Consider the following 68,445-nt stretch of genomic DNA (forward strand, 5'->3'; position numbering starts at 1 on the left):
CAGGATTCTCATTGTGATTTTCTCAACCCAGTAAGTCAATGAAATAACTCCTAGGATTTACAAAGAAGTTGTAAATTCTAATCAACTATGAATTTCCTGTGTTGTGAAGAATCAAAGAAATAGCACGGATTAATGGAACCCCCAGGAAATCCAACAGCCACATTTTAACCAATAAATTATTATGAACCTCTAAGAAGTAGGCAGAATAATTGATTTAATATTGATTTTCTTTTCTTTATTTTATTTATTTATTTTTACATCTTTATTGGAGTATCATTGCTTTACAAAGATGTGTTAGTTTCTGCTTTATAACACAGTGAATCAGCTATACATACACATATATCCCTCTTACATCTCCCTCCCACTCTTCCTATCCCACCCCTCTAGGGGGTCACAAAGCACCAAGCTGATCTTCCTGTGCTGTGAGGCCACTTCCCACTAGCTATCTACTTTACATTTGGTAGTATATATATGTCCATGCCACTCTCTCATTGTGTCCCAGCTTACCCTTTCCCCTCCCTGTGTCCTTAAGTCCATTCTCTAGTTGGTATGCGTCTTTATCCCCATCTTGCCCCTAGGTTCTTCACGATCATTTTTTTTTTTTTAGATTCCATATATATGTGTTAGCATATGGTATTTGTTTTTCTCTTTCTGACTTATTCAGTCTGTATGACATACTCTAGGTCCATCCACCTCACTACAAATAACGCAATTTCCTTTCTTTTTATGGCTGAGTAATATTCCATTGTATATATGTGCCACATCTTCTTTATCCATTCATCTGTTGATGGACACTTAGGTTGCTTCCATGTCCTGGCTATTGTAAATAGAGCTGCAATGAACATTGCGGTACATGACTCTTTTTTTTTTTTTTTTTTTTTTTGCGGTATGCGGGCCTCTCACTGCTGTGGCCTCCCCCGTTGTGGAGCACAGGCTCCGGACGCGCAGGCTCCGGACGCGCAGGCTCAGCGGCCATGGCTCACGGGCCCAGCCGCTCCGCGGCATATGGGATCCTCCCAGACCGGGGCACGAACCCGTATCCCCTGCATCGGCAGGCGGACTCTCAACCACTTGCGCCACCAGGGAGGCCCCATGACTCTTTTTAAATCATGGTTTTCTCAGGGTATATGCCCAGTAGTGGGATTGCTGGGTCGTATGGTAGTTCTATTTTTAGTTTTTTAAGGAACCTCCATACTGTTCTCCTTAGTGGCTGTATCAATTTACATTCCCACCAACAGTGCAAGAGGGTTCCCTTTTCTCCACACCTTCTCCAGCATTTATTGTTTGTAGATTTTTTGATGATGGCTATTCTGACTGGTGTGAGATGATATCTCATTGTAGTTTTGACTTGCATTTCTCTAATGATTAATGATGTTGAGCATTCTTTCATGTGTTTGTTATGATCTGTATATGTTCTTAGGAGAAGTGTCTATTTATATCTTCTACCAATTTTTGGATTGAGTTGTTTGTTTTTTTAAAATTGAGTTGCATGAACTGCATGAACTGCCTGTAAATTTTGGAAATTAATCCTTTGCCAGTTGCTTCATTTGCAAATATTTTCTCCCTTTCTGAAGGTTGTCTTTTCGTCTTGTTTATGGTTTACTTTGCTGTGCAAAAGCTTTGAAGTTTCATTAGGTCCCATTTGTTTATTTTTGTTTTTATTTCCATTTCTCTAGGAGGTGCGTCAAAAAGGATCTTGCTGTGACTTATGTCATAGAGTGTTCTGCCTATGTTTTCCTCTAAGAGTTTTATAGTGTCTGGCCTTACATTTAGGTCTTTAATCCATTTGCGGATTATTTTTGTATACGATGTTAGGGAGTGTTCTAACTTCATTCTTTTACATGTAGCTGTCCAGTTTTCCCAGCACCACTTATTGAAGAGGCTGTCTTTTCTCCATTGTGTATTCTTGCCTTCTTTATCAAAGATAAGGTGACCATATGTGTGTGAGTTTATCTCTGGGCTTTCTATCCTGTTCCATTGATCTATATTTCTGTTTTTGTGCCAGTACTATACTGTCTTCATTACTGTAGCTTTGTAGTATAGTCTGAAGTCAGGGAGCCTGATTCCTCCACCTTCGTTTTTCTTTCTCAATATTGCTTTGGCTATTTGGGGTCTTTTGTGTTTCCGTACAAATGGTGCAATTTTTTGTTCTAATTCTGTGAAAAATGCCATTGGAAATTAGATAAGGATTGCATTGAATCTGTAGGTTGCTTTGGGTATTATAGTCATTTTCACAATGTTGATTCTTCCAATCCAAGAACATGGTATACCTCTCTATCTGTTTGTATCATCTTTAATTTCTTTCATCAGTGTCTTATAATTTTCTAAATACAGGTCTTTTGTCTCGTTATGTGGGTTTACTGTTAGGTATTTTATTCTTTTTGTTGCAGTGGTAGATGGGAGTGTTTCCTTAATTTTTCTTTCAGATTTTTCATCATTAGTGTATAGGAATGCAAGAGATTTCTGTGCATTAATTGTGTATCCTGCTACTTTACCAAATTCATTGATTAGCTCTAGTAGTTTTCTGGTAGCATATTTAGGATTCTCTATGGATAGTATCATGTCATCTGCAAACAGTGACAGCTTTACTTCTTCTCTTCCGGTTTGGATTCCTTTTATGTCTTTATCTTCTCTGATTGCTGTGGCTAAAACTTCCAAAACTATGTTGAATAATAGTGGTGAGAGTGAGCAACCTTGTCTTGTTCCTCATCTTAGTGGGAATGGTTTCAGTTTTTCACCATTAAGAATGATGTTGGCTCTGGCTTTGTCATATATGGCCTTTATTATGTTGAGGTAAGTTCCTTCTATGCCTACTTTCTGGAGGGTTTTTATCATAAATGCGTGTTGAATTTTGTTGAAAGGTTTTTCTGCATCTGTTGAGAGGATCATATGGTTTTTCTCCTTCAATTTGTTAATATGGTGTATCATATTGATTGATTTGCGTATATTGAAGAATCCTTGCATTCCTGGGATAAACTTCACTTCGTCATTGTGTATGATCCTTTTAATGTGCTGTTGGATTCTGTTTCCTAGTATTTTGTTGAGGATTTTTACATCTATGATCATCAATGATATTGGCCTGTAGTTTTCTTTCTTTGTGACATCTTTGTCTGGTTTTGGTATCAAGGTGATGGTGGCCTCGTAGAATGAGTTTGGGAGTGTTCCTCCTTCTGCTATATTTTGGAAGAGTTTGAGAAGGATAGCTGTTAACTTTTCACTAAATTTTGGTAGAATTCACCTGTGAAGCCATCTAGTCCTGGGCTTTTGTTTATTAGAAGATTTTAAATCACAGTTTCCATTTCAGTGCTTGTGATTGGTCTGTTCATATTTTCTATTTCTTCCTGGTTCAGTCTTGGAAGGTTTTGCATTTCTAAGAATTTGTCCATTTCTTCCAGGTTGTCCATTTTATTGGCATGTAGCTGCTTATAGTAATCTCTCATGATCCTTTGTATTTCTGCAGTGTCAGTTGTTAGGTCTCCTTTTTCATTTCTAATTCTATTGAGTTGAGTCTTCTCCCTTTTTTTCTTGATGAGTCTGGCTAATGGTTTATCAATATTTTTTATCTTCTCAAGAAACCAGCTTTTAGTTTTATTGATGTTTGCTATTGTTTCCTTCATTTCTTTTTCATTTATATCTGATCTGATCTTTATGATTTCTTTCCTTCTGCTAACTTTGGGGCTTTTTTGTTCTTCTTTCTCTATTTGCTTTAGGTGTAAGGTTAGGTTGTTTATTTGAGATGTTTCTTGTTTCTTGAGGTAGGATTATATTGCTATAAAGTTTCCTCTTAAAACTGCTTTTGCTGCATCCCATAGGTTTTGGGTCATCATGTTTTCATTGTCATTTGTTTCTAGGTTTTTTTTGATTTCCTCTTTTATTTCTTCAGTGATCTCTTGGTTATTAAGTAGTGTATTGTTTAGCCTCCATGTGTTTGTATTTTTTACAGATTTTCCCCTGTAATTGATATCTAGTCTCATAGTGTTGTGGTCTGAAAAGATACTTCATATGATTTCAATATTCTTAAATTTACCAAGGCTTGATTTGTGACCCAAGATATTGTCTATCCTGAAGAATGTTCCATGAGCACTTGAGAAGAAAGTGTATTTTGTTGTTTTTCGATGGAATGTCTTATAAATATCAATTAAGTCCATCATTTAAAGCTTGTGTTTCCTTATTTATTTTCATTTTGGATGATCTGTCCATTGGTGAAAGTAGGGTGTTAAAGTCCCCTACTGTGATTGTGTTACTGTTGATTTCCCCTTTATGGCTGTTAGTGTTTGCCTTATGTATTGAGGTGCTCCTATGTTGGATGCATAAATGTTTACAATTGTTATATCTTCTTCTTGGATTGGTCCCTTGATCATTATGTAGTGTCCTTGTTTGTCTCTTGTAATAGTTTTTTTTTAAAGTCTATTTTGTCTGATATGAGAATTGCCACTCCAGCTTTCTTTTGATTTCCATTTGCATGGAATATCTTTTTCTATCCCCTGACTTTCAGTCTGTATGTGTCCCTAGGTCTGACATGGGTCTCTTGTAGACAGCATGTGTATGGGTCTTGTTCTTGTATCCATTCAGCCCGTCTGTGTCTTTTGATTGGAGCATTTAACCCCTTTACATTTAAGGTAATTATCAATATGTATGTTCCTATTACCATCTTTACTTTAAAAATATAGATAATGCTTGAGAATATCCAAAAGGAAAAAAAGAAACTTTTACTGTCTATATACATGTATATGCACATACACAAACATCACACACTATATACATTTTTGTGGGAGAGGCTTCTTATCATTTACATTGGCTATTGAGTATAAATTAGTAGAAACTCTCAGTAAAAAAAAATTGGCAATGTTATTTATGTTAGCACGTTTCACATTTTTTCAACCAGGAAATGTATGTCTAAAACATATCCTAAGGAAATCATCATGGTTATATGCAGTGATCTAGCAACAAGGAGAATTATAGCATTTGTAATTTCCATGAGAGAAGAACATATATCAGTTTTGTTTACCATTGTATCTTCAGTGCTTTACATGGTACCTAACAAACACACAGCTGACAGTCAACTGATATTTAATCTATGTATAAATAAATAAATAAATGCCCTCAAATACATGATTTATTCAGAATCAATAGTATTAAATGTTGAGGATATTAGTGAATAAAAGAGCCAAGTAAAGGAAATCATGGTCAAATATAACAAAACTTTTTCAAACAGAATGAGATATTGTAACACATGTCTAATATAATTTCTGAAAAGAGAGAACAGAGATAATAAGATAATAAACTAAAGCCAATATTTAAGGAGATAATAGTTATAATTATCCAAAGCTGATAAAAAGCAAGAAATGAGGATTAATAAAAATAAATTTACACAATGTAGTAAAACTTTAGAAAAACAAAAACAAATAGCAAAATTATAAAAGCATCAGAAAGATAAAAAATTCACACCTTCTTTAGAGCACTAAAAATACGATGGGAAAAATGACATATATACAAAAAAAGTTATATGATTTTACATATAGTACAGCTGAAAACTTAAATAGACAACAAATACTTAACATAACTGATTATAGAAGGAAAAGAAAATCTGAATAAACTTCTAACCATTAAACAGTGTGAATCCTTAGCTAAAAATCAACCCATTATATTAATAATACCAGATCTAGCTATATTTATTCTTCCAAACTTTAAAGGAAAGGATAATTTGTATCTCACACAAAGTATTAAAGATAATAGAAAAATAGGAAATATTCCCAAATCATTTTATGAGGCAAATATAAAATTGATGTCAAAGCAAGGCAAGAATAGTATGAAATATAAACTTATAGCCCAATAATACCTGTAAACACAGACACAAATTTCCTAAAGTTAAAATATTAGAAAACCATATCGTTATCTCTGTAGATGCAGAAAAAATCACTTGATAAAATTCGAATCAGTCATCATAAGAATTCTTATGTAACTAATCTCTGTATGTTGATTTTGTATTCTGCAACTTTACTGAATTCGTAAGTATATTCATATATTAATTATTACTAATTAATATAAAATTTTCAACGGAGTCTTTATGGTTTTCTGTATATAAGATCAAGGACAGCTTTTCTGGTTAAAGTATTCTGGTTGAAATGTTTTTTCTTTGAGCGCTTTGAATATATCATCATACTCTCTCCTAGCCTGCAAGGCTCCTTCTGAGAAATAAGCTTATGGCCTTACTGGGATTTCCTTTTATGTGATAAGTCTTTTTTCTCTTGCTGCTTTCAAAATTCTCTGATTTTTGAGAGCTTGATTATAATGTGTCTCAGTGAAGATCTCTTGGTTTGTATCTGAGCATCTTTGAGCTTCATGTACCCAGATGGCCATCATTCTCCCCAGATTTGTGTTGATGTTTGTGCATTTGATGGCACAGTCAGCTTTTTGGACTAGCTTCAGTGGGGAAAGACATTCACTTGAAGGTGGCTGTGAGAGTGCCAGCTGGATGGGATGCAGTGCCTTTGGTTCATGGAAAATCATGTTGGCATAATCTTCATGCAGCTACATCAGCTGAGGTCAACATCAGTGCAAACTGTAGGAGGTCTTTTGTGGCCAGCACCATGGAGGACCTGTGAGTGGCAGTGGTAGCTAGAGCTATTAGGCTCCTTAGAGGCTACTACTGCTAGGCTCTTCTTGTTTTTATTTCTGTTTTTGCCTTTGGGAGTAAGTTCTAGTTGAGGAGATCTCTTTTTGCACCTGGCCTGGCATGCTGGCAGTCAGAGCAGTAGCAGAGCTGGGGTTTTGGCATGAGGTACGTGCAAAATTACCACAGCACCTGGGTCCTTGGGAACAGGTGCACTTACCATGTCAGTGGTCCTGGGGTCTGAGGTGTGAATGTGTGCAGATATGCCATGAAAATGGGATCTGGGTCTTCAGGGCTTACTGCAGTGACTCTGGCCAGGATTGTGGGAAGAAGCAGCAGCAAGGGCCATAGGATGACAAGAGGCAGCACCAATTTATTTCTCAAATATTATTTTGTCTCATAAATCCTCTACACACTTTTATTTTTTTTCCAGAGTATTTTAAAGAAAACCACCATTCTTTTGACCCTAGTACTGCAGTATGAATCTCAAACAGTTTCATTTTGTACCCACAGTGCCAGTTATCACACCGAACAAAATAATCATACTTCCTTTGGTATCATCAAATAATCAATCTATATTCAAATTACTTGATTGTCATAAAATATTTTGAGAGTTATTTTTTTAAATCAGGATGCAAACAGTTCCTATGTTGCCTTTGAGTGTCGTATCTCCTAAATGTAGTTTTAAATTAAATTTATTGTTTTGAGATAACTGTAGATTCAAACGCAGTTAGAAGAAATAATACAGCAGGATTGTGGATGCTCTTTACTCTCAGTGCTCTTTACCAAGTTTCCACCAATGGGAACATTTTGCAACTCTGTAGTATAATACCACAACCAGAATACTGAAATTAATGCCATCAGGATACAGACCATTTCCATCACCACAAGGACCACTCATGCTACCCTTTTGTGGTCACACCCACTTCCCTTCTCCTTCCCTCCCCAACACCTAGCAACCAATATCTTGTTCTCCATTTCTCTAATTCTGTTAATTTATTGAAAGTCATATAAACAGAATCATAGAATATGTAATATTTTGGGAAAGACTTTTTTTTCACTCAGCATAATTCTCTGGAGATTATCCAGTTTGTTGAGTTTACCATAAGTCCTTTGCATTTTATTGCCACATGGTAATCCAGGATATATATGTATCACAGGTTGTTTAACAATTTACTAGTTGAAGGACCTCTGGCTTGCTTTAAGCTTGTGATTTCTACAAATAAATCTGCTATAAACATTCATGTGCAGGTTTTTTTGTGAAAAAATGAAAAGCTTTCATTTCTCTGGGATAAATGCCTCTGGAATGCTCAAAATTTCAACAATTTAAAAGAAATGTGTTAATTCTTTGAAAGCCACAAACTATTAAAACTCAGTCAAGATAAAGTAGAAAAGTAAATTTGTACTTTAAAAACTTCTGAAAAATTTCTGTACCCAGATGGCTTCCCTGGGGAATTTTACAAAACATTAAAAGAAGAATTAACCGTTTCTCACACAACTTCTCCCAGAAAATAGAACAGGAGGGAAGACTCTCCACCTTATTGTGTAAGGCCAGCATTACATAGATATAGAAACCAGACAAACACAGTTAAATAAATGTGAGAAGGAGTGAACAAGTACGTGAGCTACTACAGGCCAATAGATAATAAATAAAAATCAAATCCATCAAAGTATAAAATGAATATGCCATGTACAAGTGGGATTTATTCTAGATTGCAAGACTGGTTCAATAATCAAAAATCAATTTGTAATCTACCACATGAGTATTTGCACAGGAAAATCATTTCACAAAATTCAACACTCCTTCATGATTTAAAAAAAAACCTTTAGCATACTAGGGAAGAAGCTAATTTCCTCCACATGATAAAGAACATCTTTTAAAAACCTTACTATTAATATCATACTTCATTATGAAAAACCATGTTTTCCACATAAGATTTCTATGCCCAGTGAATTCTATACACCTATTGATAAGTGAAATAAATGATAACATTTCCACAAGGAATGGAAAGGAGGAACTGGGAAGTTTCCATTCTATATTATCTGTACTACATGTGAAACAGTATAGTATTATTTGAAGATCAACTTGGATAAGTTGAAAATGTATATCATAACCTGAAAAGTAGCCACTCAAAAAAACTTTTTTAAAGAAATATAAATGATATGCTAATAGAAGATACAAAATAGAATCATATAAAATGCATAATTAAAACTAGACAAGACAGAAAATAAAGGAGGAGGTGTAGACACAAAATCAGTGAATTGAAGACAGTTATAAACATAGTGGATATTAACCTGATTATATCAATAATGATTTTAAATGAGATAGAGCTAATCACATGAATTAAAAGAGATTATCAGGGCTTCCCTGGTGGCGCAGTGGTTGAGAGTCCGCCTGCCGATGCAGGGGATATGGGTTCATGCCCCGGTCCGGGAGGATCCCACATGCCACAGAGCGGCTGGGCCCGTGAGCCATGGCCGCTGAGCCTGTGCATCCGGAGCCTGTGCTCCGTGGCGGGAGAGGCCACAGCAGTGAGAGGCCCGCGTACAGCAAAAAAAAAAAAAAAAAAAAAAGAGATTATCAGAATTTTAAAAAAGACCCAACTCTATGTTGTCGAGGAAAATCCCATTTGAAATATAACAGTGCATATAGATTAAAAATAAAGGGGTTGAGAAAAAGTTATACCATGCAAACACTACTGAAGAGAAATATATAATATCTATATTAATTTCAGACAAAGCAGGCTTCAGAACAAGGGAAAATATTAGGGGTAAAAAAGGGCATTAAATAATCATAAATTGTTGAGTCTCCAAGATGACGTAACAGTCCTTAATGTGCATTTATCTAACAACAGAACATCAAACTACATAAGCCAAAGATTGATAGAACTGAAAATAGAAAAATCTGCTATTATATTTGAGACTTCAATAGTCATCTGTGAGTAATGGACAAATAAAGCAGGCAGAAAATCAGTGAGAATATAGATAAATTGAACAGTGCTGTCAATCAACTTGTTCTAATGGACTCTTTTAGAGTACTCCATCTCACAACAGCATAATACACTTCTTTTCAAGCTCAATGGAGCATTCAATAAAATAAACCACATCCTGGATTATAAAACACACACTAACAGTTATTAACAGTTTTTCTTAAATTGGAATCTTACAAAGTATACCTTCATATCACAATGAAATTATACTAGAAATCATAACAGAAAGATTGCTGGAAAAGTCCAAAATATTTGGAGATTGTACACTTCTTTTATATGGGCCAATGAAGAAGTCTCAAGAGAAATGAAAAATGTTTTGAACTAAATAATAATGAAAATACAAGTTATCAAAATTTGTAGTATGCAATAAAAGCAGTGCTTAGAGGGAAATTTGTAGCATTGAATGCTTATATTAGAAGAGCAGTATTTAAAATCAATAATCTAAACTTACACTTTAGGAAGTTAGAGAAAGGAAAGAAATGTGAGCCTAAGTCAAGCAGAAGAAAATAAATAATACTAATTAGAACATAAATCAATGAACTTGAGAAGAGGAAAGCAATAGGGATAATCATTGAAACAAAAGTTGGGTCTTATAACAGACTGATGAAATTGATAAACATTTAGCCAGGCTAACCAAGAAAAAAAGGTGTAAGACACACATTACTAATATTAAAAATGAAGAAGGGATTATCACTATTGATCCTATTTCACTAGAAAAATTCAACAAATTGCTACAGTTCACACAAGGAGAAATATAAAAATTGATAAATCCTATCTGTATTAAATAAATTGAATCAATAATTTATAACTTCTGAAGAGAAAGCAAGAGACCTAAATTGTTTCAAAGGTGAATTCTAGCAAACATTTAAAGAAGACATAATACCAATTCTCCACAATCTCTTCCAGAAAATAGAAGCAGAGAGCAGTTTTTCTAACTTGTTAAGGAAGTTAGAACTTGCAAGTAAACTAAAAACCTAACATCCTTAATTTATTAAAGAATATCCATTTAAAAATGTGCAGTTGACATCATATTTAATATGAGAGACCGGATGCTTTTTTACAAAGGAGAACTGGGCAAGAATGTCCTTTATCACCAATCCTATTCCATACTGTGCTAGAGATCCTAGATAGTACAATAAAATGTAAAAGAAAGCTATACAAGTTGGAAAGAAATAATAATGTTTTCATTTGTAGATAATTATTGTCTATGTAGAAAATACCAAACCACGCCTCTTGACTCCCAAAAAACTCCCAGAAATAATACACAAGAATAGAAAAGTCTTAGGATGAAAAGTCAACATATAAACCAATTGCTTTACAACATACCAATGCTAAGCTACTGGAATGAATGTTTAAAAAAATACATTTGCAATAGCACCAGACACAATACTTGGGCATAAATATAACAAAATATGGCTTTATTTTCCTCATACATTTATCCATCTCTCTATCCATTAATTCCTAGCTGGCGAGCCACAACTACTGAGCCTGTGTGCCAAAACTACTGCGGCCCATGCACCACAACTATTGCGGCCCACGCGCCTAGAGCCCGTGCTCCGCAACAGGAAAAGCCACCGTGAGAGGCCCGGGCACCGCAGCAAAGAGTGGCCCCCGCTGGCCACAACTAGAGAAAGCCCACGTGCAGCAACAAAGACCTAAAGCAGCCAAAAATATTAAATAAATAAAATAAATAAGTAAATACATTAAAATACTTTAAAGTCCATAAAAATAAATACATTAAAATAAATACATTTAAAAAATATGTATGAGTGTTTCCAGAGTATTATAGGCAATATGTATATAGAAATGAACCAAAATATGCTATTCATAAGTTTACAGGAAGAGAAACCTTAAAATAACACACAAATTAAAAAAATCATATGTGTTGATAAACTTAACAGGGAGAACAAATGTAGACAGCGGGCTGCCACGAAAGTCCTATCTAAGAAGGTGACACTGTAGCTTTGAAGTAAGAGTGGAGAGATAGTCAAGAGTAGAGGAAAAAGAAAGTACAATCCAAGCAAGAGCAACAGTTGTCTAGAAAGACTCTCACAAGAGAACAAGCTGGCTGTGCTTAGTGAACTGACAAAAGGCAAAGAGGGCAACAGGGAAGCTGGCACAAAAAAGCTGGAAAGGTGAATGGAAGCGCAACCGTGAAACCCACCTGAAGAATTTTAAATCTTTTTCCTTCATAAAGTGGGTTACCTGAGTGACTGTTTAAATATGATAATAAAACCAAATATAAGTTACTTAATTAGAGAAACGGAATTAGTCATGATGCTAAGAGTGTATCAGAGGAGCCGAAGGCAAGATTGCAAGACGAATCTGGAATAGGACATTGAAGAGTTGATGGGACTGTTACCACTATTCATCTCCACATTTGCATTATTCATTTCTAACTACCGTTTGGGCTTCTCAGGCTCAAGGCCTGAACTTTCCTTATAAATGCAGATTAGTGAGAGGAAAGGCAGAACTACCAATCTCCCAGGAGAACTTGGATATTCGGTATACCATATTGACCCCCTCCATATGCCCCAAACTCATTCTCCTTGCTAGATCTTTATTTCTGTTATATAATCTAGAGTGGGTCTGCCTCTAGTCTTTTTCCATTTCTTTAAAGCCCAGTTGTGCCCAATATATACAAGAAAATCTTCCTATTATTATCCTAGTCTAGATATACTACTCTGGTTTCCTTACTCTCAAAACATACGTTCTTTTAAATATCTTGGTATTTTGTTAAATGCTGCCTTCTGTTGTTAAATAACTAGCTTCTTGTAATTTGGAACCAGAAGTCTAGATGTTTCAGGATTGAGATTATGCCTGTATAACTCCCTGTGTGCCTCCCACTGTGCATACACAGAGTGAATGCTCAATCAAACGTTTGGGTAGCTAAATAAGTGATAAAGTTGGAGGGATACATAAAAGTATTATTTATGAAATATGTATCAAAATGTGATGTATCTTTGTGTGGTTTATGAAATGCTTATATGGAATCAGTTTAAATTTTGCTTTGGGATATATGTACTTTATTCCACCCAGCTCACAACATAAGGAAGTATTATATCACTAGTCATTCAGACAGAGGTGTTCCCAATCAGGAATGACCTCTTTCCCATATTTGTAAAGATCTTCATTTGATTGCTTTAATTTCTCACTTGGATTATTGGGTCAGCCTCTGCTCTGGAATCTGCCTGATCTCGTTTCTCTTTAATTAGTGCTGCACACTGCCAACAGAGGTGTCCTAATGAATAAATATGAAGGGTCACTGCTCTGGTTAAAGTCCTTTAATGGATTCTCTTTACCATTAGGGATAAAATTCACACTTTAGCATGACACTCAAGGGCCACTGTGATCAGGCATCTCTCTGCCTTTTTCTCTTGAGTGGTCTATTGCCAGTCATATAGAGATTTACTAGCCATTCTGAGTATTCTCTCATCCACCCTATCCTGATTGAAACCTACTCACTTTTCAAGCCATTGCTTGGGAATGTTCTCCTATAGTCGCTGAGGTGAAAGACTGATGTTGAATCAAACCTTTAGTCACCAATGGTCATCTTGTGCTAAACCATGAATCCTTTGGAATAGGGATAGTGTCTTTAAACTCTTTATAGTCAGCCCTTAGCATTGAACCTGACATTTAAAGGATTCTCAATTAGAATACACTAACTAAATGAAAAAAAAGTACCTGTACCCCAAAGAGAGACTTTAAAGAGCTCAAATTATTTCGATGGCCAGAGGAGAGACTTCTGCATCTTATCCAAAAAAAAAAAAAAAAAAAAAAGAATTTTGGGTTGGACTGACTTGATATTTTCCAAACACAGAAGGCTTAAACTATTTAAATCATCTTAATTGGAAATCCATGAAAATATCTAAAATCAGATTTTAAAAAAAATTTATTTATTTATTTATTTATTTATTTTTGCGGTACGCGGGCCTCTCACTGTTGTGGTCTCTCCCGTTGCGAAGCACAGGCTCCAGATGCGCAGGCCCAGCAGCCATGGCTCACGGGCCCAGCCGCTCCGCAGCATGTGGGATCTTCCCGGACTGGGGCACGAACCTGTGTCCCCTGCATCGGCAGGCGGACTCTCGACCACTGCGCCACCAGGGAAGCCCCAGATTTTTTTTTTAATAAACCAGCCTTGTGTAACCTCAGTGACCATACCATGTGTTAAGCATTTTAGTAATATCACTTACAGTGAATTTCATTTTCTAAGTTTGGCCCATCACTCATCTGTTCTGTGTGGTAAATGGCATGGCATTTTTAGCATGTTCAAATTGCAAGTAATTTAGCATTTCTGAAAGTTCCTTGGTGATTTGAGTCATATTCAGACAATAATTATGATTTGTTTGAAAATGGACCATAATGCATGATTATTGTATCATATACATTGAAATGCATTTATTGACTTTCTAAGTTTTGAGTACAGTAATTACTCTGAAATGAAGCAAAGCCAATTTTACGTGTTTCTATCAACTTCAAAATGTACAAGTTAATGAGATTTATACACTGACAATTTTTATTGTTTTACTTGCTCTGATTGTGGTAAATGATAGCATCCCAAATCAATATATAAGCCCTTTGATGTGAGGACCACCAGAGGAATAGGTTAGGTTTTATTGTCTCTTTTTTTCCACGTGGGTGGTACTTTAGATCTTGAGGACAAATCAGGATGGCAGGGTTTTGCCTTCCACAGAATGTCTTTAGTGATTGCTCAGGAATAATGCACTCCCCATGCCCATTTCGCCATCAGCCCTTGTGAATTGAATGGCAGTCTTAAAAGGAATGGTGAGATGAGCCTAGGACATATATATTCCTAATACCTTGATAAAAATATAATGGGTAGTTCTGTAATTCACTCACTTGCTCTTTCATTCAGATGTATTTAGTAATCACTTATTATACAGTAAATACAATTGTAGGTATGGAAGAATTATCAATAGAAATGAAAGGCATGCTGTCTGCCCTCACATAGCTTATAATGTGGTCAGGGAAAAATGCACATAAATAGACAAGGTAACATACTGATATGTGCTATGACCCAATAAATAAAGAACACTAAGTGAATGTATAGGAAAGCTGCAAGACCCAGTTTGGGGAAGAGAAAAAACTTCCTGACTAAAGTGGCAACTCAGCTGAAAGCTAAAGGACATAGGAGGCACCTCCTCAGTCAAGTGATGCAAACAGAGATGGTTATTTAGAGACTTATGTATAAGATTAGCTCTGAATCCTGAAAGGAAAAGTGATCTGGACCTTGTGGTCCACAAAGTACCACAACAGTCATAATTGTTCCTAAACATCACTACTTTCCATCTTCATTGGAAATTGCTGTGTTCCTTGTTAAGTGAGTCAATATCAGGTCTCAATCTTGTAGTTTCTGCTCTCCTTTGAAAAAAATGCCAAGTTCTGCCAGCTTTTCCCTATTTAATCATGTGTTGAATCTCAAGAGCTCCTTGTAGGACACTTTTTCTTTAAATGAGTCCCTTAGCAAGTCTGGATGTTAAAATCACACATCCTTACCTGAATATACTTCAGAAGGATTGGTGCTATGCATGAGTCTTCATTAGGAAAATGACAGAGTCTTGATTGTTATTTAATTTAGAGAAAATGATACCTTGTGTCTGGGCATGCTAGTTCGTGGATTTAAAAATAAAAGTGAGATCTCAGAGTCAGGTGGACTTAGCTAGCTCAGGCTGTGGAATTCTGAATACGGAAAATGATTCAGAGATTAGGATAACTCAAACTCTTTTTATTCTTTCTTTAATTTTGCATTTTTAAGGGATTCTTACATTATTTGCAAATTCACCACATGGAGTGTTTAGTATATGAATGTGACTTTTTCAAGACGTATATATTATTCTACACTGAATTAGAAGTGCATATAATTGATATGTAATTAGAACTCTGTATGATCTCAGGCAATAAATCCTTTCCTTTCAGAGGGCTTCCATTTTGCCCTCTATGAAAAGAGGGATCAGATTTTGATAACAAACGGAAAACACCAGATACCATAATTTCTACATTCTGTACCCATGGCAGGCATCACTAATCAAGGTCAGCTTCAGAATCATTCCTATCACAGTGCTCTATGCAACTGTTATCAATTAGAGCTAGAAGATAAAATATATTTAGATTATTAGATTAGAACAGAAGATAAAATATATTTACCATCCCTCAGCTCTCTTTGGCCTCTTATGCCTCTAACAGTCCTCCAAGAGTATAATTCTATGGTGGAATTATAGTGCTGGTTTTATTTATTATAGTATTGGTTTTAGTTTTTAATGTTACTTTTTTTTTCTTAACATTTTTATTGGAGTATAATTGCTTTACAATGGTGTGTTAGTTTCTGCTTTATAACGAAGTGGATCAGTTATGCATATACATATATCCCCATATCTCTTCCCTCTTGCATGTCCCTCCCTCCCTCCCACCCTCCCTATCCCACCCTTCTAGCTGGTCACAAAGCACCAAGCTGATCTCCCTGTGCTATGCGACTGCTTCCCACTAGCTATCTATTTTACATTTGGTAGTGTATATATGTCCATATTGAGTTATTTGTAGTGAGGTGGATGGACCTAGAGTCTGTCATACAGAGTGAAGTAAGTCAGAAAGAGAAAAACAAATACTGTATGCTAACACATGTATATGGAATTTAATGTTACTTTTATGTGAACTGTAGATGCACATTAAAAAAGAAAGCCTCAGGCAAGCAAAAGAATAGACTAACAGTCACTGAAAATTCGGATAGCTACTATTAATATTTTGAGAATATCTAGTGTTAAATTTTTCTTAAGAATGCTTCAGTTGGACTCTTTTTTATTTTCAATTTTTTTGTCACCCAGATTAACAAGATTTCTTTATTTTGAACATCTATGTACTTATCCCCATCTATGGTTTATTCCAAAGACATTTTGTTGATTTTTTTCAATGTGAGATCTCATTTTTACTGGCCAGTTCTTGTCTTTCTTCTAGGAAAGCACATACTAGTCTGACCTTTAGGGTCTTTATAACAAATACCAAAATGTTTCCCTATGGGAAAGACCCTTATTTCTGATATTAGAAACAATGTCACCCTTTCAAATCCTGTGCCTGAAAGGCACCGGTGACACATTTTTTTCTATATGATCAAAGACCACTGATAATCTCTTTGAAATCTAGGCAAATCTTTATAGCAGAAAAGAAATCTATCTAAATCTCAGATTAGATCATGTGACTCTTTGCTTTAAAATACTTCTGTGGGCCACCATTGTTCTTAGAATAAGACCCAAATACTGCAACATTGCATATGACATCATTTGTGATCTGGTCCTTGCTAACTTCTCTGTCTTTCCCCTTGGAGGTTTTATCCCCAACTTGTATTGCAGGCAATCAAACTATTTTCAGTTATCAAGGGGACCAGGCTCTCCAAACCCTTTAGATCTTCCTATATAATATTCCCTCTTTATCTGGAAAATTTCTAACTTCCAGAAGTTCATCTTTCAAATATTATACATTGATTACCCTTTCTTTGGAAAGCCTTTACTCTCATAGATTAAACTGGGTGACTCTTGTTTGTTCTCCTAAATGATTTCAGTGATAGCAATTACCATCATTGTAGAGAGTAGCAGATACTGTGGGTGCTTGGCCTTCATCTCAACATCAAAATGCTTCTCACTGTAAATGTGAATAGTTCTCCACCAGAAGAATTTGGGGGAGAGGACACAGGTGCAATGAACCTATACTTAGAACAAGCCAGAAGTATAAGAGAATTAATGTCCTTGGAGTCCATCTTCTACCAATGGCAGCCTGTGAATTGGATACATACCCTTAGCTTCCACACCCCATGGAGTGGAGGTGGAGGATAACTCTGAGGTGTGATCTTGTGATGTGAACCATCTTCCTGAGCTCCCTGGAAAGATTAAGCTCACAGTGGTAACTAGCTTGATAATATAAGTAATCTGGGATCACCTACTGGATAAACTGTTTACACTCAAATTCTTATCTTAGTATCTGCTTCTGGGGAACCCCAACAAAGAGAAATATCAATGAAACAATTTCTAGCACTAGCATTTAATGAACACTGACCTTGTAACAGGTACTGCATTAAGCCATCTTCCTGCATTGTCTCACTTGATTCTAAGAATAGCATTAAGTGAGAGACCGTTCTCTCACAACAGATAGGAACTGTTTCTCACTTCAGTCTTACTTCTTATATTTTATGACATTTATATAAAATAGCTTCAATCTTACTTCTTATATTTTATGACGTTTATATATTTATTGTCTTCCTACAAGACTGAGCAACTTAAAGGCAGGAGTTGTGTCAGTTGATGTCAGCTAAATGGGTATGTGTTTTGAAATAGTTCCCTGATATCCTTAGAAATTCTTTGAAAGCCAAGGATCTTTTATTTTTCATTTCTGTATCAGAATAGAAATGTCAGAATAATTAGTCTGATATAGGAAAATGCATTATTTAAATTATAAATTTGGCAAAGAGAAGACATGTTTCATGATTAAACACTTTTACAGGGAATTTTAATACATTTTTCAAAGATGGTAATGTCTTTGAATAATTTCACTAAACCAAAATATCTAGGAATGCCCAACTCTGTTCTTCTCTAACTAAAACCCAGTGTCATAAATGACATGAAAAAAGTCTAAAAGGCATGACAAAAGAAGAATGGGAAAGAGTGGGGAAAATTGAGAACTGAAAGAAAAGACAAGGATGAAAAAAAGCCTGCATCCAAATAGGTTCATTCAATCCATTTATAATAATAATGGACTAAATTATAAAAAAATCGATCCAATAATTTATTCCAATATATAAATAATTTTAATATATTATAATAAACTATAATTTGATATAATAATTAATATATGATTATAATAAATAATTTATAACAAATTATAAATAATAAACTATATTCCCTTTCACTACATTCCCTCTGACCTAACATATAGTGTTATTGTATTTTTTACAAGCCTCTATGTTACAAGCTTATATGTTAGGTCAGAAGAAATGTAGTGAAAAGAAATGCAGGGGAAAGATAATCTCTTACTAATATTTAAGAAATGAAAATACTAGTTGCTACTGTAGTTTTTAAAACAAGATACTACTTTAAAATGTGCATATTTCAGAGAAATAAAGTGTTCTATTACAATGTTTCTCTGTTTAACAACCTTGTGATTTACCTCATAATTAAGTTTCTACCTTTCTCATATTGCATTTCAGTATATGTACATACTTTCAAAATATATATGTGTATATATACTTTATATATATTCAGCATATACTGAATACTGTGTGTGCAAAAGACACTGCTTAGTTTTCATATAATGAAAATTCAGCGGTTGAGTAATTTAGAGACTTGAGCACTATACCCCATCTTTCTCACATCCTAAAGGTGTGTGTTCCAGCAACCCTCCTTTCTATTACATTACTTTTCACCCTCTAGTGGATCATCCCCATCAGCATATAAAAAGCTGTTATTATTCTCATCTTTAAAAACATCATTAAACTCAAAAATAATAAAAGACACAACCTGATAAAAAAATTGGGCAGAAGATCTGAACAGACACCTCACCAAAGAAGATATACAAATTCTTAATTTAACTAGGGAGAAGTTTTCTTTCTTTACTCAGGTATAAGTTTTTTTTCTGTTTTTCAATTAATTTCTGGCTAGATTACACTTTGAACAGTGAATGATTTCTATGAAATGTCTACTTTCTAGTATCTACCGAAGTTTAAGACCTAATATACGGTCAACTTTTTAAAATGGTCCATAGTTCCTTAAAACTATTCTAATATCCATCTATTATGTTCACTATAATTGGCTTCTTATTTCATTTTTTGTCAATTAAAAACATCATGGACTGAAAGAAATATTCGTTTTACTACTGTTTTATTTTTATAAATGTTTCCTTGTTTTCCTATTGATTTTATACTCTGCATTTTGTTCCTGTAATTTTTGTTCTATGAAGATTGAATACATAGAGATCTTAAATCCCTTAAAATGGTATTCTTGAAAATCATCAGTTATCTTGATTCCTTGAATGGAGTGTAAGAAAATCCTTATTTTATACCAAATTTCAGTTTTGATACATACACATATATAGTCTTCTATTATATTTTCAGAAAAATGTCATGCTTTCCCTTATCAATCAATCTATCTATCTTAATGCATTTTTGAGGATTTGGGAAGGAACTACCCTTGTCTGCAGGTAAAAAATTGATTTTTTTCTACAAAGATATTATTTGTACAATAATTACACATAGTTATATTGATCTAAGGGCATGAGGTACCATTGATTTTTTATAGTAATAGGAATAATTTTACCTTGAGACAACCACATTCTTTTAACCAAGTTGTTTTTTATGAACATGCATAAAAAATTATAAGATAGCCACCAGAGGTTAAAAGTTCAATCTGAAGTCTATGGAAGAGGATGGATTAACCTGTGAAGGAGTGATATTAATACTCTCCTTACAGAAATCTATATGGCAATTTACAATAATTTGTGTTATGTTCTATAAATATTTGAATGTTGTATTTATAGTCTGTATTAATTATTTTTTAAAAAGGAAAAGCAAACTGTGGTAAGCACTTGATAACCCTTGCCCCTAATTCTTTAAAATTCTTATGATACAGCACGAAGTTTTCTTTCCTAATCTATGTACAAAACAACCCAATCAGAGTCAAAACACATTCCTACTTATTCCACTGAGGTAAGCAAATAAAATCCTTTAGAGATGGTATCATTGAGCTTTTGTTACCGGTGCAGAAATTTATAACTACTCTTAGGATAAAGTTTTCTCTGACAAACTAAGTAGATTTTTTAAATTTATGAGTTTTATCCTGTCTGCACATAATTTCCTATGTTAAAGATTTCACAGAGAAATCCAGAATACATAATTCAGCACAAGTGATATTACGTATCTTAAGTTCAGGGATAGAACTGTCAGTTCTCCTTCATGACAGTAAAACATAACTATTTCTGGACTGTGTTTTAACTTAAGCAGTTGCCATAAGTATCATTTACACACAACTAAGGCACACTCATTAGATCAGTGAATATATTGAGGAAAACAACATCTTAGTGATTATGGATACTGCTGTCTACAGCAGTGACATGAATTCTGCAAAGTTCATAATTCAAATTACAAAAGATAATAAAAATAGAAAGCACCTTTACATAATAGAGATCGTGCTCTTTGTTTAAAAGCAAAGCCACAAATATAATTGATCACTATATCTTGCATAGTATCAATACTTTGTAGATGGTAGATGCCAGATTCATGCTTATTGATTGACAGATATATCAGGCTGCTATATAGACAAGCTATTAAGAAGACGCTACTTTATCATGGATTATCTACTGGCTAGTAATTTAATGAGATATTGTTGGGGAACTATACACATAAAAGTAAAAACTCTTTCTCTTGGTTGAATATACAGGGATAATAGTTTCTCCTTCTCTATACCAGCCCACTACAAGCAAGTACTTCCTTGAATTGGAGGAAATGGATAATGTGATTTAATAAAAGTATATATACAGTTTGTAAAAAAAAAAAAAGGTATATATACAAACTCAAAAAAAATGAGGGGCTGTTTGACAATAAAAGCAATACAAGTCAACCATGATCTATGGCCAACATGTCATCTTAGGCTTAATTAATAGAATATGAGATGAGATAATAAATCTATTATTGGATTAAAATTTTTAAAATTTATTAAATTTATTTATTTTTAGCTATGTTGGGTCTTTGTTGCTGTGTGGGCTTTCTCTAGTTGTGGCAAGCAGGGGCTGCTCTTCATTTCAGTGTACAGGTTTCTCATTGCGGTGGCTTCTCTTGTTGCGGAGCATGGGCTCTAGGCACACGGGCTCCAGTAGTGGTGGCACATGGGTTTCAGTAGTTGTGGCTCTTGGGCTCAGGAGTTGTGGCTCATGGGCTCTAGAGCGCAGACTCAGTAGTTGTGGTGCATGGGCTTAGTTGCTCTGTGGTATGTGAGATCTTCCCGAACCAGGGCTCAAACCCGTGTCCCCTGCATTGGCAGACAGATTCGTAACCACTGCCCCACCAAGGAAGCCCCCAGATTAAAATTTTTTGACCATTTATTTTCAGTTCTGAGCCCACACCTAAAAAAAAAAAAAGAGATGGCACCAACCCGCTGGAGTGAGGCAGAGCGAGACTGCAAAGATGCCCATCCCCAGACAGCATTCTAGTTTTCAGAATGCTGTTATGCACCTGGTAGAAACTTACTAAATACTTAACTACTCATGGTGTCTATTGATGATGTAAGATAGGTAGAGAATTTAATGCAGGATGGCTGTGCTGAAAACGTTTTACTGATAAGGTATTCCCTATCAGTATACCTTTAGATGTTGCAATGATTGTATTTTAGCCACACAAATTCAACTCTATTTTTTTCAGCTGAGGGAGGAAAAGAGAAAGAGAGAAGGAGTGAGGGAGTGAAGAGGAACAAGAGGGAGAGAGTGAGGGAAGAGGGGGGAGAGAATGAGAGAGAGATGGAGAGAAGGAGAGAGGGAGAGAAATAGATAACAATTTAAAAAGCATAGATGGCCCTATTGGCCATTTCTCACCATGAGTATATGGGCTCGAGTAATCTTGAAATGACAGAAGTGAATTTCCCATTTTCTCATTCACTTCCTATTACCCAGAGTGTATCTTGTGACCTGGGCTTCTAGTATTTACACAAATGTAATTTTCACCACATGACTTTTCTAATATGTACTGAACAAAACTGGACATATTGTCTATTTTACATGCTCATTTTAAAGAATTAAAGCCTATTTTCGGTAGCATATAATTCTTACCTTACATACTGCCTTTGAAAGCAAATCCCATATGCTGTGTTCCTCCATTGTATACATCCTAATTTCAGAAAAGTTAAATGTGTAACATTTTATATCATAGATACATTAAAGCTTTTTTTTTAAAAAAATTGAAGTAGCCACACAGTAACAAAGGTATTGTCTTTCAGAATTGGCACTTCTCAAAGAATAGAGGCTAAGATATCTGTAGTCTCTTTTAGGGTAAAATAAATGTTGCTTTTTAAAAGTAATCACTCTTTCTGTCCTGCCCACATTATGATGCCTCCTGGAAGTCTTTTCAAATATGTTTGTTCCTCCTTTGATTGAAAGCAATGTTTGGAAAGGAATAGTGTCTTACTAGAATTGTATCAAAATGACAAGCAATAGTTGCTGGGGTTAACAATAATGAAATGTACACACAAGTAAAAATGGAAAGTCAAATATTTCTATGTTTGATTATGTATTAAGATAGAGGCACTAACTGAGTTTCACATGTTTCTAACTTAAGTCATTATACATAAGGGATGCATACAGCAAACATCTGCAAGTATGGCCAATATTTTTGAAGATGTCTGGAGTGTTGGGACTGATCACTCTAATTGCATATTTTTTCTTTTTACACATAACAATCTGTGCTTGAGAAGGGTGGTCCTTAATAGTTATGGATAGTCATGTTTATTCAAATGATGAAAAATAAGGTTATAAGCAGAAAAAAACTACAACTTTGTAGCCTGAATTACAATTTTATTATACCTTTAAAGAAGGAAATTAAATGTTTACATCATCTCCATGTGGAGACATTTTGTGGCAGGAATAGATACTATAATTTGTCTGTAGTACAGATATTCCTGTATTGATCACACTCACTCAGGAAATGCTCAGAATTCAAATCATCATAAAGTTAGTTCAGTCAAGACAGATTAAAACACAAAATGGTTTAAACCATCGGGGTACTTAGGACACACACATATAAATATGTGTATATATATATATGTATATATATATGTATATATGTATATGTATGTGTATATATATGTATCCTGATATATTTGGAGATATACATACCACTCTTTAGTAATAATAATAAAAAGAAGAAAAAGAATACTACTAGAAACATGATGAAGGTAAAATCACCATTTCAGCTATAAATTAAATTCAGCTTTTTCCAGCCTAATATCTTGGTGACTATAAAACTTTCATTTTGATTTGTTATCCGAGTTGTCAAGAAAAACATGTTTATTATATTATACTTACTGAATGTCATTACCTGAATATTAACAGTTAAGCTGCCTTTAAGAGATATGAAATGCTAGAAATTCTGAGTGTTCTTTTTATACTACCTTTTTGCATTTACTGGGAGATTTTGGTCAATAAAATATTCAGTCAATTATTAAGGTCAATTCAAATATGAAATGTGGAAAGGTTTCTTCCTTCAGCTCTTCCAGGAAAAATTCTACCCACTGAGAAAAATTCGCCCTAGGAATTGCTTTATCTATAAGACTAAAGAGTGGGTTAATTTAAGTCATTATTTTGAAATAGTAGATAGCAATTGAATAAGCAGTATTAGCAAAGCTGTATTATGAGAATAGTTCTACCAAGCCCTTGTATATACAAGCTATAGCCACATAATGCCTCGCAGGAAAAGGAAAGGACAAACTTGAATATGCCTGCAAGATAAATAGAAGAGGAAGACTGGAGCATCATATCTATAGGTAACTTCAGTTTTTATTCCTCAGATTTCCCTTGTTTTCAACTATACTTGAAACTACTTCAGCATTTCTTTCAGTATTTGCTGCAGTTTTAAGATTTTCTCCAACCTCACAGTGTATAATCTCAAAAATATATAAATAAATAAAAAGCAGTATAAACTATTTTAGAGCTTTTTTTCCCTCCCCGGTTTTCTACAGTGGCCCAAGAAACACATCAAAAAAGCTTTGAACAACAGCTCTAAATCTGCCTCATACTACCATAAATGGAGGTTCATATAACAATATTGCCTCTCTTTAGGTTTACAGAAGACACAGAGAAACTATCTACACTATAAATTTATCTTTGAAGAAATACTCCAAAAGATTTTTAAAAGTACAAAAAAGGGGAGATAATATGTGTTCTCTTTTCTTTCTTCAAAGAGACTTTAAAATGTTTGCAGTATTTGAGAGCTAAGAAAAATACTTGTATAACGGGAAATCTCTGAAGTTTTACTTTTCTAGCATGTTCATGTTGTCGTCAGTAAAACAGAGATTTGAGTGCAGATTTTCTTGCTATTCAGATAAAACCAATTTCCAGACTAGATCTTCAATTTGACCTTAAAAATAATATCCCCCTCCTCATGTATGTCTAAAAGAAAGAGCTGAGAAATACTGCTTTAAGTTATTATAGTTTGAGCCATATTTTCATATTTTATGTATTTGCTATTCAGTTATAATGTCATGAGTTAGAGTGCTATAAAGTTAACCAAAATGTGAGAGACACAGAGATCAGTTCTATTAAAAGCACACGTGACTGCCTATGGAAACTTCAGAAAATCACTTGACCACTTGTGCCCTCTATTTTCTTTTGCATAAAATGAGAATAATGGTACCTTCTCATGTGGATTTCACTGAGATTCTAAGAGGATCAACTCAAAAAAATCAATTTCAAGTGGTTTGAAATGTGTAAAGCATGAGGACAGCATTAAAATATTATTAATAACATGATGAGGATAGGTGAAATTTCATAGGATGAATAAGCCCACAAATAGAGATCTATGTCATTTTGCTTTCATGATTAAACTTGGAAATTTTCCCATTTTGTCTTACAATTTAGTTAACTGGTACATGTACATTAAGATTTGTATCAAAAGGAGACCTTTAAATTTGTTTAAATATGAAGATTTTAATGATATTAAGTCTTCCAGTCCATGAACATAGATGTCTTTCCATTTGTTTGTGTCTTCTTTAATTTCTTTCATCAATGTATTATAGTTTTCAGTATATAGGTCTTTCATCTCTTTTGTTAAATTTATTCCTAAGTATTTTGTTCCTTTTGATGCTATTGTAAATGGGATTATTTTCTTAATTTCCTTTTCAGATAGGTCATTTTTAGTGTATAGAAATGCAACTGATTTTTGGTATGTTGATTTTGTATCCTGCAACTTTGCAATCTAAATGTCTATTGAGAGATGAATAGACAAAGAAGATGTGATATATACATACAATGTAATATTATTTGGTCTTAAAAAAAGAACAACATGGATGGACTTGGAAGTCTGTGCTACGTGTGATAAGTCAGTCACAGAAGGGCAAGTAACTGCTTGATTCTATTTATATGAGAAAAATGAAATATTCAAACTTACAGAAGCAGAAAATAGAATAGTGGTTGCCAGGGGATGGGAGGAGGGGAAAATAGGGGGCTGTTCAATGGGTATAGAGTTGTAAAAGATGAATAAATTCTAGAGATCTGTTGTACAACAGAGTGCCTATAGTTAATAGTACTGTATTGTGCACTTAAGAATTGTTAAGAGGGTAGGTGTCATGTTAAATGTCCTTATCCCAACAAAGAAGAAAGAAAGAAAGAAAAGAAAAGGGACACTAGGAAACTTTTGGAGATGATGGATATGTTTATAAAGTTGATTATGGTGATGATGTCACTGACGTATGCATATGTCCAAACACATCAGATTGTATATATTAAATACATGCAGTTTTTTGTATATAGATTATACCTAAAAGCTACAAAAATATTTTAAGTAAAACTAGAGTACATGCACAGACACATAGACATAGACACTCACACAAAGACACTAAAGAATAAACTGTAAGTCTGTTGTACCATGCAAAAATAAATAAACCACTATTGCGAATTGTTGATGTTACATTACAAACCTCCTTCCAAATAATCTGAGAATAGCATTGATTTTAAAAAAGGAAGAAGAGTAAAATTAAAAAGAAACTTTTAATGAAACTCGTAGGAAAAGTCATTTTATTGTTCATTCCTTTTCCTATGGAGTCAAATAAGTTGAACTATATGAGCTTATAGACATGATCGCTTGAAAGAAATAATTTGTATAGTGTTATTTGGGCTTGTTTGCTCTGTTCATTAGTTTAAAATGTTAGTATTTAAAACAAATCCTTTTTAAATTATTTGAACTTTCTGAGTTTATCTTCTGAGAAATTGACCTCATGGATAAATGCTTGATTGATTTGAAAAGGAAATTGGGTAGGCACAATTACAGCATTTCATGGGAGTCTAGAATTTATACTAAAAAAAAAAGGAAGTAATTTTGCCACTTGACAAATGGAGAAACATTTTCATTCATCGACTGACACTCCTAAAAGCAGTTTAAACATTTATTTTCTAAAGGTGTCATCATAGTAAATATGAAACATGGACTTTAGTTTCTCACATCATTTGAAGAAGAAATAGTTGATATCACTGATTTGTTGAGCTCAGAGTGGCTAGTTAGCTACATTAGTTATAATCTGATGACTTTTACTTTTTCCAAGGAATTATATTCTCTACTTTTCTATCAGAGTGCAGAGTGTTTTTTACTTTGCTGCTTGGCAACCTCTTATAATTCTAATTATGGACATGTTCTGGTCAGGAGTTATCAGCTGAGCAATCTCCTTGCAGTAGATAAGCACTCAAGTTAGTGAGCTGCTGCACATATCTCACTACTAATCTAAATGGTATTTGTTTTTGGATGTCAGAAACTGTCTGTTACAGGAAGAATCCTCCTTATACGTTGAAAGAGAGACATACCCTGATGCTTCTCCCAGTGTCTAAACCCCAAATGCCCACACACTGAAGTGTGAAACATTGAACAATAGAATAGAGAGTTGAACAAACTCGTCAAGAGTATATCAAGTGATAATGTTTCACGGGGCAAATCATTTTACTTTCCAGCTTTCAGTTTTTTTATGTAAAATGGAGATGTGAGACTAATTGCTCTCTATCCTTCCCTCCTGCGCTATCATTCCATAATATGTGTCTAAAACTTCACTGAGTCCTTTGAGATGCAGCTGCCAAACAGCGGAAATTTGATTCCTCACAGGGTTGTTCTGAGGCATCAGTACAGGGTTGCACAATGTATTAACTAAAGTTTGCCTCTTTTTATCCTTTACATAACCTCTTGAAAGAGAGTGTGCCTCTGGCATTGAGTGATTTTTCTGTTTTCCTCAAGGAGCCAACAAAGTTGAAATCTAATTCAGGAAAGGGTAAAAATTGGAGATAATTGTGGTGAAATCATGCTAATAATTTTGAGAACTAAGGTGTTTTTTCATAAACTACTCTGTAGTCATGATCCAGTTAATCATCATAATATCTCCTTGAGGGAGTTAAGTAGATGAATAAAGATGCCCATTTTTACTTTAAGAATTGCCTTCCCCAGGTTTATTTTTAACACTAATTACCTCTTAGAGTATGATGAAGTATTCCAATAATAACACATATGCTTTTTTCATGTGGCCAAAAGTATATTCTCTTACAGATTTATTTCATGGATTTGATGATATTTCAAGAAAAGTAATTATGTACCACAACTTAGTGAATTCTGAGTTCTTCCTGATTTTACAAACAAGAATTTAACAACTCAATGCAATTCACTAGCCTTCATGAATTTATCAGCTCTTCCATTAATTTACTGTGTTCTTGCCCAAATTCTTTAACTTTTTTGTTCCTTATTATAAAAGACTGATAATTTAGTTGTTTTGTCAATATTTAAATTACTTAGATGAATTATACAAATTCAAAATAATGTTATTGTCAGTATGTCTGATATCATTTATCCATTGATATGGAAAATGCCAGTGAAAACAAGGACTAGCTGTTCCAAATCCCAATGATCCCAACACTTTCTCAAATTTGTACAAATGTAACTACAAAGTTACATTTCTATGTATGCATAATGCATGTAAAAAGCATACATCTAACTAGGTCTCACTTCCTTATCTTTTTGTTTTTCATTGAACAAGTGAATCATAAGTAAGATAGAAATATAATTGGGAGCTTTCTTTAGAAGTATTTGGTATTTATAGAATCAGACATGACGCTAGTAGTAATATGCTCCTGTTCTCTGATTCTCCAACGTATTGAAGCTGTGTAGGAGCGTGAATTTGATGACTGACTACCACTAACCAGCTCTGTAGACTTGGCCAAAACCTCGACCTTATGTTTTTGCAGTTTTGTAACTAGGTCAATAATTTCTAATTCGTTGAACTGTTAGTGTTAGGTAAGACAATATATTCAAAGCACTTGATATACTGAAAATACATAAGGAGGAACAGAGGGTGACAAAAGAGGTGAAACTATGTGCTGCTTTGTTCAAAGAGCTACCAAGTGAACTCTTCTTTTTGTTCTATTAGAAAGAATTCTCTTTGATTCAGTTTTCTAACACCCTTCTCTTCCTCCCCTCCTGGACGAGGCCAGGGATAAAGGATGCATAAGACATATATACTACCAAATGTAAAATAGATAGCTAGTGGGAAGCAGCCACATAGCACAGGGAGATCAGCTTGGTGCTGTGTGACCGCCTAGAGGGGTGGGATGGGGAGGGTGGGAGGGAGATGCAAGCGGGAGGGGATATGGGGATATGTGTATATGTATAGCTGATTCACTTTGTTATACAGCAGAAACTAACACACCATTGTAAAGCAAATATACTCCAATAAAGATGTTAAAAAATATATTAAATTAAATTAAATTAAATTTAAAAAAAAAAGAATGCATAGGCGTCAACCTATGAACCTTTCTATTTGCCTCCATATTCTTAGCTTCCACTCCAGCAGTTTCCACTGAGAAACAGACTGAACAAGTTTGGGGAGTGAGCCAATTTGGCAAAGATCAGTCATCTCTTCCTGTGTTACTTAATGCCCCTAGCAGAGCATGGCGCTCACTTACCCATGTCTTCCTCATTCCTGCCATATTGTGTTATAAATATCTCTATTAACACTTCTTTCCCTAGATTCTAATTATCTGTTGATGTTTCTCTTTTCACCAGACAGAGTTCCTTGAGGAAATAGTGTATATATCACGTTTTACTTTTTCTAAATTTCTGCACAGCTCAGGCACATTATAAGTGCTCAGTATGAATGAAAGAAGTTTATATTTCAGATTAATAATGGGAAATAAATTCAGAGAAAGAGAAAGTACAGAAACACACATAGACAATGTGTTTTGAATTAGAGATCAATCTATGTAGAATGGAGACTTTGATATATATAATTTATGTCACCATACTTGTTAAATTTGTCCATGTTCTATAATATATAGTCCTGCCTATGTGGGCCCCCTCTTGAACCTGATGACCACACTTGATATGAATTCAGTATTTGCATAATATATGAAGAATGAGCCATATTTTCTTTTCTTTTTTTTTTTTTTTTTTTTTGCGGTACGCGGGCCTCTCACTGTTGTGGCCTCTCCCGTTGCAGAGCACAGGCTCTGGATGCGCAGGCTCAGTGGCCATGGCTCATGGGCCCAGCCGCTCCGCGACATGTGGGATCTTCCTGGACTGGGGCACGAACCCGTGTCCCCTGTATCGGCAGGCAGACTCTCAACCACTGCGCCACCAGGGAAGCCCGAGCCACATTTTCTTTGACGTTGATTATTCCATGGATATTTTGGTTTAAAAAACTTCAACCTTTATCCTAATTGCTATTCACAATATGCTATAGTTTATTGATCTTTGAACATATACCATGCACTATAGAGGGATCTGTACATTTAAATTTTAATCCTCATGAATATAGTGAAAGAATTTTGGTATTCTTATTTTACAGATGAGTACATTGGAACATGGAAGTGAAAATGATGATACTAAATTCGTAGATATTGTACACATATATTGCTATTTCTTTTTCTCCAAATGACTTTTAGATGGCCTGTTAATTAACTTCATAATGACCTGATCTAAATGTGTTTTTGCTATTAACACTGAGAAAAGAGCCAGCAGTTGGACAATTACTAGAAAGATGAAAGGATATGAATAATGCACATACTGGATAATTGACCCACTTGAATTATCTGTGTGGCACTGGCAAGAGTACTCTCCCCTCATTTACCCTAAATATTGCTTCTCAATATCCAGGATAGACTTATAAACAGGGAAGGAGAGTACATAACTCACTGAGGAGAACTAGCTGTTAAGAGGCCACTGCTACAAACTTGCTAACACATACAAATGCCTTATATGGGTATAAGCCCTTTCTCATAACCTAGCTCATGAGAGACAAGCAACAAATCATCCTGGTTCAGACATAAGACAAACCTGGATTCAAATTCCGGCTCTGCTTTTATTTGCTGACTGTGAGCAAGGTATATGAGCTCTTTTCTTGCCTGTAGAATGTGGGGAAAAGGTCTTAATACCTTCCTTAAGAGATTTTATAAAAACAAACTATTTAGTGTACTATATGGCCTATAATAACCCTTTCAGGTAGGCAAAGCTGATATTTTTGGTCCATTAGAGATGAAAAAAATTACAACCTTAGAGAAGCAAATGACATGCATTCAGAAATGTATGCAGCCTCTAAAAGACATAAGGTACTGCACTAGGCACTGGGGAAATGAAAAGAAATAGAGCCCGAACGAAATAGCCTTCAGGTGTCTCCAATTATCAGTAGGCTCTTAAGTGATAGTTCTGAGGCAGCTAATAGCATCATGTTTTTTAAACACGGTATGTCAGATGCTATTCTACATACATACTCATTTACTTCACAACAACGTTTCAAGCTAAGAGATATTATTATTACCAGTTTTTCTATGAGAAAACCAAGTGTATGATCAGACCACCCAAGATGGTTGTTTTCTTGCTCTTGGTATATCCCTTGCTCAGCCAGTACCTGCTTCACCTACATCCTACTCACATGACTGACCTCCCTACATACCTGCCCCTGCCCCAGCTGGTGACTGTCCTAACCTTCAGATCAGAACATCTCCACCTGATAGCTTATCAAAGTGGTGGTGAGGGGCATGCCCCTCTGCTAGTTTCCCGGGTAACGGATGAGCCCACCTGACATCAATTCCCCCTATAACTAGTAACCTCCCTCTCTCCCCAGGAGCAGAGGCTGACGCCAAGTCCTGCCCGCGTCTGCTGCACAAGGTGGGCTGTGCAGGACCTTGCTTCAAACAAGTAAGTGCCACCTTCCTCTAAACCATTGATGTCTCTGTCGCCTGCCGACTCTGGGTTCTTTTTCCATCCTGAAGCTGGGCAGGTACAGGCCTTGTAGGACTGCATGGTGCAGCCCATAAATTGGTGGAGCAGCCAGAAGACTAAGGAGACTCCCTTTAGCACCGAGATGTCAGGAAGTAAGGATAGGGGATGGAAGGCTGTGGGCCATCCACTAACGTGTGGCTGGAAAGTTGCAGGGGGTGATCTCAGAGTGGCCATCCACATATGTGGGCCCTGTGGTGGCTGTCCTTGATGCACAGGGGCTGCCAAGGGAATAGAGAGAACTCACAGTAGCCTGTTGGGGAGATATTAGCTGCCTTTCCAGTGGGGGAAAAAGAAGTGGCCGCAGTTACGGGCTGGCTGTTGCTTTTTGTGTTAAGAAAGGTCACAGAGGCTGAGCTGACAGCCAAGGCAAAGGTTAACTTGAATGCTGCTTCTGGTTCCTCTGAGAGTGAGGCATGTGAATGTGAGTGAATGATATGTGTTATTATCTATTACTGTTATTTGTTGAAAATGAATTGGCTATTTAGAAACTGAAAAAAAAAATTCCCTGATAATGTCCAAGATGGGGCTCTTTTGACATTCTAAAACTGGTTTTTGGCTTATGCCCTTAGAGGAAGTTAGCTTTCTAGAAGGAATTGGTATTTCTTTTTTCATGCGTTTGAGATGTAAATGAAATAAGAGCTTGTAGGTAAACTCTATAGGGATAATTATGTTTGGGGAATGTCTGTCTAAAGTAGTCTCTCCAGATTTTGGTAATATGCGACTAAATTAAATGAAGAGAATTCACTGATTACCTGGGTCATTTCAAATAGAATAAAATATTAGAACATTAATTGCTGGTCTGGTCTAAGTTTACCTACCCTTGCCTTCTTAAGAGAGGAACACTAAAGCATAACTTTTCCAATCAGGAAATGCTGGTATGACAGATATTCACGATTACTTGCTTCTTGGTTTTTACCACATATTAAGGTTTTTAAGGGTTCTGATTATAATCAGTCATAATTCTAGTTATTGTAACCAAGTTTCTTTATTTTTATTTTATTGTGATTAGGTGTTTAACTCTGCCTTTTAAAGTCTTTTGTCATTTATAGACAGTTGTACTCTGATGCTTTTGCAAAAGTGCTTCATCTTCAAGAAGATACATAGGAAGGACATTTTGACAAGTTTAGGTCTCTAATAAATTTTATATGATACAATTGAATGGGGTAAAAAATTAAAGAATCCTAATGGAAAGCCTGATGGCTTCCTAAAAAGTTAAAAAAAAGGATTGGTTACTGAGTGAACTGGTGAATATGGTTATGATTTTTATACATTTTGTCTGGAACATTACTGTTTTTTTGTTTGTTTTTAAAAATTAATTAATTTATTTTTATTGTTGGCTGCCTTGGGTCTTTGTTGCTGTGCGCGGGCTTTTCTCTAGTTGCGGAGAGCGGGGGCTACTCTTGTTGCAGTTTGCGGGCTTCTCATTGGGTGGCTTCTCTTGTTGCAGAGCACGGGCTCTAGGCGCACGGGCTTCAGTAGTTGTGGCACTCAGACTCAGTAGTTTTGGCTCGCGGGCTCTAGAGCGCAGGCTCAGTAGTTGTGGTGCATGGGCTTAGTTGCTCAGTTGCTCCACAACATGTGGGGTCTTCCCAGACCAGGGCTCGAACCCATGTCCCCTGCACTGACAGGCGGATTCTTAACCACTGCGCCACCAGGGAAGTCCAATACTACTGGTTTTGATCTGTGTTTTCCAGATATAGGGAAGCCCTTCCTTCAAGTTAGTTATAACTTATAGCAATTTGGTAAACTACACCTGTGGGTAGAATGGAAACATTTTTCTTTTCTCTCTGCCTGGTCCCTTCAGAAATTGGAGACTCTTGGGTTCTGAGCAGCCTCATCAGGTGGATGGGAAAAACTGTCTCCTGGCATGTGTGGGAATCTCTATATTTCGGGGACCTCTAGCAGAGAGAAATCCACCGAGGCAGAGCCTGATGGCAGACCTTTGGCATGGCTTTCCTGGCCTTGAGAGGCCTTTAGGGAATTCAGTCTGAGATTCCTTCTGAGGAGTTCTACCTCAGCCAGTTTGGAGGAGCCTATGTGGTCAATTGACCAGACTTATTTTGCAAACAAATTAGTCTTGATTTGGCTGTGTTTGGTGGTGATAAGGGTACTGTTAGAGAGAAAAATGTTATATTTCAGTAGATAAGAAATTCTGTTCCTGTTGATTGAGGTCTAGATTTATAAAAGTTATTGTATTAGCCTCACTTTTGCCCTGATGTTCAGGAGGAAAAGAAAATTATCTAATGAAGTTGTCACAGAGCATAACTACTCATGATGTATGACTGCTTACTTTAAGTCTGCCACTGAAAGCACATGTACAATGCTCGTGTAACAATTCAGTATAAGTGATAAAATGTGTAGCCTATAAAATGTTTCCCCATTAACATACCTCTGAGCTTGTTCACATTATCTGATCCGTTTTCCCCCATCATGGATAACAAGACAAATATGAAGGAGGTCAAGCACAGAAGGTCATAATCTGGACCCAGGGCAGGCGGCATTCACCCTGGCTTCTAGTGACATATACTTTGGTCTATCAAAAGATTTGCAATCAAAAGGGGGAAATGATGGGAACATTGTCACATATGGAGATATGGGGAAGTCATTCTGGCTTATACATGATTTAACTTAAACCTTACTGACCAGAGTGGCCTGCTTTGTGGCCTATGGACACATTGCTGTATTACTGAAAACTTGAGTTTTTCTGAACTATATGGGAGACCAGGACAAAAACCACAAGCAGGTGTGGTATTATCTCAGAATGCCAGTACTGCTTGTATTTTGTTTGGTGGTCGTGATCTCCCCTGTGTTGTACCTGTTAGATGTCTTACATATCATCCCTAGCCTGAGTGGAGGAATGTATTCAAGGATTGGGAAGCTATCATGGCCTCACTGCCAAATGACTCTAATTGTGGGGTCTACGGTGAGAAGCTGTTTTCATCCTCCTCTGGACTTTCATGAAAAATGGACCCAGCTAATGTGACTCTGTGGGGATGGCTGACAGTGGGGGACAAAGACTCTCACCATCTTCCTGTCCCACATGCCAATACGTCAGAAGGATCCCCGTCAATAAATGTTGCTGTACAACTGACTGCCCATGAACCCCCTTGGGCTATGCTGTGTGGAATGGAATAGGCTGGCTTCTGGACACATGAGCCCAACTAGTGGGATTAACTGTTTTTTGTTAGGAAAGACCTCATGGGTCCAGCTCTTAATGGCACTCAATGTAACATGGGGTGGGCAGACCTGTAGTTTGACTGCTGGCTAGGCTACCAGAATGTTTTTTTAGAGCTGGCGCCTTCCCCACCCCATGGGGGTGGCTCTGGGTTTGTGAAAAACAGGGGTGGCCTTACCTTCCTCATAACTTGTAAGGACACTGCTGTCATTGACTCCCTCTCCATTAACTCGGTAAGTGCTCGGCTCTAAAATTTGCCCACATCCTGGCGAACGAGTGTTCTGAGCATACTAGGTATCTTACTCCTGATGCTCTCTGGATGCTCGCTGTCTGTATGGTACTTGTGCTATCTGGTTGCAGTGCCCCCTACATACCTGACCCCAGGGATATGGGGAAGAGGAGCAGACCAAGATTGCAAGGCTCCTGCAGGGTCTGTACGGGTGGAGTGTAGGGTCAGGCCACCCAAGATGACTGTTCTCTTGGTCTCAGTACATCCCCTGCCTGACCAGTGCCTGCTTCACCTACACCCCATTCACATTCCTGACCTTCTTAAATATTGCCCCCACCCCAGCTAGTGATTTAGATCAGAACATCTCCACCATGATAGCTTATCAAAGGGGCCATGAGGGGTGTGCCTCTTTTCTACTTTCCCTGGTAATGGATGAGACAACCTGAGGTCAATTCCTCCTATAACTGGTAACCTCCCCTTGCCCCTGGGAGTGAAGACTGCCACCATGTCCTGCCCACTGTCTGCAGCACATAGTGGGGTGTCACTGCAGGACCTTGCTTCAGACATGTAAGATCCTCCATCCATTAAACCACTGATGTTTCTTTCACCGACTCTGGGCTCTTTCTTCAGTCTTGAGGATGGGCAAGTACAGGGCCTGTAGGCCTGCTTGGTGCAGCCCATCACTGAGGTTGTGAGAGCTTCAGTAAGTTGCCTAAGGTGGTATGTTTTAAAATGTCTAGCTGTCCCAGAGAGCCTTCACAGTCCATGTTCTCTCCTGTGAGCCATAGCCTCTTCCATGTTATTTCCATTGTTAGAGAAAGGGGACTTTACTTTTGGTCAAGATGTCATGGGAAGAAATTTGTGCATACTTGTTTGCTTCACATACACAGAAATGACAAATTTTTAAAAATATAAATCAATGGATAATTAGTCATATTAAAAAAAGAAGAGAAATCTCTCCATGTATCAGCAATCTCTTGCTGATAAGTTGGTATTCAAGTCATATGGGGGCACAGCAGTGGGAATCATATTTAATCACTTGAATGTTCTTGCAATAACTTGGTACAACACAGAATCTAGCCAGGGGCAGGGGCCATGCTCCTTATCAATAGGCTGTAATTGGAATAGCACAAATTACTTGTCTACCTTTGCAAACCAGAAACTTGCTGGTGACCTGTGACCCAGGAATAGAGCAGAAGCATCCTTGCAAGTACATGGAGCCTATCTGTGATACTTAGTGAGGAGTATAAAGTTCTGCAAAAGACAAAAATGGATCTTGAATCCTGTCTGACCATGAGATACTGTGCAGTTAACACCACCTGTGTGAACCTAAGTTTCCTCAGTGGCACAATGTGCATGAATAGAATCTACTTCACTGAATGGTTGTAATGATTAAATCAAAAATACATGTAAGTACTTATAAAAATGTCCTACTTCTGCTAAATAACAAGTATTTACTACTATTAAGACCAAATCATTTTACTTCCTTTAACTGCTTTTGGGAGAAATATTTTAAAAGGTGTCACATACCCTTCTGACATTTTAAATGGAGGTCATGGAAAGCTCATTTTAAAATTGTTATAAAATAATAGAAATTTAGGTTGTTAAAGGATTTTGAAAATCAGACCCCCAATTATAAAGATGTAGGAATAAAGGCCCAGAGAAGTAACTGACTTGTTCACGGTTTCACCTCCCCTAGTGCAGGAATCTGTTCCAATGCACTTGCACCAGGGCAGTGGGGCATTACTTTATAATGGAGGGCTGTGTGCCCCGAAACACAATGAGCCCACAATTTTGAAACTGATTTTTATATTCTACCCTCTAACTGCTTTCTATCTGCTGTCATTTCTACTTTTGGTTTATCTGATTCTAATGCCCCCCTATTTCTCCACATTTTACTCCTCTTATCCACATTGGGATAAGAAACAAATTAACCAGTGTGAACTAGGTTTAAAATATAAATGTGTAAGCTTTGAGTGAGGGTGGGGTGACTCTGCTGTGAGTAAAACACTTGCCTTTCAGTACCTTTATTTTGGTTTATTTATTTTGACTATTTCATAGCTGTGGATGGTAGTGGGAGTTGAGAGGAATTCTGGGCTGAGCATCAGGTTATTCGTTTTCTGAAAAATTGAAATCCTAAGAAAAGTGAACTACGATAAATGTGAGACATTGTTGCATTAGCATTTGGATAAATGTGAAAAATAGACATTGAGAATGAATTAATGACCATCAACCATCACCACCAAAAATTATGATAATAATAATAATCCAAGAATGGTAACTAAATTAGGAGATGTTAATGTGTTGAATTAGACTAAAACGTAAAAGTTAAAGAAGGTAGTCTGTCAATTCATTTTGTATTAATTGAGAAACAAGCAAATTAATTTAAGAAATGTAAGAAAAGTATTTATATATTGTCTTTCTGACTCTACATAAGTCATCTAGTCTGCAAGAATTGCCGTTCCAAGGGAAATTATGTTATCATAATGCTAATCTCTTGTTTCCCCCCAATATTTACCCACGTGCTCACGAACACATGCTGTCAGAAAGATGAATGTAGCTCAGGTTCTGGAGGACTTAAGACAATAATTGTCATCGATTTTTCTGGGACAGAAAGCATAAGACTGCCAAAATCGTGGGTTAAGAACATTATTAAACCATAACACATAGTCAAATAGCCAAACTTTGTAGGAAGCTCTTTGAAAATGTACCCTTTGGGGCATCACTCAGACTTTTCAACAGTAATTTGTGGCTTTGTTTTGTTTTGTTTTTGGTGTGATAGCATACATTTTATTTTTGTACCAGCTAATATCTGTTATCAGGAAGTTCGTAATTATACATTTCATAACTTGACATAAAATGTTTTTAACCTTAATTTTATCAATTGCATATCAATGCTTAATACTAACCTATAGTAAGATGCTATGATGATGATACTATTACTACTCTAAGCAATCACTTATTATGGTGCTTTGTATATGCCAGTTACTCTTCTGGGCAATTTACATGTATAACATATGTCATTTGATTATATAACACATGGAAATGGGCTTTTACTAGTAAGTGGTTTCTAATAACAAATCTCCCTGCTCCTGTATGGCTCCCCCACCAGCTCATTATGGCTTTTGGAATTCAACCATTAAGGAAGAATTTTCAAGAGCTTACACTGGATGCCAGAATAGTTTATGTCTCAGTCTGTGTTTGTGCTTAAGCTACTGTCTCTTAGTTGCAAATCCACCCTTCTGTACTTGAGAACAGTGGCACTAAACTCCACAGTTTTCATTTCTCCTTTTAAAATGCTTCCTACTGAGTTCTGAGAACAGGAGGCAGTATAGGGAGATGAGAAAGCAGAAGGAAAAAGTAAGAAGGGACTTCTTCATTCCTTCTTAAGCCTCTTCTTGCATAACGAGCGTCCTCATACTTGACCGTCTACTTTGACCTCTACTTATTCTTACTGCATTGCCAGGAATAGCCTCATCACTCCCCTGGCATTGACCCCTTCTTAAAGATCTGAGCCCCAGCTCCTTGGGAATCTTCCCCTAAGATGATAACTAGCCCTTTTTCATTTTACCCCAGTCCTAAAGATGGTAGCTGTTTCTCTATCTGAACTTTACTCGATACCAGAAGATTCTGAGAATTATTTGGTCATATCCGTGTCCTCTGATGAACTACTGATCTCCTTTCCAGTGGGAAATGAGATACTAGTAATTCATAATATAAAGTCATATTACAATTAATTTAAATGATCACTTCTTATGGATTATAATGAAATATCCTGAGAACCCAGTGTCTTCAATCCTTAATTCTTATAGTAATCATGATGACTACAAGAACTGTGGGTGAGATGCCTCTTCTAACTGCACTGGAGAATCTACAGACAGAAATGTATAAACTCAGGGCTTTTAATCCTCAGTAGAGGATTAAATAGAGAACAGAAGAGCTTCTATAACACTCGAAAGAATCTCTTTTTCTTATAGTGCAGGGCTGGTTTCTTTTAAAAGGTAGATGCATATTTTAATTGTGCTGATTGCAGAATTACAATGGAAATCAAAATCTTACACTTGCCATGTCTCTCATGAAAAAGCGAGGATATTAATTGGGAAAGTGAGACTGAAACTTGTATGGTGACATCTGAGGGGACTTGAACAATGCTGAGAATCTTAGGACTCCAAGGCTAAAATTTCTTAGTAGTGGAAGAAATCTACCTTCCTGGATGTGAGAAAACTATCCTGCTGTTGGATTAAGACCCTTCAGTAATTCTGTGTGATAAAGAACTCCAAATCAACCAGCTGGGATGCTGACTGAGAGAAACGGATAGTAGAAAAAGGAAGTTATTTTTATCTACTACAGTCATGTGACTAATTACAGAAATGGGGACTACAGGAGCTATGCATAGTTTATTCCTTGCTGCTATTATTTTCACAGAGATAGATATAGCTCTTCCTATCCATAAAGACCACATAGATATTTAGACATATTAATATTTGTATATATTATATGTTTTCTTTTGACCTCCTTTCTCCTATCCCCTTACTGTTTTATATAAAGGTAGTTTCTCATAGATAGGTTTACAATTGAGTTTTTAGGAAACAATATTCAGGTGGGACTCTGATTGTAATGGAAGATTAAATATCATCAGAAATGGTTGCTGTGATTGTTACCTAGAAATGAACACAGTGGCTGTTTGCATTTTGTGTATCTCCTTTTTGGACTAATGAAGAGAGTATTTTTGTTTGTATGAAGAGTAGTTGGATCCTATGATTGTGAAACAGTATAAGTATGTACAGAGGTGTGTATATGGTACCAGATAACCAGAGGAGTGAATTATTTCAGTTGTTAAGCATTTTTCTGTCAGCTCCAAATCCAACCTTCTACACTCTATTTTGTGATGCTCTGGCTGAACTCCTTAATTTTCATTTCTTCTCTGCCACTAGGATTTCTATCAGGTTCTTCCAATAGGAGGGACTCAAGAGAGACTAGAAATCAGGTGAAAAGGGAAAGGAATATTCTCCCTGTTATAGTCTTGCTTTGCCTTTTAATGTTACCCTTCACCTTGAAATGACAGTTGATTCCAGTCTCCAGTTTTCGGTTCTCCCAGAACCAGCTTCATTTTGCTCTCCCAAAGATATAGCAGGTTCAGCCAAGCAGCCCTTCCTCCCTGCAAGTCTGATCTCAAATGTATGTGTCGTCCCTCAAGCTCCTGAGATGCTAGCAGCATGTGGGCAGACCTCAGAGGTCTAAGACCCAGGTCTGAGGAGCCCCTGTTCTGATTACCTGTGATACTCATATCAGCCGGGTGGTACCCTGTCCTTGGAGGTCTGATTCCCAGCTCTGGGGTTCTCTCCTCTGAGCTGCTGAGCTAAGACTAACCCCATCCAGGTGATGCCCTCTCTACAGATGATTAAATCCACCTCTAAAAGGCCACTTGCACAAGTTTTTAGGTTCTGTTAACCCTGTCATCTTCCTTTTGGTGTCTGACTCCTGCAGTTACTATCTCTGTGTTGCTCATCTAATAGTTCATTCTGTATTAAATTCTCTCTATTGAAATACCTTGTCTGGTTTTTATTTTATGCAGTCCTAATTTGGTCTCTAATAGCTGTATGCCCATTCAGAGACTCAATCCCTTACCTGTTTAGTTGGTGGGGGGACAGAAGGGATAGTATAAATAATACCAAGGTGGTCTTTCCCAAATTGTTTTCTGGGGAATGCTAGTTCCAGCATTTCCTCCTTGCAAAATAATATTTATGGCCATGTGGATTTGGGAAATGTTAAATACTCTAGCAAACTATGAGAGAATCACAATGCACATAAGCATAATAAAGGCTCTGAGAACTCCAGCAGAAAAGAAGTGTATTTTGCTTTGACTCAGCATCTCCCCTCAAATTTTTTTAACTGTTAAAATGTTTTAACTCTGAAACTGTTCTATTTTCAGCTAACCTCTGTTACCACTCCATGATATACACTGAGAAATAGTATTCTCTAGAATCCTTAGCAGTTCAAAAGTTTTGCAGATTTTTTCAAGATCCCTTGAAAAAATTGAGGAGAAATCTAATGCCTATAATATGTAATGATTTTAGTGGGTTTTACTTATCTGTTTCAGCTCCAAGTATGGATGTTGACTGACAGTAATGTGCTTTGCAGTGAAATGTAGAATAAATGCTGAGGCAGGTCAGGATACAAGGAAAGTTATTACAGGAAACGAAAGACAAGGCAAGAGAACTCTGGAGGGGATTACAGGATAGACTTGCATTGTATGGTTATGGTTAAGTGAACAAGCTATGTATTCACACTGCCTAGGTATGGCTCTCAGCTATAACACTTGAGTGCCACTTGATTTTGAACAAAATTACTCATCTTCACTGTGCCTTGGTTTCTTATCTTTAAATGGAGATAACAGCAGTATAAACTTTACAGGTTTGTGAAGAAGATTAAATGTAACATAGGATATAATGTGATTAACACCTACGTAGCATTTAATTATTTAATGTACTCTCAAAAACAGGAGCAGGCCTTGTATAATGACTTAAGCTAGATAGAAAAGAATAGTAATGGGGCTTCCCTGGTGGCGCAGTGGTTGAGAGTCCGCCTGCCGATGCAGGGGACACGGGTTCGTGCCCCGGTCCGGGAAGATCCCACATGCCGCAGAGCGGCTGGACCCGTGAGCCATGGCCACTGGGCCTGCGTGTCTGGAGCCTATGCTCCGCAACGGGAGAGGCCAGATAGTAATGAAACAAATATAAGCTGTTCAAAATGGAAGCACCTTCAGAGGGTGTCCATTCCATCCCCCTCGTCCTATAGGTGAGACTAGAACTATGTCCTCCAGAGGCTAAGTGATTTTGTTATGAGCTAATTAATAGGGAAGTTAGATGGATATCTCAACTTCCTCACTCTTGGTAGAGAGCTATTTCAATTAAACTCTAATTTGTTTGGCTGTAGAATTTTTTTGTATTTTCCTGGATAAAGGCAAGAGGTAGTAATTCCAGAATATTTCTTTCTGGGTTCAGAGCTCTGGCTGATCTCAATGATGTTTAAGACCCAGCTACAACTCATGAGGGGTTTATTGATTTGCACAAACCACACCACATGCTTTCTCCCACTCCTAGTTCCTGTTTCTCTAATACCATTCTGTGTGGGAGAAACATGGGTAGAGTTAGCCTCAGAAAGAGTTGGAATAGTAGAAAGGGAGAAAAATAGTTTCATTCATTTTTTCAGCTTGATTGAAGTACAGCTGATACATAAAATTGCAAGATATTTAACATGTACAATGTGAGGATTTAAATATATGTATACATTGTGGAATGATCCCCTCCATCGAGTTAATTAACACATCCATCATTTCACGTATTTACTTTTTTTTTTTCTTTTTGGTGAGAACATTTAATTTCTGCTCTCTTAGCCAATTTCAATTACACAATACAGTGTCATCAACTGTAGTCACCAAGTTATACATTAGATCCTCAGACACCATTCATCTTATAACAGAAAGTGTGTTGAGTGAACAGAAAAGAGATGAAGGATTGACTTTTTTAATATATCCTCTCTCTTTATTTTGATGGTTACAGAATTCTGGGTTGAAAATCATTTTCCCTCAGCATTTTGAAGATGTTGTTCCATTGTTTTCTAGCAGGATTGACTATTTGAATACAAATTCACATCTTTTTTTAGAGCTGGGTCACCAAGCCTGGCTGTCCCATACCTTCTATCTCTCAGAATCCCCAGGGACACTAACACTGGGGAGGTAACCACTTCATTTCCCCATACTTAAGGAAACTTCTGAGCTTTATTAAACAGACCCAGAGAACCATGTTTATTGTTGTTTTGTTTAGTGATACACTTAGAAAGGTAAAGAATATGAGATATAAGAACAGTCATAATATACAAGCTTTCTACCAGTTCATGGAATTATGAATGAGCATATTATTTTAAAAGGAGAGCTTAATGAGGTAAAACAACATTGTACTGCAGTCCAACTAAAGCTATGTACAAATGCATATATAATTTATGATCTATGTATAATTCATATGTATGCAAACACCATATTTTATTGCAGTAAAATAGCACAGCAAGGTTAAAAACAAATGGCTAAGCTCAATACAGGCTTTACAATGTCACTGAAAGCCATTTTACTAGCATAAAGGCCTCCAACATGCTGGTATTAACATACTGATGAATATTTAGACTATTTATATTTTGTTCTTTTGAGAACTAAGCCAAAATAAACATTTTAAGGCAGCCTTTGGAAGTGTCAGCATTTCTTATTTTTATTAGCTTTGTGGTAAATGATATTCACAATATTCACAATTAAAATAGTGAACAATGAAGGACAAAGATCGGCAAATTCATCTTGAATCCATTTTATCCTTTTATAAAATTTTCTCTAATGTGCAGAAAAGTCATATTTTTCAGCAACTTTCACCTTCCAATTTTGAGGAGTAACATTATTGCTTTTCTTGCCCATACATGCTTACTCAAAGCTATGTGTTAGAGATTTTCAATTTCGATTTCATGTTCAGAAAAGCATCTATACAAGTCTCATTGCTATTTTTAAACATTCAGAAAATGAGAACTCACAGGATACAGGTTATTACGGCTGCAAGCTACTCAACATTGCTGCTCACCTCCATCGTGTCTTTGGAAAGATAAACTATCCAGTATACAAGGTTGAATCCTGCAAATGCAACTGGGAAGAGAATCCGAGAATACTGGTCTATTTTACTGGTACCCCCAAAGGTAGGAGACAGAGTTGGGGGGGTGACAGGTGTTGACTGTAAGATGGGAGCTCTTGTGAGGACTGTGCTGGCCTTGGGGGATGGAACTATTGGCAATGTCAGAGAGGTGATTCTTTTCTTCAGATGGTACTTGGAATCAGGATGCTGTAGAGGAAAAGATACATATATATTCAGCCTAGGTAAAAGAATAGACATCACTTAATCATTCATGTTTTCGTCATTGACAGATAGTTACTGACTACTTACTATATAAGTTAAAATATCAGCAAATTCTTGATAGTAATTGATGGTGCTACTTTTCCAAGAAAGTGGTAAAACAAATTTTAAAAACATCAATTTGCTAACATCCAACGTCCTATAATTTAATACATCAGCAATTGATGCTAAGCATGTTCCATGCCCCAGAAACTGTGTTGAGTGTTGTACCATTAGGAGCTAAGCCAGGTTATAAGGGCTTATCCACCCACCACCCCAGTTATACATAAACCTATAGGGCAATGGGTATGGGCAATGAGAGGGAATTTCACTTTGGAATGTGTGGGCAATTACTCAATACAAGAAAATAACAGCTTGGCTAAATGGTATCATTCTTCTAGACACATTCCCAGCCTACAGCCTAATCTTTACCATTCATAAATTTGAACCAACTGAGGTATCAACAACAGCAAAAAAATATAAAGGTGCTCATGTACATCAAAAGCCAGTGACAAAATAGAAATACCCTTATATTGAGTGGGATGACTGTTCTTCCCTTGAAATACAACTACCTCTTGGTCCAGAGTTCTATATTGAGAGCTTTCTGCTTTCCATTCAGAGCTTCTCTACTGGTCTCCCTCCATCTTAAGTTACCAAAGTGATATATTTACTAACCTCAGAATTGTCATATGTTCTTTTCTATCATGAGATTTTCTGTTCCACTGAAATCATAAGACAACCAATCCTAATCTTGAAAGGGATATTCAGTGCATTAAGTAACAGATGAGAAGGCTGAGGTCCAGATGTGGGAACTGCTTTGCCCATAGTTCCACAGCCCGTAATAAACCACCTTGGTCAATCTCACTGCTTGTTTCATCCCAGCATTTTCTCATCTTTAAAGTATTGAGCCTGGTTCAGAGACTCTAATTCTATTTGCTTTAGACTCCTTTCATAATGGTGGAGACTAGGGGGCTTCCTCTGATTCTTACCTTTTCTTGTCTACGGCCTATAATAATCACTCTCCTTGTGGCCAGGTTGTCCTTGCTGGGTCCCTGCCTTCACACCCTGGCTGTACATTAACCCTGCTCTTGTAAAACTGCCTCGTTTTCTCCTTGGCAGCAGAATCACCACTTTGCTGCCTGGCAGGGTGTGTTACTCACATGGACACAGACTCCTGGAGCTTTAGACAGCAGCCCCCCAGCAACAGGATGAGGCCGCCACCTCCCCTGTGCTGGTTGAGCCACAGGACCAGAATTACCCACCGACGTGGTGACATTTGAACTGCGGGAAACAACAACCCTGAGAACCCCTCCTCTCTATACTCCCATCCTGAATTTTGCTTTTGATTTGTCATGGAAGTTTGCCCAGTATCTATAATAGTCATCATAGAGAGTTCAAGCCCACTGTGCTTTTAGGGGCCATGGGAAAATCTGTTTCTTTACCAAAAGCAAAAATAAATCAGTATGAAGTCTGATTTGACATGACCATGGTGAAGTTCAAGCAAAGAATATCTTTATTTATTATCTGTTGACCCAGTATTAGGCTAGGCACTCTGGACAGAATTAAATAAATCATAGGTATTGGAGGTAGAAGAGAATTTAAAATAGAAGAGTGCCAAGTCTACTGATCTTGAATAGGAAATAAGTGACATTTTCTATTAAAAATATGTAACAACCCAGGACTACTGTGCCCAGGGTCACTAGATAGTGTGTGGATAGGACCAGAGTAGTGGTATTTTGGTCTCAATGCATGCTACCTGTATTAGAGAATAAACATAGCATTGTCTGCCAAGAGCTTTCTATCATGTTTCTCAAACTCTGATTTGAATTTTCATCTATTATATATGTTATTAAAATATTCTCCACCTGAAAGAGCAAAATTTGTCACTGTTAAATTCTTCAGAAAGAGTTCTCCTCCTCCCAGATATAAGGAACATTAAAATATTTTACTCTAGTAAATCTTCTAAGGATCATAATGGAAAGAAAAGAGGGCAAGGCTTTAGAGCAGATTTTCTTTCTAAACATGTCTTGATTTTTAATAGCATGCATTGTCTGTCTGACGCCTATGTTTCTTCCTTTTTTAGGGAGAAAGAGGGCAGACATGAATAAGTTCACTGAGATGAAAAAGTGTTTGTAAACCATAATCTAGCACAAAAAATGTAAGGCATTGTTTTACCTCTCTCTCTCTTTTGGAGATGTTGGGAAAATTTGTCAATCTCTTGGCATTGTCACAGTGTCACAAATGACTTAATGAAGATTGCTGAACAACCCTTGTCCAGAGTTAAGCAACATCATTCACCACCTAACAACATGAAAAATTTATGCACAATGGTATTAGCTTGGAATTAAAGGTCTCATACAGTAGGATTCCTCTTTTCCTCATCTGCTTCCCCAGATAATCTCTATGGAGGGTTGCTTAGGAGTTAAGAGGGCAGCAGAGTCAGAAAGCCCTAGACTGCAATTCCATAGATACTACTTAGCTGCTGTATGACTTAGACATGCCTTAGGAGTCACTGGCTCTCCCTGAGCTTACATTGAAATCAACTATACTTCAATAAAAAAAAGAAAATTAAAAAAAAGAAAAAAAGAAAGTTAGGGACAATTACTGTTTCAGCTGTAAGGTTTTCTTCTTGTCTTTAAGAACTTGAGAAAGGAAATGTGTCTTTTCTCTGTACATATTTCTGCCTACCTAACTGTTACAACTCTCTGCTGTCATCACCTCTTCCCTGTATTATTTCTGTTGTGCTTTATCCCCTTTCCTGACATGAAATCGCCTTAGTGGTAGAGGGCATATTATTCTCATGTGTAAGTGTTCCACGGTGCCTAGCCAGTGCACAGAACACAGTGAACGCTTAATAAACATATGCCAAATCAACAAATGAATGAAAATCTAAGCATTTCCCAAGACTTTTTAGAGTAGTCAGGCAAAGAGAAGGGAACAAAACGTTTTATGATTATTTTACACTATGTTTTAGCATATTATTCATATTATGTTATATTATAGTTACCATATCTAAATGCTTACCATTAACAAGCACTACATGGCACTTTGCATGCATTATTTTGCTTATTCCTAGGAAGAATCTATCATGTAAAAATATTTTCATTTCAGAGAGGAGCAAATGAAGGTGTAAGCAGAAAGCTCACACAAGTACTAAGTGCAATACCTCACTCAATCCGTCTCAGATGCCTGAGATCATACTCTTAATAAATATTACTTTTTCTTTCCATCAGCTTTAGGGTTTAGGGCATGGTTTCTCAACCACGAAGCTACTGATATACTGATACTTCTTAGTTGTGGGAACTGTCCTGTACATCATGGGGTGTTGAGCAGCATCTCTGTCCTCTATCCACAAGATGCCTGTAGCACCCACCTCCTCGGAATTTTGACAACCAAAAATATCCTTGTTCCTTGACAAATGTCCTCTGGGGGAAAATTCACCCACCATTGAGCTTCACTGGTTTAGAATTACACTGTCTCATTGCCCAACGATGGCTGGGGGATTTCTAGCAGGCAGCAAATACAAGGTGCTCAAGGAAATGCCAGAGGGCTGGCTAACCCACACGCTGGATAATCAGCTCCTGGATAATTGAGAATCGGCAGTGTAGGAGACCGCACACCTAAAATTTAGAAGAATCACACTGAATTTCTGAAATGAAAAGAAAGCCAATATTGCAAACCATTCAAGCTACAGGTTTGTGTAAGATCCCGCCTGCTCTATTGTAAGCTCAGCAGCTTCAGCTGATGGTAAAATAGGCTTTTGTCAGAGTCCAGATGAGGGCTCAGCTTGGGGCTGTCACTGTTTTGAGTGGAACGCCTGTGGTTTTGAATTTTTCCGGGGCTCCCCTGCTGTTCAGTGTCATCCTGCTTTGGGTATTTTTAGAGCACTGTTTTGTTTTAAGTAACGCCATATTGCAAAGGTACTTGGAGTCGAACTGGACTTTGTGACAATCAGTTACTTGGTATAGGGATGAGGCATTTGGGAAGTACTTGGAGCAATTCTGATACAGCATTTAGTGAGTCTAATATATTAAAGAAGAGGGGGCAACGGGTTACCTCTTAGGAGAAATATTCTAACCAGGGCTGCATTACTCAAGGGACAAACAAAGTATCTGCTTTTAGAACCAGCGAACAGGGGCACCAAAAACAAGAGAAAATATTTTTGAAAACATTTATTATTTGACTTTTTTTTTTTTTTTTTTTTTTTTTTTTTGCAGTACGCGGGCCTCTCACTGTTGTGGCCTCTCCCGTTGCAGAGCACAGGCTCTGAACATGCAGGCTCAGCGGTCATGGCTCATGGGCCCAGCTGCTCCGCGGCATGTGGGATCTTCCCAGACCGGGGCACGAACCCGTGTCCCCTGCATCGGCAGGCGGACTCTCAACCACTGTGCCACCAGGGAAGCCCTATTTGACATTTTTTAAGCTACATATTAATCATTATGGAGAAAATAATCTCTGTCAAATGTCCTTACATTTATTTTACAACTGGTAGAATTGAGGAGCGGAGACAGTTCCAGAATGCCTGCAGAGAAGCAGCTTATTGGTAGCAATCTTGTGGGTCAATGGTGCTAGTGGCATGTCTAAAAACCATACTGGAATGTTTGGAGGGTGCAAAGAGGAATATTGGATGGCGATTTGATGGAAGGTAGAGGGAAAGAGCCAACCACCTACACCTCTCATCTAATCCACCCCACCCTCTCCATAAGTCATATGATGGCGCTACCATGGGGAAGGGACATCATGATCTTTCTGGTGCTCAGAGTCTCTGATGGTCTTAATTCAACTGTTAATTCTTTGGAGTAATGGTAGTACTGAAAGAAATCTTAGCACAATTTGGAACAGGGGAGGTAAATCTTTCAGTATGCTATGATTCATATTTTTCTACACAGGTGAAGGGCAACATAGTAATGGCCCAGCAGACGTTCCAACCTTGGAAAGAGTCCAGAAAGGACATTACGTCTTATTTCCCTCTCTGTGCCCAAGTTTCTAACAACTGACTTAGAGTTTCTAGAGCAGGGCCAGGCTCATCTTTCTTTTCTCTGCATAGGCATCACTTCCTCCACAATCACCCCTCCAGACTGAGTTAGGTACTCTCTCATGGCTTTTTTTCAGCCTTCTATACATGTCTAACCACAGCCTTTATCACAGTATATTGTCATGGCTCCTTGAGTAGTTTCCTCTCTTCCTGCTCAACAGGCAGCTCGATGATGGAAGAGGCCCTACTGATGTCACTTACTAAGGTAGCTTCAGCATTCTACAAAGGGTCTGGCAAAAAAGCACTTAACAAATAAAAGGCTTATGGTATGAATAATTTGATGAGCACATAGGTACTCAATAAATTGGTATCAGGTGAAAAGAAAAAGTAACATAATCGGTATAAATATAGTTATTATCTTGACCAATTAAATTTTGGTCAACTTAGTTTGTAGATAATTTACCAAGAACATCACACGTTCTGTGAAAAAGAAAAGCCACATTGGATGTATTGATGGGTGGGGGGCCAAGGGATTCATTCTTAGGAACATAGTGGTGAGGGCTTAGATTTTTAAAATAACAAGAAAACTAGCAAAGCATCCAGAAAGAGATCAAAGTCTAAACTTGGTCTTATATATAAAATAACTGTACCCCAGACACATAATAAGCTCTGAAACATAAATACAGGAATAACTCTCTAAAGCCAAAATAGCATACCAAATAAAAACAATATGGAAAGATACCATATAAGCAGGAAAGAAACTGTGGACAATTTCTTCTCAAAATCCAAAAATATAAAGTCTCCACTTCAAATGCCTTAAAATAAGAAAGATTAATAGTCTATAGAGCACTTCTGAAGATTTAGTTTTAGATGTCTCTTCAGGTGTGAGTACTAGGCTTTAAATGCCTGAATTTCTTTGTCATTATTATAATAAATTTCAAGGTCAAATTCAAAGTGATAAAGTTTCCACATTCATTCTAAGCAGTTTCCTGTGAAAAGCAATGTGCATATTAAAACATACAACTTAGAATCACATGAAATATCCAAGCACTTAATCTCATTTCAACTTTACCACATTGGTTTGCTATTTCAATGTCCAACTTACTCAAATAATGTTATTTTGATTACAACTGAATAGGCATTTTAAAATGTCATGGTATTTGAAAGAAAAAATGACCTTGCAATCATAATATACCATTGTGCTGTATAAATTCAAAATGTGTAATTTATGTTTGTTCCTCTATATTATATAAGGCAATAGCCAAGTTTTGACATAAATAAATGAAACTGTACATGCTCTTTGTAATCATTTATATTTTTTGATGCCTACAAGGTTAATATTGTTAGGTTTGGTTACTTTTTTTTTTAATTTTTACACTTTGACTTAGCCTTTCAGAAACAAAATTCTCCTTTTCATTGCCTTGGAATATTTTAAGTGGAGCCAGGTTTAGAAATATAATTTTTTGTAGGGAGAAAAGTCAACTTGCAAGGAAAAAACTACTTTGAGATGATTTAAATGCAATTTTTTATCCAGCTTCCCAAAGGATCTGCTCATTATATGTTATTATTTTAGAACTATTAGAAGATAGTTTATATGAAGACCTGAGATCTTAAATTCCATCTTATTAATAAATTATACCTTTAAAATAATGGACTCAGGGAATGATAACTCTATGCTTTCTCTAAGGATTTGAAATTATATTCTTCTTAGTAATATATATATATATATATTTTTCGGAGCACAGGCTCTGGACGCGCAGGCTCAGCGTCCATGGCTCATGGGCCCAGCCGCTCCGTGGCATGTGGGATCCTCCCACACCGGGGCACGAACCCGTGTCCCCTGCATTGGCAGGCGGCCTCTCAACCACTGCGCCACCAGGGAAGCCCAGTAATATATATTTTAAAAGAGTTGAAGTAAGGAAGTTGGTCTTTCTTTTTGTCTCCATATCAGATCAGTGACTATATTCAAAATCACTTTTCTTACGTTCTTTGTCATGAATTTCTCTTTTTATTTTTACTGTGTTTCTCAAATAAGAAACTGTTAAATGGAATTATGATAAATATTAATTCTTCTTCCTTTCCAGCTATATGTTAAGATAATATATGACCTTTGGACAATATGTCAATTATATACCTATGTAAGTACAGATAGGTTGTAACATAATCACTTATTTTTACAAACAAAATAATTCTAAAAAATATTTTGAATTTATCTTTTCTGAAAAATATAATTTTCAAGTCTTTTGAACTGGGTCTTTAACATATTTTTGTTACAAAAATTATATTTTTGTGAACTTTCAAAGTACACACACATATATAAGAAAACATCATTAAATTAAGGGAAGAATTTTGGGAATAACCTTACCTACATACAGAGAATCTTTTACCCAGTGGTACACACTCTATTATATTTCAGTCTTTGAAAAAGTGTTGGGGAGGTTAGGGCCTCAGCCTCTGTAAATCTGTGGATATTAGGAGTTCTGGAATCAACTCCTAGTTTTTCTACCAACTAGTGCCTAATGTTTTCCTTCTCTGAGGCTCTGTTTTTTATTTGTAAGTGTAATTGGACCAGATTACTGGATGGCAAACTTTTTTTTTTTAAAACAAGGTCTAATTCAAGAAAAAAAAAGTCTTTAAATTACATATTGCTACTTATCATGGGACTGGTCTTATCCTTTAGAGAAAATGTAAATTCTCAAACAAGTTTCTAAGTTTATCAAAGAGAAAAGTTTCAATACAAAATTATCTTTTAAAGCCAATAAACATCTGAGTATTTGGAAAGTAAAACACACATAGTTTTATAATTTTTATCATAAAATTTAACCAAGAATTAACTGGGCTGTATGTGGTTTTGCGATTTGGAAATAGTCATGAGAATTGATCAGTTATAAAGAAATTTTCAGTTCAAAGTGTCTGCATTACTTGATTTTGTAGAGCAAAATTTTCCTCTTTTCAAGAGCTACTGTTTAAAGTTTGTTTTGAAATAAAAATGTACACTTGTCAATCAGTTCTATAATCCATTTTTTATAAAGTACATGCAACTTAATTGTGAGAATTTATTCATATGTGAAATTGAAATTTGGGGGCACATTTAAGACCCTTGAATTATTAATGCTAACATTTATTTTTTATTCAAAAAAACTTTGGGGACCAGAGCTTAGCCACAGCAAATCTAAACTTAATTTTTTAGGTATTTCTCACTGATTGTGTCTCAAAAAAACACATTAATATACATAATAATATGTATATTATATACATATAACATGAATGTGAACATGCGAATGTTTTCACATGAGTCAAAAACTTGGCTTATGACTCAGCATTCATAGAACCTAATATACACAACTTGCCCTCCTGAAATAAAGCAGCGAGTGGATTTCTAACAGAAATTGTCCATAGGAGTCCCTGTTTGTTTCCTTCAGACTCTGAAACCTCATTAGGAACTTTTTTTTTTTTAACTTTATTCTCCCTAGTCGGTATAACAGAACCTGTTCAAAGGAAACATCTAAAGGCTAAGAATTTTCTGTCTCCTCTGAGAGCTTGCAATCTGCCAGTATTAGTGAGGATGATGAATGAGGAATACCAAAATTTTAGAGCAAAGATAAATGAAGGGTTGTTGCTTGGCTTTTTTCTGTGAAGCTGGAGAAGAAGTTGGCCTTGGAACCAAAGTTATGTAACTCATGCCCCACTAATATTACTTTTGGACTATCTAACTGTTTGTGGTAACTATTTCGGTTGCCTTTTCCTATATGGTAGCTAACATTAGAAAAGTAAACAATTACCAAAACAATCTCAGCTTCCAAGGGTTCAGTCGCTTTTGATATTGTCACTGGGGGTGAGGCTGCAATCTGTGCCTTCCTTTTGGCCTTCTGTGTCTGAAGATTGGTAAAGTAGTTGACAGCTGCGAACTCAATAAGGGCAGAGAAGACAAAAGCAAAGCAAACAGCTATAAACCAATCCATGGCGGTCGCATAAGACACTTTTGGCAAGGAGTGCCTGGCACTGATGCTTAGAGTGGTCATGGTTAAGACAGTGGTGATCCCTAGAATGAAACAGAATGAGAAATGCACTATTAGCATTTGCAATCCAATACCAAGATCAAATGGGACCATGCTGGTGGAGAGGATTTTTGTTACAAATGTATTTTTTGTTATTATTTTATTATTTTTAATTGTTCACAGTTATCATAGGCATTCACATTTTGGTTTCCTTCAAAACCTAGTGTGGTGATGTGTATTATTAATAATAATATATTATAATATAATAATAGCAAATTATTACATAACTAATAAAACTTTGAACTTCTGATCAAATTATTTAATAAGTCTATGTGTTGTGAATAATAAATATAAATTAGATTTCTGAAATTTTTAAATTTCTAGGTTGGTTTTAAGATAAAATATTTAATCATGAGAAAATAATTTCATGACTCATCTGCCAGCAGTTTTCTGTCTTGGGGGATTTATATAATTCAAAGATGGTAAACATCATTATATAAATATTCTTTTATAACTTGCAAAAAGAGATCTATTTTAGTATGGTAAATTAAAAAGTCAAAATTCATCTGAGATTTCAATTAAACTCAGGTCTTCCCTATGAACTAATAAATTTATAATCAGGAAAACTGAGAAAAATATTGGATTTTGTTACAGATGATATTTTTCTGTTATAGCTCTTTTACTTCATTTTGTTCCATCACACTAGTAGTGATACTATACATCATAAATGTAACTAAATATTTAGGTTGAACAATAGGGAAACTGGTGATATTTAACTATTTTTAGACCTAAAAAATGACAAATTTTTTTAAGATCCAACCTAATAAAAGTGAGATATAATTTACGTATTTGTGGGTTCAATATCTTAGCCTTTTTTTTCATTGCTTTACTTGTCAGTTTTTAATTTGCTGCTTTCTTTTTTTAGTTATGAAAAAGCAAATTGAGTTTAAAAAACAAAACCAACCAACCAAAAAACAACTCTCCTAAATAGGGCACGTCAAAGTCACAGGAAACCAGCCAGAATTCTTGCTGAGACTAATCTATTGTTGATTCGCCACACAACGTGAGATAAGATGAGGGTCATTTTATATGATACATGTGTCTGAATGAGATAGGAGTTTATTTCCTTTGTGGGTTGAAAAAGTGCACTGGTGTGAATGTTCCCCTAAAATACACAAGCAATGTGAGCTGGAGGATGACAGAAAGTAGAGCCCAAAGAGTGAAGCATACCAAAGACAGTTCTGGCCGGAACAGACTCCTTATTAATCCAGAAAGACACCTGGGAGAGTATGACTGTCATAATGCAAGGAGTATAGATCTGTATCATAAAATAGCCCATCTTCCTTTGCAAGTGGAAATAAACTGTCATTATTACGTATTCACCTGTTGGAAGACAGGTATATCAGGATTATTGCTGTTGACAGTGTGCAGAAAGAATGCAGCTGGAAATAAATCTTGCAGATCTTTAAATTAATATGGGTGGGAAGAAAACAAGTGAAGACATTTTTTCAATGTATGACAAAGCTACTCAATCAGCAGATGATAGATACATCAGCTCATTGTTTTCTGTGGGGTTCTTTGTGTCATATACATACAAAACTACTCACTCCAAGGCTATACAAATCTTTATATGCACATGGTTGCAAAATCAATTTTAAAGGAAGCTACTCATCACTTTAAAATAACAAGTTTAGCTAAGGATGGATAATGCAGAAGAAAAAGAAATAGATATTTTGAAAATGTGCACTGGAGTCACCATGCAGGATTACATCCATGCATCGGTCAAATGCTTACCTGTGTTAGATTTAATTGTCTCACTAGATACCGTTTGTCCAATCAGATCATACTGAAGGAGGCTTGAAGATTCTTCTGGGACTTCCACTGAGTAAAGTGGTCCTTTTTTCCATGTATATATGATTTCACTTTTGGGGTAAGCATCTGAATTTTTTAAACAAATTAAACAGAAAAGTAAATCTGGCTAATAGTGTGTTTTTTTTCTTTCAAAGAAAATCTTGTTCATTATAAAAAGGAAATACAAACAAATTTTTAAAATGATTTTCTTTAATCCTGGTGACCAAAACCTCTGACTGTATGATTGAGAGACATGATTAAGGAAGTTAATTCCTGGAATCATACTGAGAACGTCAGAGTAATATTTCTCTTTTGCTTTCCAGTGTCTGACTAAAACCAAATAATTATGTATTTTGAATGCATTATTTAACTCTGAGAAGCTTTTTGTAACTTACAACTCCCAAACTTGAGTGGACAAGCGTGCCCATCCATAGGAAAGTTAACCAGCCTCATAGGACAGTCAGCATTGATGGTAAGCCTAAGGGACATTGAAGTAAACGGTTCTGAGTTAGTATGATGGGCAAATAATTTGGGCAGAGGAAGTAGAATTGGGGAAACCTCACCTCATGGTGTATAGAATTGTTCCATTCTGCATTATTCTGAAGAGTTTGTTAGGAGTTGTCATATTGTGAGCAATTGATTTTTTGCCATTCCTGAAAAAAGTGTCAGGTGTCCAGATTTTACTGACCATCAGGTTATTCAAACTCAAAATCTCAGCTGGCCCCCCAAACTTCAACCTCTCATCAGTCCAAGTCTGGCGGAAGAAAACGTCCATTGTATACTCCTAAGACAAAATAAGAGATTCATGCATGCTGGGCAGATGGCTTATTAAGAATAGTTTATTCACTAGCTTACATACCCAATCCTAAAACTTAAGAAACGAAGCAACTTTTTATGACAATAACCTATCAGGAAAGTGATGATTTCAGTGAATTATTATTTTTTCACACTCTAAGATTGTAATATTGTTATAAAAAGATAGTGTTGTATTGTGCAAACCTCTCTCTTCCACCTTCACCCTCCTTAACATTCTTCCTCTTTTTCTATCAGTCATCCATTTCTTCATCTATTGACCTATTGAGTTCCCCCTCCTTAATTTAGAAGAAAAATAGAAAAAGATTTAGTCTAGGTTTTGTGCTGACCTTCCTACCATCAGTGAGTCTAACCATTCCCTTAGCAGCTTGTTCACCTTCAAAGGTATCTCCGAGCAACATGGTACCACTTAGTAAAGTTCCGAGGATAGAGAAACTTTACTTGATAAGCATACTCTTGTCTGCACATCATGATTATTTTATACTGTTCTCAGAGAACATAAAAGCAAATGTTACCATAATTACCCAAACAGAACATCATTTAAGCATGCATAATCAAAATTATGAGTTTTAATTTGTGGCTTTTATGAAATAACATTAAAAATCTTAAGAATTATGATAAGGGCCTTTGCAAAAGTCAATGATAAATAGCAACTTATAATTATGTCAAAATATTGTCAAGAATTGCTTTGCCTACTTTATATGTTCCTTTATGAGACCTATTACTGCAAGTGGTGATTATATTTTAAAACTATAATTTGACACACAATATATCCATATAATGATGATCCAGGATATAGCAAGCCTCTCTTGTACAAATATAAGATGCGTGTCTTAAAAAAGAGACACATGCATAAAATAAATTCTAAGTGTCCCCAGATTTAAATGGTACCATAGAATATGGTTGTGGTTATTTATTCTTGGGGTGAGTCAGTACTCAAATGAAAAATATGATAGTTAAATAATTGAGAATTCTGGAAAATGCTGACTCTAATTTCTCTCAAGTCTTAAGACATCTATCGCTTAAATAAAGTACTCCTCACTCTCTCCCCCTCTTCCATGTTGTTTCTTCTTACTTCTCTTCTCCTGCCCCCCCTTTCTCTTTCTCTTCTTCCTTTTTCCCTTTTTTTATTCCTCCTCCTTTCCTTTCTCCTTATCTTGTCAACTCAAAAAGCAGAAGATGAAAGTATCTAATAACTGTTTATCTAGAATTACATTCCCCTAGTACATTTAATGCACCACTTTAAAGAGTTATGTTTTTCTTCAGTTTTAGTATTTATATTTTACTTTTAAGGGGACATACTACCTGAGAAATATGAAGGAATATCATAATATACTTTGTTCTAGAAGGCTGTTTCAGGTTTTCATTGCTGCTTACTATAAATACCCTCTTATGAATCCTATAGCCATCTGTACCTGGAACAGAGTCCCCAGAACACCTATTGGTCCATTTGCAAACATAAAAGGTGGAATGCATTAGTCTTTCCAAAGGACTCCCTTTACTGTTTTAATAACACATACCGAGAAAGGTGCACTGCCAAAACAGCTATGTTTTAAATTTAATAGATATTCTCAATATACACTTATGTAGCATACCATCTTTGCTGGTTTTTCTTTTTTCTCCTCCAAAAATTTACTAGGACTTCATAAAGATGGGGAAAAATCTTCTCTTTGTAGGGAAGAATAGATGCATAATATGTGAACAGAAGAGAGGATATCATCATAAAAGCCCCCTCAGATTAGTATTCAAGCAGAGCCTTTAGTGAAATGTGAAGGAGATTAAACCAGTAATCTGCTCTAATGGCCATTCCTTCCCAGCAGGAGCACACATATTGCTTTTGGATCTGGAGCCAAGTTTGGTAACAATGCCCCTTATCATTCATTCTGGGATTCAGCCCTCTCCCCCCACTAAGCAAAATTACTGTCCTCACTCAGAGCTCACTCACCATCTCCACATCTGACACGGGCCCAAAACTTGTTACGTAAATGTCTGTTTTGACTTCAGTGACAGCACCTGAAATGAGCCCAGAGGGATGGGGGCAATTATCATCAATGGTGTTAAGGGGACTGAACTGAACAACTCTATCACAAAGCCCCTTCTCATGGCCAGAATCTGCAACCCATCCTAAAGTAATTCCAGCAGCAGGAATCCTTTGGATTTTCAACTCTACAAACTCACACCAGTTGCATTATTTTGAATTTATTCTGGCAAAATTGTGAAATTTAAGGAATGGAAGAGAACTAGGTTAGTATTCTAAAGAAAATTACAACAATAATTAATGTTTAGTGATAGCATTAATGGGACAAATGCTAAAGAAAGTGTTTTATATGGCGAATCTCATTTTACACTCAAACGCCCTATGAGGCAAGCACTGTTCATACACCCACACTACAGTTGAGAAAGCTGAGGCTTAGAGAGTTCAAATGACTGGCATATAAGGTTGCGAATTGAGGAAGGGACAGAGACTGGATGGGAACATACACATGGTCCCTCCCCAGGCCCTGCAACCTGCCACTCTGCTATCCTGAGACCTCTGTGCCTTGGAATGGCACTAAGGGGGAAGAAAAGTACAGACATTTGGTCTAGTAAGGATGCCTCTCACCTCCAAATCCCGGTCGTAGCCGATTGTCATAGCCTTCAAGCAAGTTGTCCAGGATCCGACTGATGTTTCTGGAGTAGTAGCTTCCTTCATCTTCAAGTTTCCCTAGGGCATTTTCTACCCTGTGAGTAGACAGTAAATGACCCTCACTCCTGGCCTTAGAGAAAATAGGCTGTTCATTCCAGCCTCGTCTACCCCACCACACATACATGCCACACCACCCAGGCTACTTCCATGATTTGGTAGAGAAGTCACCCAGTGGGTGTGTGCTTGCCCTTTTCTCTGAGCTAAAAGGAAAAATCAGAAAAAAGTCTTACTCACCATAGAATAATGTAGAGCCAGGGCAGAGGCGATGCCATCCTGCAGCGCACTGAAATGCCCAGTTCTCCCTCCTCCTGGGTTCTCCTCCTCCCAACCAGCTCCCCTTTGCCAATTAACTAGAGCAATCTCCCGGACCACTCATAGCCCTTCTTGTTTGTGTCTGGCCAGTAATCCAGTAGGTGAGAAGGTTGCCAGCTACACTTGAAGGGTTCCCCCTGCTCTCTTCACTCTCTGTTCCGTCTTTTCACATGGAGCAAGGTGGTTTGCGGTCTTAGAGTACGTCCTAATGGACACTCAGCCTCCTCTGACTGATTTAGTTGGGAAATGAGAGTCTGAAGGGACAGTGCATGGTCAGAGATCAGTGACAATAATCGAATAAGGCATAAGGGGAGATTAGATGGGAGAAATCCACTGCTAGTTTTGGCATGGACTTCGCAGGGCCCTGTGAGGAAATCTGGAAGGCAGTGGCGTCTTGCTGATTGAGATTATGTTCCAATGGGCTCAGCGTTTATTATTTCTGTGGTTCACAGAAGGATTTCTACATGGCTCTCACTGCTTAAAATGTCTAACAGTATTGGGATCCTCTCAGATTCTCTTTCTGATCTCACCAGGTTTATTGCATCAGATGCCCCTTTCCTCTCTATTTAAAAATTGGTCCTCATTCTTCTTTGGAAAAGCATTTATAAGACACCAGAATTACATTCCCACAGCTCTTGACCATCTTGCTGTTGGATTAGCATTTTTTTTTTTTTTCTTTTTGCGGTATGCGGGCCTCTCACTGTTGTGGCCTCTCCCGTTGCGGAGCACAGGTTCCGGATGCGCAGGCCCAGCGGCCATGGCTCACGGGCCCAGCCGCTCCGCGGCATATGGGATCCTCCCAGACCGGGGCACGAACCCTTATCCCCTGCATCGGCAGGTGGACTCTCAACCACTGCGCCACCAGGGAGGCCCTAGCATTTTTTTTTAAAGTGTTGAATACTTCGCTGATCCTTCTTGTCAAAGGTGTGGCATCTCAAGCTAAGATACAAAGTTCTACCACTATCTTTAGAAACCTGGCCAGTTTCATGAATGCTGCCTATAAGAGACAGTGTCTGGAAATAGCTTATTAAGATTCCCATGTAGAAATGCTGTAAGAATAAAGCATCCATAGATAATGGTTAATGATGATGTTGCTGGCACTATTTTATTAGGCTTGCCACAGGTCAAAAGCAAAATATTTGAACCCAAGAAATAGCATTCTCTGCCCAGTCTGGTAAGGGAAAGTTGGAGTAAAAGAAGTCTCTTTAAACCTTAAAACTGTAATCTTTAAAAAAATAAAATTAATAAAGTATTGTGAATATATATATTTAATTCTGTAACATAAGAGCAAGAAGCAAATGTCTTCCTCACCATCTTCCAGCCCACTATCTACCTAGTTCACAGTCTGTATTTTCAGCACAGTCTGTATTTTTAGATTCTACAAAAGTGATGGTAACTTGATGCCATACAGCACAGTCTTAAGAGTTATTTCTGAAGACATGACATAAGTCATTTGAGAAACATCAAGAAATTAGCTATAAACAAAACAACAGTGAAAACAGAACAAGTGCAAGATTTCTTATAAATTTTTTTTAAAGATTACCTAATCTTAGTTACATGGAATTTTCTGGTTACTCATCAAAAACCTGAATTCCCTCCAACATTCCTGGCAAGTGGTATTCAGCATCTGATTTCTCACATTGTTTTACTTGTGCTGAGTTGAAGCCTGCACCCAGGTCCTAGTTCTCACCTTTGAAGCTACACAAAATAATTTTTTCACGGAAAAACTACATGACAGCCACATAAACAAAGATGCCTATCATGTCCTCTCTAATTTAAGCTAAGACTCCTAAAATCTTTTTTTGTTCATTATAGAACCTGGTTTTCATCTCTCTTTTTATTCTTTTCTCTCTACTTTAAAGTTACTACAACTAATCACCACAACATATTTTCAATTCCCATTGATTGCACTAAAACCCTAAATATCTGATGCTATTAAATAATTCTCTATTCATTTTCACTACAACTTATTATTTTTATTCATCATAGGACTCCAAAATATGGATAAATTATCCCTGCAACTTTGTATCATTTTTTAAATCATTATGTTTACTATCCATCTCTTATTTGTATCATCCTCAAACTTAGGTTTCTAAGACTGAATATTTTTTCATATGGTAAAAAAAATGATCATGGTAAAAAAAAATGATCATGGGTGAGATTATGAAAAAATGCAATATGTGCATTTATATACATATTCCTATAGAATAGGCATGTTTTTCTCCTGAAAATTATTTATCCAAAAAAGGAACAAATGATAGTTGTTAACATTTGTCTCTAAAGAGAAGATTAACATACTTGATTCTATTTTCTGATGGGTTTTAATTAGTAGTTTAATGAAGGAGAAGGAATACCTTTACTACTCTCAATAGGAAGAAAAAAAAAAGTCCTAGGTCTGGAAGGATAATAAGGGCATGTAATCTAAGTCATTTCAGCTCTGTGGACTTTACCTGTAAATGAATGTGCTGGAACTAAGGTACTCAAGCTCTCTAATTCTGTGCATTCAATTTATGTGTTGGTGTCTGTACATAATGAAGTCACTTGTTCACACATCCCTGTCAGAATTGGCAGACAAGCTCTCGTAGCAACATTGTTGATTTGACTGCAGTTATTATTTTCCTGTGGAACTAGCCATAAAAGAGAGAGTTCAAAAACATGACAATGGCTGTGACTCTGAGAAATGTGTAGTCATTTATGTAGCATACTGTCTATGCAAACCAAGCATTCGGGAGCTCCCCCTATTTAGAGAATTACCTTCTTCTGGTAAATTAGAGAACATTTGTCTCATACCTGTCTACTTCACGGCTGTTTTTCCTAAATATGTTTTTAAATTATCATGGACAACCACTTGCTTGCTTTGCTGTTTATCTCCACTGGAAAGCCTAGAACTACCATCCTCCCCAACAATACGCTGGGCTTAGCAGAAGGATGAAGTGAAAAAAATCTGTCTCCCTTCTTTGTCCTAAACTTTGAACTCCTTGTACCAACACCTACAACACAGGTTTGTGTGTGTGAAATTAAAGACTCAAAGATGACTGGAGGAGGTCATTGCATAGAAAAAACAAACTTGGCACCAGAAAATAAATAGTACTTTCTATGATACAAAAGAACGAATACACACATTTATTCATTTACACATTAAGTATAGAACAAACAACCAAAATCTCAGGATAGGTATGGAATTGCCTCTTGTACAGCACAATGTTGTGTCTTCTCACAGCAAATCTCCCCTGGGCTTTTTAAAAAACAGTGTTAGAACTGAGCCTCATAAAACCAGTAGCTGTTGTTTTGTCAAATAATAACTTCAACCAAGTAATTTTATTATTTGAGCATTAGTGTTCTTAAATATATGAGGAGATTGAACCAAAGGATTCCGGTTTGTATGAGTTGTATGATTTATATTTGTATGATTACTTCCCACCTAATACTGGAGGACTTGAAACATTTTCCCTGTTTGTCTTAGAAACTGTTATGGAAAACAAGTCAGTCAATAAATGCAATTTAAGACTGTGTCAGTGGAAATTAACACAGTATTAATAATAGATACCAAATATTTAACATTTACCATGTACCAAGAATTATGTTAAGAATTCTGCATACTCCAACTTATTCACTGCTAACATAAAAATCTATGAGTTGCCTATAATTGAGTCTATTTTGTAGGTCATTAAGTCTGTAACTTGCCTAATCTCACACAGCTAGTAAGTGACAGAATTAGAATTTAAAACCAGATTATTCTAACTCAAAACCAACTAGGTACAAACTAAGGCCAGTGGGAAGAATCCAATGAAAAATATGTTTCAATTTTTTAAGGGAATAATTTCTTTCATACTTATCCAAAGATGGAATGGACTCTCATAGAAGAAAATCAATTTTTTTTTTTTACTAACAAAAGTATTCAAGTGTGGCCTGGAACACCATGAGTGGGTTCCATGAATGTATGTTTCAGGAGGAAATTACATGATCCCTAAGAACATTCAGCAGAAGATTGAGGTTATTTGGGGGACATCTTAAAGACGAGCTGTTTGATAGAGAGCTTGAGTGAATATTTGGGTTCAAAGACTCAGCTATGGAGTTTTTCTGGAGTGATGTGAGAAGGAGAATTTAAAGAGGTTCTTGGTGGTAAAATGTACTTTGGAGGTACATTGGAGGAGAAAAATGGAGAGGTCCTACTAAGCTGTATTAAAGGAGGAAGCAAAAGTGGTAGATTATATAATAATGGTTAATATTTATTGAACACTTACTAGATGTCAATCACATACGTTGATATTATCTCTAATCTGGGTAACTGCCTTATAACGTAGCCATTTCTATCATCATTGTGCAAAAGGGTAAAATGAAGCTCACAAACGTATGTAACAACCTAATGTCCCAGGGCTAGAAAGTATCTCAATTCCAAAGTACACATTTTTATACACTGTGCTTTATATATGACAGATCTGACATCATTTTCTTTTTTTTAACTGAAATATCATTGATTTACAATGTTGTGTTAGTTTCAGGTGTACAGGAAAATGATTAAGTTATACACACACATACATATATATATGTTCTTTATTAGATTCTTTTCCATTATAATTTATCACAAGATATTGAATATAGTTCTCCATGCTATACAGTAGGACCTTGTTGTTAATCTATTTCATATATAGTAGTTTGTATATGTTAGTCCCAAACTCCTAATTTATCCTTCCCCCCTTTTCTTTTTTTTTTTTAACATCTTTATTGGAGTATAATTGCTTTACAATGATGTGTTAGTTTCTGCTTTATAACAAAGTGAATCAGCTATACATATACTTATATCCCCTTATCTCTTCCCTCTTGCGTCTCCCTCCCTCCCACCCTCCCTATCCCACCCCTCTAGGTGGTCACAAAGCACCGAGCTGATCTCCCTGTGCTATGTGGCTGCTTCCCACTAGCTATCGGTTTTACATTTGATATTCCCCTTTGCTAACCATAAGTTTGTTTTTTTATGTCTGTGAGTCTGTTTCTGTTTTGTGAAAGTCGATTTGTACCATTTTTTAAGATTCCACAGATAAGTGATATCATATGGTATTTGTCTTTCTCTGTCTGACTTACTTCACTTAGTATGATAATCTCTAGGTCCATCCATGTTGATGCAAATGGCATTATTTCATTCTCTTCTGTGAGTAATATTCCATTGTATATATATTTACCACATCTTCTTTATGCATTCATCTGTTGATGGGCATTTAGGTTGTTTCCATGTCTTGGCTATTGTAAATTGTGCTACTATGAACATTGGAGAGCATGTATCTTTTTGAATTATAGTTTTCTCTGGTTATATGCCCAGGAGTGGGAATGCTGGATCATACAGTAATTCTATTTTTAGTTTTTTAAGGAACCTCCATACTGTTTTCCATAGTAGCTATACCAATTTACATTCTCACCAACAGTGTAGGAGGGCTCCCTTTTCTCCACACCCTCTCCAACATTTATTGTTTGTAGACTTTTTAATTATGGCCATCCTGACTGGTATGAGTTAATACCTCATTGTAGTTTTGATTTGCATTTCCTCTAATAATTAGCGATGTTGAGCATCTCTTCAGCCTTTTATACTGACATTGTTTTCTAAAGTTAAGGCTCTAAACTCCTTGGACCAACAATATTTTTTACATTGATGTTAAGGTATAAGTGACCTCTCAGTGGACATTGTAGAGAATCCCCATGCAATCTCTCTTGGGAATTCAGTGCAAAAAGGATAAAATTGCTCTGCGAAACAAAGGACAATAAAGGGACAGTTTTCTGTACAGCCGCTTTAAATTGTTCTGGCTTAGTTAGAAATAGAATGTTGAACACATTATAGGGCATTTTGGCGCTCCCAAAAGTATAGGCAGGCAATATGGATTTCAAACCTCAAGACGCAAATATAGAGGGACCAAGATATCATATCTAAGAGAACACAGGCATACGAATTCATGATTTATACCTGTTCAGCCAGTATCAGTTCAATTTAGACTTTATTTATTGTCATATGTTGAGGATATAGTTATTTTTTTAAAAATAATGCTTACCCTCAGGAAGTTCACGTTGTAGATATTCATAATCAATGTGATAGCACAGATAAAATGCTAAGTGCAAAAGATATAATTTATTAACACTGTGCTTATGGAAACAGAGTGAGGAGGCATCTCTGTAGGGAGGGAGGGATCAGTGATTATTTCATGAAAAAGATGACATTTGGGCTGAGTTTCAGCAGTTGAATAAACTTTTAGTAGATTAGAAAAGGCCTTTCCAGGCTGCATGATAAGCTCAGAGGCATGGCAATTCACAGTGTTTATAAACAACAAATAACTCTGAGAAACTGGAATATAGGAAACAAAGAAGAATGTAATAGATAAAAAGACTAGAAGAGAAAACTGAGTCCAATAGAGGGAGATGTCCATGCTCCTCACTAGGGGATTTGAGAAAAGGCACAGACATCTATACTAGACCATAATGGGGTTTTGTAAACAATTCATAAGAGCACTTTTTCTCTGAGAATTGCCCTGCTCTCTCATGGGGTGGAGCCTTATTCGTCATGCTTGTCCTACTGGATCCTACCTCAACCCTCCATTGTCTAGACCACTTTGGAATCAGGTAACTTGGGTTCATTAGCAGGCAAGTTACTTTAGGCAAATTATTTATCATCTCTAGGCATCATCTTCATCACCCATAAAATGGGATTACAGCGTCTCCATGAGAATTAAGTGAAAAATGAATGAAGGTGTTTATCATGGGGAATTGCCCACAGTAAACACGAAATAAAAACATCCATCAACACCACTACCACCATCATCACCATAATCATCATTGTCATCATCATTTTTGGTCAGATCAAGTCCTCTTTCTCCATCATTTAGAAATGGGGTCGAAAATTAAAGTTTGGTCTGTGTAATTTACTAAGCCTGCCAGTGTTGGAGGTGGGTATGCTTGGTCAAGTTCATGCAACATCAGAGAAATATCTGTGTAGAGAGAGGGAAAAAAAAAACAACAGAAATGTTTCTTTCTACAGAAAGAAACAGAGACGAGTCACTGTAAGCCCAAAATCTGAGAGAGCAGCTACCTAGGTTTCTGATGGCCTCCTTGATTTCATTCCTTCATTATCTAGTTGCCATTACTGCCCTTGAGTTTCTCCTGAAAGCACTGTAGCCTTCTTATAAAGTCCTCTTTTTTGCTTCAGGTAAGTGGGTTACTGTCACTAGCTCCTAAAAGGAGCCTTTTAACTCAGAAGACTATATCCCAAACTTGACAGTAAAATTTCAGATTGTGATGATACAGTAATGACACTTGGATAGACTGCACGACCCACTAGAAAGCAAACCTAGACAATGTAGAATCTCGAGTGTACTTCATGGACCTTCTGGAAAGGATTGTGCTAATTGGCAGCTACTTAATGATATTGCTGCTTCATGAATCTCTCACACCTCCATGGAGTAGAAAAAGCATTTTAGTACACTGCATGAACTCTTTAGGCCACTAGGGGACTACTGAGCAACATCTTCTGGCAGTGCTACCCAAGGCCCAGGATGTTTGCCTATTATCGGATGCTTGGAGTATGGGAAAGACAAGACAGAATTTTGGGTTCAAGCCCAGTGATGAGATCTGGGGAAACGTTATAGAAGAACAAGCAGAATGGAAGTCTATTAGCATGGATTCTGTTGGACTTGGATAAGATGTAAATTCCAAACCTACTGCCTCCTAAAGGGATGCTCTTAAAGCAAGTGATAAAAATGAATATTTGAAAGTGCCATGGAAAGGTCAGAGGCCTTCATGGGAACAATTGTGTCCTTCATGTTGCCATATTAAATGACTTAATGTTTCTACTTTTTTTTAAACATCTTTATTGGAGTATAATTGCTTTACAATGGTGTGTTAGTTTCTGCTTTATAACAAAGTGAATCAGTTATACTTATATCCCCATATCTCTTCCACTTGCGTCTCCCTCCCTCCCACCCTCCCTATCCCACCCCTCTAGGTGGTCACAAAGCACCGAGCTGATCTCCCTGTGCTATGCGGCTGCTTCCCACTAGCTATCTATTTTACATTTGGTAGTGTATATATGTCCATGCCACTCCCTCGCTTTGTCACAGCTTACCCTTCCTCCTCCCCATATCCTCAAGTCCATTCTCTAGTAGGTTTGCATCTTTATTCCCATATTTCCCCTAGGTTCTTCATGACCTTTTCTTTTCTTAGATTCCATATATATGTGTTAGCATATGTTATTTGTTTTTCTCTTTCTGACTTACTTCACTCTGTATGACAGACTCTAGGTCCATCCACCTCACTACAAATAACTCAATTTCGTTTCTTTTTATGGATGAGTAATATTCCATTGTATATATGTGCTACGTCTTCTTTATCCATTCATCTGTTGATGGACACTTAGGTTGCTTCCATGTCCTGGCTATTGTAAATAGAGCTGCAATGAACATTGTGGTACATGACTATTTTTGAATTATGGTTTTCTCAGGGTATATGTGCAGTAGTGGGATTGCTGGGTTGTATGGTAGTTCTATTTTTAGTTTTTTACAGAACCTCCATACTGTTCTCCATAGTGGCTGTATCAATTTATATTCCCACCAACAGTGCAAGAGGGTTCCCTTTTCTCCATATGCTCTCCAGCCTTTGTTTGTAGTTTTTTTTTTGATGGCCATTCTGACTGGTGTGAGATGATATCTCATTGTAGTTTTTTTTTTTTTTTTTTTTTGCAGTACGCGGGCCTCTCACTGTTGTGTCCTCTCCCGTTGCGGAGCACAGGCTCCAGACACGCAGGCTCAGTGGCTATGGCTCACAGGCCCAGCTGTTCTGCGGCATGTGGGATCTTCCTGGACTGGGGCACGAACCCGCGTCCCCTGCATTGGCAGGCGGACTCTCAACCACTGCGCCACCAGGGAAGCCCTCTCATTGTAGTTTTGATTTGCATTTATCTAATGATTAATGATGTTGAGCATTTTTTCATGTGTTTGTTGGCAATCTTTATATGTTCTTTGGAGAAATGTCTATTCAGGTCCTCTGCCCATTTTTGGATTGGGTTGTTTGTTTTTTTGATATTGAGCTGTATGAGCTGCTTGTAAATTTTGGAGATTAATCCTTTGTCAGTTGCTTCATTTGCAAATATTTTCTCCCATTCTGAGTGTTGTCTTTTTGTCTTGTTTATGGTTCCCTTTGCTCTGCAAAAGCTTTAACGTTTCATTAGGTCCCATTTGTTTATTTTTGTTTTTATTTCCATTTCTCTAGGAGGTGGGTCAAAAAGGATCTTGCTGTGATTTATGTCATGGAGTGTTCTGCCTATTTTCCTCTAAGAGTTTAATAGTGTCTGCCCTTACATTTAGGTCTTTAATCCGTTTTGAGTTTATTTTTGTGTATGGTGTTAGGGAGTGTTCTAATTTCATTCTTTTACATGGAACTGTCCAGTTTTCCCAGCACCACTTATTGAAGAGGCTGTCCTTTCTCCACTGTATATTCTTGCCTCCTTTATCAAAGATAAGGTGACCATATGTGTGTCGGTTTATCTCTGGGCTTTCTATCTTGTTCCATTGATCTGTATTTCTGTTTTTGTGCCAGTACCATACTGTCTTGATTACTGTAGCTTTGTAGTATAGTCTGAAGTCAGGGAGCCTGATCCCTCCAGCTCCAGTTTTGTTTCTCAAGATTGCTTTGGCTATTCGGGGTCTTTTGTGTTTCCATACAAATTGTGAGAATTTTGTTCTCGTTCTATGAAAAATGCCAGTGGTAATTTGATAGTGACTGCATTGAATCTATAGATTGCTTTGGATAGTATAGTCATTTTCACAATGTTGATTTTTCCAATCCAAGAATATGGTATGTCTCTCCATCTATTTGTATCATCTTTAATTTCTTTCTTCAGTGTCTTAT

The 68,445-nt window shown here is 36.6% G+C and overlaps 1 protein-coding gene across 1 annotated transcript; it reads right to left on the reverse strand.

Annotated features, from left to right (window-relative positions):
- Positions 1-43,604: 43,604 nt before the first annotated feature.
- On the reverse strand, positions 43,605-58,526 carry GABRA6 (gamma-aminobutyric acid type A receptor subunit alpha6). The gene is made up of 9 exons (XM_060092601.1): positions 58,489-58,526; positions 58,171-58,289; positions 57,514-57,581; positions 55,319-55,539; positions 55,151-55,233; positions 54,699-54,842; positions 54,135-54,287; positions 52,689-52,948; positions 43,605-43,880 (listed from the first exon to the last, which is right to left on the reverse strand). The coding sequence occupies exons 1-9, from the start codon at positions 58,524-58,526 to the stop codon at positions 43,605-43,607; spliced, it is 1,362 nt and encodes a 453-aa protein (XP_059948584.1).
- Positions 58,527-68,445: the final 9,919 nt, after the last annotated feature.

Source organism: Mesoplodon densirostris, chromosome 3, assembly GCF_025265405.1.
Source record: "Mesoplodon densirostris isolate mMesDen1 chromosome 3, mMesDen1 primary haplotype, whole genome shotgun sequence".
NCBI classification, from domain to species: Eukaryota; Metazoa; Chordata; class Mammalia; order Artiodactyla; family Ziphiidae; genus Mesoplodon; species Mesoplodon densirostris.

Bases quoted from the DNA above. Each gene is read 5' to 3' on its own strand.
- GABRA6 (XM_060092601.1), bottom strand. From the start codon at position 58,526: ATGGCATCGCCTCTGCCCTGGCTCTACATTATTCTATG. The intron at 54,288-54,698 runs GTAAGCATTTGA...GTCTTCCAACAG, and splicing joins GACAATTAAATCTAACACAG to GTGAATACGTAATAATGACA. The intron at 43,881-52,688 runs GTAATTGTTTAC...TTTCCTCTACAG, and splicing joins TGGAAGCTGAGATTGTTTTG to CATCCTGATTCCAAGTACCA.